The following is a 70,038-nucleotide window of genomic DNA, read 5'->3' as shown; positions in this document are numbered from 1 at the left end:
ACATTTTGCAAAACAAAATTGTTCTATAATTGATGTATGTCTATGCCCTTATAAGTGTCAAACCAATAGCTGTAACTATGACGGTCGAAGGGTCACAAAATTTAAGATGATCCCAGAATGTAAGATTGTATCCGACATTCTGAGCGCGACGAGCTTGTTCACATACAATCAGATTAGCTGCTGACCCTAGTAGTGAAAGGTTCCCGGCCACCGTGCTCACCCAAGCTAATATTAACCATGCTTTCTTTTCTTTTTCCGGTGATATAACAGCAGCAGCTGCCGCCACCCTTCCTCCCAGCAACAACACTGAATTCATCACAAAAAGCGAAACATTAAACCCCGTTTTTCAAATCTGAACTAGACTGTAAACGAATCAAGCATTCAGTGAACTGTTTGGTGGAAAGTTCTTTATGTTTGAATAAACGAACAAACATGAACAAACCTCTTTTTTCCATTAGTTAAAGGATGAACATGAGCACATATCTCGTTCATCCATTATGTTCCTGAACGTTTGTTAATGTTCGTTCACTTACGTTTGTTAGTTTACATTTGTTTGTTTATATTTGTTTATATATTCATTTAAAAACTTTATGCTCGTTACAATTTAGTCCGACTTTATTAATTTCTTTAGGCCCAACAGACTGATGTTCACGTTTACTTTTGATTGGTGTTCACTCGGTTATGTCCATTCATCAATGTTCATTGGTTTGTTTACGTTCGTGAACAATTCGTTTATACTATTAATAAAACGGACACGAGCCTGCTCATGTTCTTAATGAACAAACATGAACAAGAAAAAAGGGGTGTGCAATAAAATCGAATATCCGATATCCAAACCGATGAACACCTTTACAAGAAAACACTGTTTTGTTTTTAATCTCCGTGTTTGATCGTTTGGTCAGTTAACCTTTAACGAGCGTACACGAACATGCCCATTCATGTGCTTGGTTCATTTAGAAGCCTAGATTTGCTTCAGTTTGGACAGTGTCAATCGGTTTATAACGGTTTATGAACACGCCTAAAGAAAATGTTGGTAGTGAATGTAAAGAATACCTGTTGGCACATTTGAAGCTAGATTTGATAGAACAAGTATAACAGCTGCAAGAACCGCTACACCACTAATTCGGTCAATTCGCGCATAAGGTTCCATAAAGACCCATACGGCACTTGGGAGTCCGGTTCTGTTAAACCCTTCAACGGTCACAAACATTCCACAAAAGAATACCAACAGTGAATAAGAAACCTGAGTGATGAAAATAAATAATTGTAAGCATGTAAGCTATAAAATTAAATTAGTGCTTTAGCCCCAATTACAAAGAATGTAGCTTCTCTAAACACGGTCGAGCATCCTTGAAATCAAGAATCACAAGAGCCAATGCGGCTGTAATCGCGGTCCATGACATATTAAGTCCCAATAGAAACGAAACCAACATCCCCACCGTAATCGTATACACTCCTGTTTTCCATAGTATTATCTTCCATTTAGCAGGCTTTTCATTTTCCTCCAAACCCAAATCAGAATTTGCACTCATGAATCCATACGCCGAAGAAACCCTTGAAACAACCCGTTCGTCCTTCTTCTCTGCCTCGTCTTTCAAGCCATTTTCATCTCTAAGAATCTCATTGTCACCCGAAGTTATACGGTTCCTAAGAGTATTAATACTATTACTATCTATGTGTCCATTTACACTTGGCGAGCTATGAACACTCATGATTTCATTCGAATTTTGAGTCGAAAGATGCGACATCGTAGCAGGTGAAAACCTATGTGAATTCACATCTTCTTCAGGCGTTACTTCAACCGGAGGCTCTTCTTCGTCTTTCTGAATCGATAACAGCTTCCAAAACATACATAATAATATCAACGCGTTTACACAAATGCCCACCAAAGTAGCACACGCGATCCCAAACAAGAATTCCCCAAACGGGATCTTACTTTGAACCGCTATCACTAGATTCTGAGGGTTACCAATCGGTGTAGCAGCCGATCCAATATTAGCACTCGAAGCAAGTGCTAGTAAAAACGGATGTGGTGGGAGGTTTTGCTGTCGAGCTATCTTAAGTACAAACTCGGTTAAGACAACACACGACGTGTCGTTAGTGAAAAAAGCACTCGAGATTGCAGATATTAAGCAGATTCTACACAACAAGTCCTTTGATCCTTGGCTTTTCCAAGAAAGAAGCTTACCTAAATACTTAAACATATCGGCTCGTTCAAGATAAACACTAACAACCATTGTTCCAAACAATAAACCAAGAATTGGAAGATCAATGGATTCAAAGGCTTGATCAGGTGTTAGAACCTGAAACAAGACCATTAGCATACCACCAAGAAGCGAGCCTGCGGTTCGTCCAATGGGCATAAACGGGACGGCTGGAAAAACCGCCAAGACCCAAAATATAGCAAAGGCTATAGAGCCAAGAACCACTTTGATAGCAGGTGCTAGAACCATGGTTGCCTAAATGTTTAACAGCCAATTCAGTTTTTGATTATCTACACACCCTGAATATAAACAAATGAAGCAACTATTACTCGAATTACGATAACCGAAAGAACATAAAGATTACAATCAGTTTGGCATAAGCTAGAAACTTGTTATCAAAAGTGGGCACTATCTAGTAACATGATCAAAACTAATAAGTGTATCATTAAAATTCAAATTGAAAAAGATACCTTGATAAGAAATAAGAAGATTATGAAGGAGATATATGTAGAAAGATTAAGGATGGATCATATATTAAATTGAAGTTGATCTAAGTATATTAATAAGTTGAGAGAAGTTTGTGGGTATAAGAGGTACACAGAGAAAGATAAGCAAACGAAATTGACAGCTTTTCATAGCATTTATATCTGCAAGTTACAAAAACGGTGGACCACTATATGACTGACTCTGCACAAAACATTTAATAATCTTTAATATTGTTATAACTAATGTAATAAAACATTCTCTCTTAACTATTTCACACTTCAAATCCTGTAAGCCAATTCAAGAATGAATTTACATAACTCGCCAAAAACGAACACGTATTTGATTTGATCAAAAAATCTGACTCTAAAACTTGATTACAATGTTCTTACCCTAAACACGGTATATATAACAAACCTATACACATATGACTATAACTAGAATTCAATTAATTAATTCTATAATAGTTATCTAACACATATCTTATCATAACTCGATAAGAATTATAAATGATAATTATCCACAAAGTAATTAACTATTAATGTTTATTGATTAACTTGCACACCAATCATGTCTCCTAATCGGTCCATGCTTCTAGCTGAGGACTAAGGTAGTAATCAAGTAGCAAATGTGTGTAGAGGTGCACAAAAAACCCGGACCCGAAATAAAAACCTGGAACCATTTTTTTAATACCCGAATCCGTACCCGACCCTACCCGTAGGGTACGGATAGGGTATGCATTTCGGCACTAAAACCCGAACCGGACCGGATTTGTACCCGGTGATACCCGAAAACACGAACGGGTTCCATACCCGGAACCGCGGTTTTCCAATACCCGAAACCGGGTATTTCAAATACCCGATGTATACCCGAAAAATACCTTAAAAATACCCGAAAAATACCCCTAAAAGCGCAACCTTTTAAAAAATCCAATCTATACCCGAAAAATACCTGGAAAAAAAGCCCGAAAAAACCCACAAATAGAGTTTTTTCAATACCCGAAAATAGGGTATTCAAATACCCGGTTCTATACCCTACCCGAATCCGATGGATATTGTATGGTTTTTAGAGGCAATACCTGGACCCAAACCTGACCTGGTTTTTACCAATACCCGATCATACCCGAACCTGGGTATTTGAAAAACCCGATTTATGCACCTCTAAATGTGTGTTAAGTGGATAGGTAAGATGTAACAACCGGGTGGGCCAAAAACTAGTTAACGGGTGGACTCGTTAAATTAAACAAATCGTTAGGTCGATATGTTTAGTAAAATTTTATAAAAGTTGTAGGTTTTGTGAATTTCATAAAAATTTAGGTTTTGTAGTATTAATCTTATATTTGTCAAAGAATATTGTTAGTTTGTTACCATGCTCTGCCATCGGCATCATAAAAGATTATTAATCTTAGGGTCAAAATAAAATAGTATCTCAACGCAAAAGTGGCATAAAGTTCAAAAAAGAGCAAATAAAGAATCTACCAATTCAAGAATCAATCCCTTAAAAGCTTGGTTACTTTTTTCTATTTGCAGATTTCCAAGTCAACCCGTAGACAGAATTTCAAGCTTGTGCTTGGATCGTTTAAATATTCAATAATTTATTTATATATATACTTCTAGCTATATATTTATAGTGTTAGCTAGGATCAAATACAAAACAAATTAACGTAGATTTGAATGTTTGTGTTAATGCTAGTGCTAACACTAAAGTGATTATTATGCTATAGTTTTCAACTAGATCTAGATCTCGGCCCTATATGTATATAAATATGATTACATATTCAATTTTAATATCATATATATTATTTGCTATTTATATTGTATATATATAGTGATAAACATCATCTAAATATGTGTTTAATACTTTAATATATGAAATAAAAATTATAGTCAAAGTCGGTGTGTGAAGCTCAGGTTCCAACTCGTTTATTGAATGAGCTTCAATATAAGCTAGAGTTTAGGCTCAAACTCGTTTAAATCGGTTAGGATCATGTTTTCAGCGAGCCAATCTCGAATAGCTTTGACTTGGCTCATTTACACACGAGTCATGAATGCATGTTGGCATCAAAAGGAGAACTCGAACAAAAATATATATATCAAACAAAGTTGATCAAAACCGATAATCAAACAACTCCGAGTAGAAAACATAGATCATATATGTGTTGACACATGCAATGAAGAACATAAACTTAACAATGAATTGGAAAATTATAAGAACGTACTGACCAAACAATAGTCGACTCGAATTAAGCGATTTGGGCTAGTAAATCAAGGTGACACTGAATGATCATGCAGCAGCGAATGGCGGATACGAGGTACGTGGCTTCTGTAGATGGAAATAGAATTGCAGGTTGTTTCTAGGGGTGAAATTAAATGGTGTGGATTCATACATGATATAGAACAAAAGAGTTGGAGAGTTGAGACAAGGCTTGTTGGTTTACCAAACATGAAAATAAGATATTAATAAATATGTATTTTTGTAATAATAAGTAGTTTTCTCAACATGGTCTGTCAAATGAAAGTATCACACGGGATATTAGTTAGGCTGTAACGGTGTCAAAAATTGTTTTTTTCTTTTAAAATAATAAGTTGTATCGGATTCGGGCATTATTCAAAAATAATCAGATCAAAATGAATTTATTTGCCATAGAAAAAGATGGGTGGACCCACCTTTCGTATTCATGACTCATGAGTGCTATTATTCACATGTCTTTGTCTTTGAAAATTGTAGTTGAATTTTGAAAATGTAATTCAGCACACATCATCTATAAAGTAGATGTAATTTTTGACAGTTACACGTAAGATAAACTTACAAACAAACAAAATTATTGTACAAAACATACCAAGTGAACTGATAAACGGAAACGGTGGCATTTTCGTAATTACTATAGCAGTATATAAGTGGAGTAATAATAATCACTCCACTTGTAAAATGTAACATAATTATTATTACTACACATTATTATAACTATAGTTTAACGCTTATAAAAATTAAAGTAAATTATATTTTTCGTCCTTTACGTTCGTACAAATTTTCAATGGTTATCATTTACCTTTAAAATATCAAAAATCGTTCTTTTTGTTCAAGAATCCTTACACGATTTGTTTTTTTCACTAACGAAGATTAAATTTTTTAGTTAAAGCCAATAATGTGTAATGCATATGACTGGGTTCAAATATAAGTTAATAAACACCAACCGTTCTTTTTGGTGTATAAATATTTTAATACATAACAAAATAATTTTTAATTGCGATGAGCCACTCGATCAAGAAATAACTTCAATAACGATATACCAAAAGCACATAAATTACTATATTTATTACTTAAACTGCAAAGACAGTAACCGCAACCGCACGTACACGACCCAAAAAAGGGCCACCCCTTTTGTATACCTAGCATAAACAATAACATAACCACTCGAAAATACAAGTTTTCCCCAAAAATCACAACACGTAAAAGGCTTACACTTATAGTTCTAACTCTGTTTCTGCCTCTTCCTATCATGATCCTCTTCTTCCATGGCCTTCAATTTGTTCTTTATCGCAGCTATTTTCGCATTTCGGCTCGTTTGACCCGGCCCATTACCCAACCTGTTTGACTTATTTGACTCACCACTTAATTTCCCAACTTTGCCCTCTGTTTCAACAAAATACTTATCTCTAGCAAACCGCACATCCAAAGGGCGCCCACATGCCAGCTTACCTTGCATCTTCTCCTTAGCCAGTTTAGCTTCCTGCATACTCACTTTAAATAAAAAAATCAGAATTTTGACAAAAAATAAATAAATAAATAAATTACTTAAATGCGTGTACCAACCTCCTTTGTGCTGAACTGTACAAACGCGTAGCCACGTGGCTCGCCACGTTTTGGGCCACACGTATGCCATAGATAATCCTCACACACAATCTTTCCAAATGGAGAAAACATCTTTATTAAAGCAGCTCTGTTAAGTTTAAAAATTACAATATTAGTAATAAGAATACTTAAATAAAAGAATTAAGGAGGTTGTATGTACCAAATATATAACTTATTTGCCCGTTTAAGATAAAAGAAACACAAGCTAAATCGACGCATTGTACAGTTTAAAGTACAAAGCGCTATGTATGTACTTACTCGGTTATTCTCATATCAAGATTGCCAACATAAAGCCGGCTTTCACTTTTTTCATCTAAAATGACAGTATTATCTTTGTCCTGCATTAAATAATAACATATCTGTGTTATGAAGATTGAATTGAATATGTATGTGATCAATAAAAGCAACAATATGTAATTACTTGAAGATGCTAGTAGATTTTGTAGTTCGATAGAAAACTAACCATCTACAGGAAATGATCTTTTTGACAAAATTACCTCCACTGGTAAGAGATTTTTAAAGCCTGCAAATTAGTTCAGAAAACATGCACACATGATTAGAGATTTAGAGTACGAATGATGAATATCATATACTTTAAAGATGAAACTGCATACTGGTTTTAAAACCATCCAGACAATAAGTCATTCCTTATAGCTGTTCCTTGTTTACTTGACAGATGAAACGACTCAACTTTACATTCAAGTTGATTTTGCTAATTGTAAACTACACGAACAAAAATATAAAGAAAATGTTGACAGAAGTAGAATTAAAACTTGTAGGCCTTAGAATGACCAAGTGAGTGTACCTACATTACTATGTAACATTTCAAATTTGACTAGAGAAGAGGAAGAGGTCAATGTGTAACATAACTAAACCATTTGCAACCTACACTTTTAAATCGTTCCTTATTCAAGCAATACATGAGAAACTTTAAAAGAAAATTAAAGAAATGTTCGTGTGAACCACCCAAGATGTCTACAAAACCATTATGAGTATTTTGCAGTGTCGGAAATCTGCGATGACTAGTCTCTAATCAGTGATCTAATGATTATTTATTATTAAACGGTCTAATTAATCGCCAATCAGTCCTAATCGGCCCTAATTCCGGCCATTTGGGTTGAGAGGGGTTAACACTTAACACCTGTCTACTTCAAAATTTCACTCTCGTTATTTTCTGAAGAATCTTGGTCACTTAAACTGTTTCTTAGGCATTCAAGCCACCTTTGCCGAGATTCCGAGAACACTCTTCATTTATCTCAAAGCATGTATCTACAGAACCTTCTTCAACAAACAGGGTCAGTGCAAGTCTATGAATGTAACATTGATTGACATTATTCTCTAGGCTTTTCATCTACTAAGACAAGTAGTATTTACATCTAGTAATTCTTAAACAAAAGATACAATAAACAACTTTTATCTTTCACTTGCATTTTTTCATGCTATCAAAAGCAAAAACTTGACCATTGTTAAAACTGAAAACCATCATTTTTTTCCTTCTCTCTACCGTTGCAATATGACAAACTCCGGTGGTAGCAACCCCCCCCCCCCTACAGATACCTCACGTTCATCTCTTACAAACATTGCTAACATTGTTAATGTAACTTTGAATCAAGACAATTACCTCTCTTGGAAACCCCAAATCATCACCGTCTTTAAAACCATGGGATTTCATTGCGGTCCCTATTGGTTTTGTCATTGGGAACCAGAGGTTTGGCTGAGATGTGGTCAAGAAGCCCCACAGTTTTAAACGATGATTATGATTTGGAGTTTCAAAGGGAGGTAATCATGAGTCAAAATAACATTAACAAAGTTAGCATTGTTTGTAAAAGGTAAACGTTGGGTATCGGTAGAAGAAGAGGGGAAGGGTGTCACCACTAGAGTTTGTCATATTGCAAAGGCAGAGAAAAGAGAGAAGAAAAAACGGATGGTTTTATACATGGATCAAGTTCTTGCTCTTGACACCATGAAAAAAGAAAGTGAAAGATAAAACTATTTATTGTAACTTTTGTCTAAGAATTACAAGATATAAATACTATTTGTCTTAGTAGATGAAAAATCTAGAGAATACTTAGGGGTGTTTGAGATTGCTTATTTTCACCAACTTATAAAACTTTTTGAAAGTAATAAGGTGTTTGGGGTTGCTTATATTGTGAGAGGAAAAGTTTAACGGGACGCCTTTAGGTTGTTAAAGTAGGTTGGGTGACAGATCGGCCATAGGAGTACTCCGGGATATAAACCAGGGCAACAAAAGTTGAGCATATGGCGATGCCGCCCGTTTTCATTTCGTGGAAGTCCCCGGCAGAGGAAAGGGCTGTAGGTGATGGCACGTTCTGCTTCTTATCTAGAGAGGGGCGCTAAATCCTTTCTATGGGCTCGTGCGTGGCAGTTAATTAATGAAAAGTTATAAGGAGGTAAAACAAGGAATCCCAAACACCCCCTTAATGTTACATTAAATGGCTTATAAAGTCTAGATTAACTGAAACATACATTTTCAGACATGTGTGTAAAACTGAAAATTACATACAGAGTTTCCAAACCGATCAGTCCCTATTAACCGCTAGACAGTGCCAACTAGCGCAAAGCGAGTTCTACAACACTAGTACTTTTAAAAACGAGTTGAAATAAGTAACTCCCTAAAAGCAAATACAAACACTTATATATTTCTAAACCATTAAAATCAAGTTTATAGCTTCTAGAACATATGTTGCTTCGATCTAGTTTTCACTGTGTTATAGAACATAATAATCGCAACTAATAGACATGAAACCCTAGCAATTTGTCAATCGAAGATCCAAACAGAAACCTAATCTAATAACATACGTGTAGTAACTAAGAATCAATCATGATGAATATTACCTTAGAATTTAACAGCTCAAGTGCTAGGGTTTCAAATACTTCGATTCGATCAGGCAGGCGAATACGAAATGGAGACACTCGGCTGTATCTGGTTAACGGCGTCGTTTTGATTTTTTTAGAACTTACAACATATAACTACCAAATGGGCTAAATGAGTTGGGCCCAAAACTTAGAAAAGAAAGTTGTGTTTTTAACTGGGTATTTTCAAGAACCGTAACTAGGTAGGAACCGGTTTTAGGTATGGTCAACAAAAGTCAAGAACCAGGTCGGCTAGGATCCAATTCCGGATATGGTCGGGTATTTGACCGGGTTTTTATCGTGTTTCTGGTAGGGTCGGATCTGGTTTTGACCGCTTACTAACCGGTTTCGGCGGGTCCGGGTCGGTTCTGGTTCCAGTGAGAAACCATAAAACTCAGTCCGTACCCATGGGTCGAGTTGGGTCTGGTTCCGGGTAGGAACTGCCGGGTCGGGTCCAGAACCGGCATTTTTGCCCACCAGTTCAACAGTGGGTTTCAACTTGAATTGAAATGGATTTTTTTTTAAACTATTTTTGTGGTTTAAATGGGCATGAGAGATCCATTTTTTTTAACCTTCCTTGAAAATAGTCTATGTCGATGATTTGTACATCATCGGATAGAAACAACTGTCAAAACTATCAAGGAAAGAATTTGGCATGAAAAACTTTGGGATGAAGAAGTTATGTTTGGACTTACAATTCAAGCATTTATGTTATGTCATAGGTTATATTGTATCCTGGAGATGTTAAAACGTTTTAATATGATGAAAGCTTATACGGTAAGCACATCCATGGTTGTCTGATTTATGAAGCATGGCATTGGGTTCTCGGTGTATGTGCTAGCAAAATACAGTTATAGTAACATGTAGGATCTAAAATAGAATAAAATACATATTCATGCATATCAAGACTCAATTCGTTGGGTATGCTAATGCTGGACACTGATCACCTTTGTTTAAAGCATGATCACGAGCTAGTTGCGTGCTCAGTATTCACATACAAAAGAAAGTTTTCTTGGAGGTAGACAAACAAACCATGAAATCACCATTATCAAATTATGTTGAACTTATAGTATTACAGTATATGTAAATATGTTGCTAGTGGAGAATGTGGTTGTGACTATGATCAATGACCTAGCCCGTACACGAAGTATAGTACACAGTTAAAAAGAAATTAAGAAGTGATTGACGATTATCGATAAAACAAAGTTTTTACGACATACAAATTTGCAGAATAAAGGAAAATTTGATGTTCGTAATTCAAGCAAGGGTAGCATAACATCAGATTTCGCAAATTAAGAAACTGAATCAATTTGAAGGGGGCATCACGCATGATAATACTCTTTTCTCAATTGAACTCTATCTACTGAATTTTTCAGTTGCCACAGCTCATCGGCTGATTCTTCAAAAGTAGTCGGTTTGGGCTTCCACTTAGATGACAAAATTGATACAGTAATATAGTGACTTTGTGTGCTAGGAAGTACCAGTTTATAAAATTACTTTTAATGAAAGTTGAACTTGTAAAACAAGTGCAAAATCACAAAATTTTGATAATCCTTTTAAATTTGAAAATAAACAGCCATGACAAATAGATTGACAAAATTGTATAAAACTTAAAACAAAGCACAACATTCAGCAAACCAAAATAAAGTTAAAAAATTCAACTAGAGTCTGGGTAACAAAACCAACAAATAAAATAAAATGTTTAAGAGAAGCTTGAGCTTTATTTGTTTTCTTTTATCATATGTAATATATATGTTGTTATTTATCTTCCTAGCAAAAAATAAATAATAAAAACTTTTATAACCAATGTTACACATAGCATATTACCAACACCATTATATTGTTACACATTATGGAGAATGTAGTTGAAAAAAATTACTGGTCCATGGGCTTTTTAGCATCTATTTGCATTAGTGAATAATTGATGTCTTTTTTTATTAGAAAATTACTGTTTTCGTTCCTGTAGTTTAAGATGAAAAAAAAATTGAACTTGGGGTTTAAAAAAACGAACCAGATTAGTCCCTATATCTAACTTCTGTTAGTTTTTCCATCCAAGAATATATGCAATTACCCCTGACTCAATATAAGGGTTAAAAACATCCTTCCATCAGTTCAGCCCCTGATTTGCTGATGTCTCTTTCTTTTCTTTGATCGATCACTTAAAGCCCTAATTCATCGAGGTCACAGGCGGACTATGAATCAATCAAGCCTCTAAAACCTTTCACGTCGATCATCTCTAAGTTCACTGAGCTTCTTGCTAGCTTCCGGTTTCCATCGCCGCTGGTGAAGGTGGAAACTGAGGCCGGAAAGACGGTTATTCGCGGCGGCGAACTGGTGAAAGACTCGAAATCGGTGACGGTTTGTTTGCTCCGCGTCCAACGATATTGAGATAAAAAAGTGTGTAAAAGTGGATGGAATTTGTGTTTTACATGATAATTTTGTTGCACTTGATAGATCGATGAATTAGTGGCTTTAATTAATTAATCAAAGAGAAGAAATCATTAAAATTAGGCTTTAATTGTAAATTGTTTGGATGTTTCTATGAAGTCACTTATAATTCTGAAATTAAAAAAAAAAAAAAACTTTTCATATATTGAATCAGGGGTATATTAGTAATTGCATATGTTTTTGGATTGAAAAACTAACAGAAGTTTGATGTAGGGACTAATCTGGTTCGTTTTTTTAAACCCCATGGATGAAATCAGTTCTAATTTTTTTTCAGGGACTAATAGTGACTCCGCTCTTAAACCTCAGGGACGAAAACAGTAATTTTCTCCTTTTTTTTCTTTTTTTTTACTAAATAAATCCAAGTTTTCACACGTTAGTCGTTATTAATCTCAACTTAAAATATTCTCTTGTGTAATTCTAACTTTCACCCTATTAGCTTTCACTAAGCCTTTTGTTAATGAGAACTAACCCAAATAATGAGAACCGCCACCACCACCAGTGTATGAAAGGAAGGTTTGAAAATTTATATAATTACAATTAACTAATATATATATATATATATATATAGTTATGAAAAAATAAATAATACGTATTATATAAAGTTATAATTAATAACATATATAAAAGTAATTATAAATACAAAAAAATTGATTAATAAGTAGTAAATGAACTGGGCTCGGGCTTGAAAACCCATTCACTAGCTGAGCTCAAACTTAACCTTTGGGCAAGTTAAAAGATATGAGCTTGGGCTCGGCTCGTTTGCACCCTAGTTGGAGAAGAAAAAATAAACATGGTTTCTAAAAACAGAAGTTTTGTTTTACCTCATCAACTTGAAGAGATGACATATTTTGTCATAAAACTAACTGTGATATCTCCGTTAGAAAATGGCCAGGTGGAAGCCAATATGATGAAAGCTAGGACTATCATTAGAAATTTCTTAAGTTCTCTATTGTCGACCAAAAAACCAAAGTTTGAATTATTAAAAGTCAACATCCCAATATAATTTACTATCAAATTTTGACATGGATCAAACTTAAACCAAAGCTCGGGAGTTCTCTTTGTTTTGAGTATCAGTTTCCAGCATTTGCCATTAGTTGAAATTAGGTTCAAACGTGATTGTCACGAGTGATTTTGCGTGTTAGAGAGTATTTGAAAAATTGAGAGGTTAATTAGGATGGTTAAAATGATTAATTATCATTGTCTAACAGTTATATAGTCGTTTATAAATTATAACACTTAGAAAACAGTCATACACTTTAATATCAAATTTTAACGTCTGTAACCGGTTACTAACATATTAAAATTATATAATTCTGGTTAACAGGTTAACAAGTTTGTAATCGGTCCGAGTTCATATATGTATAACTGGTTCCTAATCATCGGTTTCAATCGATTATTAACCGGTTTCGGGTCAATATCCGGTTTTATTTCGGATAACCGTTTATGATTTGCACCTCTAGACTGAAATTTATATAATCAAGACCCCAAAAGAATAACATAAAGCCCAAAACAAGGCCCACATCCAAAGCCTAGATGGAACTTCAACATCCAAACATCCTCATGCAAACCATATTCATTCGTTCCGACCGATATTATTCACAAAACACCTACGTTCTTCCATTTGCCGGCGAATAACTGATCAAAACATGGCTGATATCGTCACCGAAGAGCCTGAGCATGAACCTACCACGTATATCGATTCAGCTAAAGAGAAGATCTCCGAGATTTTTGACCGAGACGATTCGTCGTCATCATCGGATTCAGATGCCAAAACCAAAGACAAGAAGAGTTTTCCTGTTCCATCTAACAAAAACACGACATCCTGGAAAGACAAACCTGTTCATAGTCTCTTAGGAGGTGGTAAAGGTACAATCATTAATTAATTAATTAGTTATCATTTTTTTGTATTTAGTTTTTGTAATTCATGCAGATCAATAAATAGATCGCATTGTGGTATTCAGATTTGTTTATATTATTCATATGGTTCACTGAATTTAGGTTGGTTTTTTGTATCTACATATACCTTTGGTTCATGATTAACATTTATATGAGCTCACTTGCATCCATTAATTGTTTTGAGCTTTTAAAAATATCAAAATATTTGTGCTCAAAAGGTTTTAGTGTTTTTATCTTATATGGAGTTGTCAAGTTGAGTACGTCTAGACTTTAGAAGAGGCATCCTGGTCGGTCAAGTATACAGTATACACTATACATGTATAAGCATATATGTATACGAGAGCATCATATTGGAGTCTCCATCTATACATGTATAATTTAACTAAAGAACTTATTTTTTTTTCTTTTAAGTTTTCTTTACTTTACAAAAGTTTCCACACCCAACTCTCCGTCTCCATCTCTCTTATCTGTACGTATTAACCCACAAACACTTATTTCATTATAAAGTACGAATATAGAGGCTTCAATGCGAATGCTCTAGTTAACAAGTATGTAAGTTAAAGAAAATGGGCCGGACAGTATATAGTTCCAAACCCAGAAACTAAGCCCTATTCCGGAATCCGGACATAAGTCATGAGACATGACATGGGATTTTTGTAATTCAGATGCAAATAAGAGTTTTTTTTTTCATTTTAACCAAGTTTGTTTATGGCAGCGGCTGATATATTTCTATGGAGGAGCAAGAGGAAATCAATGGCTATACTTGGTTTCGCGACTATAATATGGGCGCTCTTCGAATTGATCGAGTATCACTTGCTAAGTCTACTATGTCATATTCTAATACTAGTGCTTGGAGGCCATTTCTTGTGGTCAAATACGCTTAACCTTTTCTACAGGTAACATTTACTTAAACAGGTTGACTTGCTTTCCGTTTAACTCGTTTATTATGGCACGTTTACAATTTGATTATAACCAGGTGTCCACAGTTCCCACAAGTCGCAGTTGAAGAAGAAACGGCTCTGCAGGTAGCCTTGGTTCTTAGGCTTGAAATCAACAACGCTCTTGAGGTCCTTAGGGAAATCGCTGCTGGGAAAGATTTGAAGGAATTCCTTGCAGTATGCTCTATTCGATGCCAATATTTCAATCCGTTATGTGTTACATTGGATATTGCTGGTTTGTGGATTGTATTAACGGTCTAATCTCTTTGTTCATCAGGTAATTGCTGGTTTGTGGATTGTATCAATTGCAGGAAGCTGTTGTAGCCTCTTGACCTTGGTCTACATGTGTAAGAATCCTTTTTGAATTTTGTCTAGTAGATCTAGAGGTGGCCACTGTGGCCCGTTAATTACTTGTTAACGGATCGATTTGAGTTTTAAGTTATATTTTATCAGATTGGGTAAAAACAAAAATTCGGTGTGAAGCGTACGATGGATAGAGAAAAAAAAAAGTGGTGACATTTTTGTAAATAGAGTAATAATTATTCACGCTACACATTTACAACTGGCGTAACAATAATTACGCTAGTTGTATTTGCGTATTCAAAGTAATTACCACATTGCCACCACGTGTTTTCCTCCTTCCCATAATCCCTTCTCATAGTTCGCACGTTAATCTTCATTTGTATTTGATCCAAACACATGTCACCCAAAGTATTTTAACGCGTAAAACCTCTTGAATGAATTTACAAAAAAAGATAATTACCATTAGAAAATGTAATGCTATGATCATACCTTAACTTATTACATATGTTTTGGTTTCCTGATGTTGTATAGGCTTTGTTTTGTTGCACACTGTGCCATTGTTATATGAGCGACACAAGGATAAGGCCGATGTTTGTCTGGAGAAAGCAGAAGCGGAATTCAAGAAACAATTTGATGTACTCCAGGAAAAAGTTTTAAGCAGGGTTCCTAGTTTACAATCAAAAGACAAGAAGCTTGCGTAGGAACGATGGAGGTTGAGCCACATTTGACTAAAACAATGTCTTTCAAATTGTTTGTTATATCATGCATAACTCCATTTATTCATCCTTTTATCAGTTTATGTATCTTTTTTTATGGTTAAAACTTGTATTAGAATTGATATGTAGATTCTGAACATTAATGTTATGCAAGTAGCAAGCTATAATTTTTACGCAATGTGGGTCGCTCACATCTTTTTGATTTTAATAAAATGTAGTAGATTTTGTATAATTTAAATCATTCGATTATAATTACAAGTACAGCTTCATAAGGCTTTGATTGAAGATAGTTCATGTAGATTTTTGTTTAGGGTCGAAAATCTTGCACCCGTACCTAAACAAAGCCAACCAGATTTTGAATCCGGTAACAATGATGCTGGTTTTCCTTGGGTGTATACTTCAAAACCATCATACTCTATATGTTGTTATTTCGATATCATGTTATCATACCGTTATGTTATCTTATTTTGATTCCTTGTGTTCTTATTTTGGAGAGTGGTTTGTCTCGAATAAACTGCATCAATCCGATCATGTTTCTACTGCTCCTACCAATCTACCATAACTTGTTGAATGCAATAAGACCACCTATCCAAGTATCCAACATACACTCTGTTTTGTCTAATCACATTGATTAGCAAAGTCTTGATGAAATCCAGTGAGTTTTTAGTTGACGCTTCTCCAAAGAAAAAGGACAGAATTGTTGCGTCGGTGGGTTGTTAAAAATATCCCTTATAATCTCACGCTAACAATCTATATAGTTATTGTTCCATATATGACATGTAATTCTAACACCATCCATATTCAATCTATGTTTCCAATTACAATTTGGACCGAAATCAAAAAAAGCTTGACCGAAAAATCAGGTACAACCACCATCTAGTAAGCTTTATCCACGTCACCATGTACGTGACCTCAAACAGATAACCCACTCTTGGGATATGCCCAAAGCTTGGACCAAAATTCATCATACGACTCTGAATCACTATCGCTCTCGCTTGAAGCATAATCACCCTCTATGTATTCAACAACCTGGGTAAAAAAGAAAACAATTGTGCATTCATTGTTCCCATTATTCATAGTAAGACGCACAAAATGAACTTTAAATGATCTAAATGAATTAGAAAACCCAAAACTACGGGTGAAGTTACCTGCGATGGAGATATTGGTTTGATATGGAGATATTTGCATTCCAGCTTAGAAGCAGTTTCAAAACTCATGTCCGTGACCCAGACGATTTCATGGCAACGTGTGCACAATCCCCTTGAATATGTCAGAAGCTTCTTTGATGATAGGCCTGAAATCAAAACAAACCTAATCACTTAAATATAACACACAACAAAGTAATATTTCTATACAGTTTCTAAAACTTGACATGTAACACAGAATTCAAACGCGTACCATTATATGCCATCTTAAAATTAGTTCTCCAGTCAATGTTGTTATTGCATGCAATGCTTTCTTTGGAGCTTTCAGACTTCTCATGATCGGCCAATCCACCATGAAGTTTATCAATTTTGGGGAAATAATGTAAAGTGTTGAAGAATTTGGTATGTATCAACTGCCATAGATGGTTATCACTTGATGCAGCATTCCATGACCTGCATATGAAATGTTCACATGTATTTAACAGCATGTTGATTTTCATGGTGGAAACAAGTTGATTTATGTTTGTTTTTTTTTTATTTCATTCACATATAATTTTGGTATAAGTCATGATTACCCTAACTAATTTGCTTGGTTTACAAAGGTTGAGGCACGTGTCTATGTACAACCACATAAGCTTTATTTACAACCAAAAGTTGCATTTATCTCATCCGCTTTGCATATCAACCAATTTACCAATTAAACCTTTCATTATTTCTTCATCCCTTTGGTTATGTCTACATATAAACCAGATATAAAAAGGATTATAGAGAAAGAATATACCGGCAAACTTGTGAAGCAGAAACTAAAGATTGTAAATCCAAGAAACGGAAGATGTGCACTAGAACATCTTGTGGAAGTTCAACTAAATCTGGATAAAGAACACAGAAAGAATGTATGTAAGTTGAAGCATGTATTATACACAATATGGACCTCCACGAGTTTTAATGCTTCATTATGTCAATTTAAAGTACAGAGAAAACCCATGTATATGAGTTTTAACTCTTTTATGAAACAAAGACACAAGGCACTTGAAATGGTAAATTACTGCCCCTCTTGCATCATTTCCGTTATCTGTTCATCTCAATCACACACCCGTTTCTATAATTCAAAGAACTATCATACTATACAAACAGGTTGAAATCAATCGATCTGACAAGTGGTATCAGAGCAGGTTGTAAGTCAACCACTGATTTTGACTCAAATCCTCTATGTAGAGACGTAATACAAGATTAAAGCTAAGAGAATAGACAACTGAAGATAACACAACAGGATCTGTCAATGAAGCTGGAGCACCATTGGAGACAGAAACTAACATTGAAGCTATATGAAGTCAGCAACAACTGAATGAAGTTGTGGCTTCATTGTTAGTTTCATATGTTTAGGGAAAGCTACCAATTGAAAGGGAGCAATAGAATGAGCTATCAGATGACCCAATAGTGAATCAGAAGTATGTCTTCAACTACTCTTCATTTGCTTAGACTATATAGCATTATTTACATGTTTTTATCAACATATAGAAGATCAATGTTAGCATGAGTATCACGGCTTTCCAAGAAATGAGAAGAAATGAAACTGCAGCAACAGATCTGCTGCTGTTGACTTATGTCTGGCCGCACATGAACACAACCAACGCAGCAAACAGAAAAAAAAAATAATAAAGGAACACAAAATTCGCATGGTTCGGTTTAACCGCACACACATCCACGGCTACAACTAGGTGTAATAAACAGTTGATAAACAGTTGCCACCGCTCAAAGTTTCTCCTACTCAAGAAGACTCTATAAAACGACAAAACCCTATCAAGGATAATGTGCGTCTGTGCTTATTGTAAGAGAAAGTGACTGAGGAAGTGAGGAGTATGTAATAAATCACACTAATGTAAATCTTATAATCTTTTCGATTCCGCTGATCTATTCTCTCAAACAGGTTGAACTCAATGTGGTTAACTTAACTAGTTAAGCAAGGTACATATATATGTCTTTGAACATGAAATCAAACCAAAAACCAACCTTGATCGCGGCGGGCTTTGGAAGACCTCTTATGGGCAACCATGGCTTGCTTGAACTCAGTAACAGCCAGGGTTTTCTTCTGCTTAGGTAATGCTGACTCAGCAGCCTGAACGAGTGTATTAGCTGCTGCAATTGCTGATTGTGTCTGCATCCTAAAATTCCAAGTAAATTGACAATGGTCAAATAATTAGGGCAATTCAGTTGTTGCGTGATTAGATTAAGATCCAATTAGGGTTTGTATTGTACCTGGGAAGAGTTCTAAAGGCGGTGATGAGGTCTTGGAAGACAAGTGATTGTAAAGATTTGGGGAATTTGGAATACGAGAGTTTGAGGATCAAAGCCAGTTCTCTGCAGGCTGATGAGTAATTGGAGGTTCGAGATAGAGATTGCTGGAGCCCTAATTTAATGTATCTATCCATCGCACCTTCCATTGCAGAATGAACGCCAGAAAACTGTTTCAAATGAAATGAAATTGACTGGGGCAATCAAATGATAAAAAACACAACCCAATACTCTCACGATCAAACACAACTAGGGGTGTTAATCGGGTCAACCCGATCGGGTTTCGGATTAATCGGGTTTTAAAAAAATCAAAACTAACCCGCAACCCGACCCTATTAAGATTAGGGTTCGGGTTAATCGGATTAGTCGGGTTAATTACACTATATTTTGAGGTTAAATAAAGAATGTGAAAATGTCATTTATAAATTGTTTGGTTTCGAGCCACTGGTGGTGTTTGAACCAAGGTTATTTAAAGAAACAAAAAACAAACACTTGTAGGTGATTTGAAACAAAAAGAACAAACAACATTAGATTCGAAATCCAAATTAGTGAATCACTTAAACTAAGTAAAATATTTTTTTTATTAAATTCTAGTCCTAGTTAATAACAATGGACGTTTTTCTAGTTGTGCAAAAAATTATGAGCTAAACATCAAGAATAGCATTTGAAGAAACACTAAGTGACCCCGGGCAGATTATGGGTAATCTGGGGGCTAAGTAATGTTTCCCACGAGGGGTTAGACCCTTGGAAGACGGTTCTTCTGATAACCTGCAAAACAGACACCGTGAGCTCGTCACTGAGAAGGGGGGGGTTCCTCCTTGTGACCACCCTCCGGCGTGAGAATCAGACTAGATTGCTCTTTAAATATAAAAGTATATTAAGAGATTGCTAGAGCAGATATCAGGTATAATATGATAAGATAAGATGTTCATACCATTGGGGTATTTATAGCCGAAGGTAGGTTTCCAAGGGGTTTAGCCGGCCCAACACGCTACCAACTGTAACCTATGCACGTGCCCTGCCTGTGAGTGGTGGATAGGTAGCGGCTGACACAGAGCAGGCGTGTCGTGCACTCTTCCTCTTCTGCCAACTACAGGCTAGGCACGTGGTATGGCAGGAGTTGGTGGGTAGGCGGCGGCTATTGGTCACAGTGCTGTGGCGTGCTGTCTGCCATGCTGCTGTCAGTGAGCTGTCGCATTCTTGGTCAGATCTTTTGTCTGTACCTCGTCAGGTATCACACAAAAGATCCTCCATCATACGGACTGGCTCATTTAGGCGGGAGTTTTCCCCCTCCCGCCTTTGCTCATTCCTTCAGGTGACACTGGGGAGAGTTAAGTGCCTAGTGCGTGTAGCCATGCTGCGCGGGTGGCCTTCCCTCATGGCTTGTATCCGAGGCTGCGGGAACAGGCGGAGTCCTTCACCATGGGAGGCATTTCCTGCGGGACCAGCTTGCATACTGCGCGTAAGGACGTCACTTCTCTGAGCATGGTTGGTCCTGCGGATCCAGTTGGTCTCTGCGCAGACGCCCCTGTTTAAGGTGAGTCTTGCGGGTCCAACTGGGCTCTGCTGGGACCTACCTCTTCAAGTCCCCCCAGTCCAATGTTCTTCTCATGCGTGTTTAATAAAGTGAGGTGAACTTTTGGACTTAAAAGGGTTTTGAAAAGGGTTTTGTAAGGTTTTCCATGGGAAGTCCTTGTCACTTGCAGAAATGCCCGAGTTTCCTGCTTGGTCTTTGGGTATGATGCGGGTAGGTCTGTAACCTCCTCGCAAGTCAGGAGCATTGAGTCCCAGTTGTGTGGATTCTCCATGAGGTTTTGGTAGTTTTGAACATAGTGATCAATTATGTTAAAACCACCAATTCCATCCTGGAGCTTCAAACAACGTAGTTCTCGACGTTCCCGCTATGCGGGGATGTTATTTCCTTTTCCGCAAGCATTGCCCAGAAGATCCTTCTTGGTTTCAATTCCCAGCGGAGCGCTAGGCATGTGAAGGGTTTTGCCTTAACACTGTACCTGCGCTCGTCTTATGGTTACTTTACTTCCAAGGTATTCCTGGCGTCAATTCCCTGCGGGTGCTAGGTATGTGAAGGGTTTTGCCTTTACACTGTACCCGCACCTGTCTTATAGTTACTTGGTTGCCGAGGTACTTGGCTTCAATTCCCTGCGGGTGCTAGGTATGTTAAGGGTTTTGCCTTAACACTGTACCCGCATCCGTCTTATGGTTACTTGTTCGCCAAGGTTTTCTTGGCTTCAATTCCCTGCGGGTGCTAGGTATGTGAAGGGTTTTGCCTTTACACTGTACCCGCATCCGTCTTATGGTTACTTGTTCGCCAAGGTTCTTGGCTTCAATTCCCTGCGGGTGCTAGGTATGTGAAGGGTTTTGCCTTTACACTGTACCCGCACCCGTCTTATGGTTACTTGTTCGCCAAGGTTTTCTTGGCTTCAATTCCCTGCGGGTGCTAGGTATGTGAAGGGTTTTGCCTTAACACTGTACCCGCATCCGTCTTATGGTTACTTGTTCGCCAAGGTAGGGGGGTATTTTAAATTTTGAATTTTGACATTCGAAAGGTTGGTGGAAAGATAGGAACAGTCCAAACCTCTGAAACGTCGTGCGACGGTTTCTTCTGGCTGTGTCAGGACGTGCAGGAAGTTATGGTGACGTGACAGAACCTGGTCATTCCAGTCGCTTTTTCAAGCGCGTGGGCTCGATTTTTCGGGCGCGTGGCCGCGAAATTACTGGCACACGTCCTTTCAACAGCTGTTGCCAGCTTGCTTTTTGCCACGTGTCATAGTTTCATTGCACCTTTGATTTCTCTCTCTTCCGTATTAAATTCACCGCATTAATTGCGATTAGTATATAAAGGGGGAGAGGGTTATTTGCAATTCACACTTTTCACTTTCATCTCTTCTTCTCAAGTAATTTCCGGCGAATTTTTCTGTTCAGTAAAGCATTACCCTGAAATCTCTTTTCATCTTTCTTCCACCATGCCTTCTCATGATGCTGATGACCAGAAGACTGCTGGCGAATGCCAGTGCTCTCTTCCTGTCGATCTGTACCAGTATATCGTCAGGAAGTTCATGCTCGAGTCTCTCGAGCCTGAGTTTCCTGAACCCCACCATACTGTGTACGATGCCCCTAGTGGCAAGATCGGGGTTTATGCTGCATTCTTTGTCTACGGAAACCTTAGGTTTCCGTTGACAAAGTTTGTGTACCGTGTCCTGGAGAGGCACGGTGTGCACCTGACAGAGGTGCACCCCATGGCCATTGCCAAGGTCCGGCACTTTGAGTGGGTGTGCCGGATACTGGGCCTTGAGCCCCTCGTTGACCGTCTGATGACCTTCTACACTTGGAGGTGCATCCAGGGGTGGTACACTCTTACAACCCGTATCAAGGGTTTAAAGATTTGTACCACCGAGCGGAGTCTTCGCTCATGGAGAAGAGAGTTCTTCTTCATATCCGCTCGCGCCATCCCCATCGCCATGAAGTTCAAGAATGGCCAGGCGCTTCCGAACCTTCCCGCCCTCAACTACGAGGAGGCGGAATGGTTCTCGAAGATATCCCGGGTCCAGTCCCCGGTTTTCCGTTTTCCGGAGTCGGCGATGGTGATGCTGGGGATGAGCCGGGTGTGGAAGGCGGCGAATGCGGATAAGGTTCCGATCGTTCTTGAATATGGTTCGAACTCTGTCCCTTATGGTACGTCTTGTTTCATTTTGCTGACTTCGATTTTTTCTGACTTTCTTGTTGATTTCAGAGGGGAACGATCTTCAGTCGCTCCTGAACCCGCGGGAGGGAGATGGTCCCGCGCGGATGGGTACTCGTGCTCTGGATGAGAACGAGTTGCCCATCTTAGAGCAGACCGCGGGTCGGTTCGTGGAGGTTTACCCGCCAGGCCAAGAGATCCTGAGCCACCGACGGCCAGGTAAGCCTATCTTCTACCCTGAACCTCTCAATGCTGTGCCTGCTGCTGGAGTTGACATTTCTTCTTCTGAGGAATCCGCAGAAGGTCCTCCACTGGTGCGGAAGAAAAAGGCTGCCGTCGGGAAAGGCAAGGAGAAGGTGGCCTCTACGGCCGACCCGGTAGTCCTATCTGACTCAGAGTCAGATAGTGCAGAGGTGGCGGGGGAGCCCGGTGGCGAGGAGACCACCGCTCCGGAGGCTGTAGCTGTTACCTCCGGGGAGGCAGCGACGACGACGGTTACCGGTGTCAAGAGGCCGGCTCTATCGGGTTCGCCCCCGCTCGTCCGTACGTTCAAGCTCAAGAAACCCCGTAAGTGCCTCCATAATTCTTGTCTAGATTTGTTGTTTCAAATAAATTTTTCTAACACTTTTGCTTGTGCAGGTGTGGATGTTGACGCATTCCAGGGTGGAGTTGAAGCAAGTATTCCCCCGCCAATGAGGGAAGGCTCGGTCAGCCTTCCCGAGGCGTCGACCCAGGCGTCTGTGCCTGCTTCCGCTGGTTCTAGCCTTCCTGAGGTTGTTCCAGCTGAGAAGTTGTCTCCGCCGGCCGTGAGTGCAATTTTTACAGCATCTTTCACGGAGCCGGCGGTTACTGTTGCAGAGGAGGCGGCGCCAACAATGGCTACCACAGCGGCTGCCACTATACCTGCGCCACCGGCACCGACGGCCGGACCATCAGGTACGCGCCGGGCTTTCCGCCGATCTATGCCACCTTCCCGTCTGCCTGACCTGTTGGATGGATTTCCTTTAGGTTCAGGTGATGGGTTTGGCGGCTATCGGCCTGTTATTGACCCTACAGGTACGTAGGGTTCTTTTTTCCCTTATATATTTTTATCATTTTTTCCTAACTGCCTTTGTTTCTTTTGCAGTGTCGGATTCCAATGAAGTGTATGTTCCAAGATGGAACATACGCCGAGGAACAACCCTTCGCACCCCTGTGGAGTGCGTGGACTGGGCTCGCCACGCTGCTCCTCATGGTGCGTTGGGGGAAGCCATGGCTAGCTACCAAGAGGGTAGGCTAACCAATGAGCTTCGGGTTCTCCAGGCCCGGACGCAGCCCCGCGTCGAGCTGCTTTGTCGTGAAAACGACAAGTTAAAAGCAGCTCGCGCCAAAGATGTATCTGAAGCGCGGGCTCTTCGGGAGGAGAACCGGCAGTTGGCCGCTGCCGCAGCCGAGAAGGAGAAGGCATTCAAGGCCCTCGAGGTTGAAGTCCAGGCGCGACTCGAGGCCCGCTCCAAGGCTGCCCAAGCTGTGAATGAACAGCTTCGGCTGGCCAAGGAGACTGCGCGAAACTCAACTGAGAGGGCTGCCAAGGCTGAAGCTGTTGCTGAGCCACTTCGCGAAGAGAATGAGCAGCTTAAATGCAAATTAAAGGCTCTTCAGCATGCTCATGACGCCTTGGCAATGGAAGATGCCAAGAAGTTGCAGGAGATCCTTGACCAGAGGGGGGTGCTTGACCGCACTGAAAGGAAACTCAAAAGCGTTGAAGAAGCTGCCGCCAAGGAAGTTCAACTTGCCAACCTTGATAAAAGCGGAGCCGAACGTGCTTACAAAGAAAGTCAAGCTACCCTCCAATGGTTGCTTCGAGAAGCGTTGCCTCAGGTATCTTTATCTTTTTCTTTACGCTTTCCGCTCGTAATTAGAAAATGTTCTAACTTGTATTCTTTTGTAGGTTGTGCGTCAGGTCCTCTCAGAGACCTCTTATGACGATGCGATGAGCGCAGCCCTCAACGCTTCTCATGAGGATGGGCAGAAGACTGGCTTCCTGCTTGGTCTAGGGTTCGCTGAGAGAGGCTTTCCGCCCTCCAACTTCCCTTTATTCAATGTTAATACTGAAGCTGCTTATGACCAAGCTGTGAACCAGTACGCTGCCTTCCCGCATCCAGTGGTGGAGAAGGTGAATGAAGCTGCTGCTGCTGATGATGGGCTAAACATCCTTAAGGCTTTCCTTGGGCAGCCGCGCTCTGACGGTGCTGGTCCAAGCGGAGGTGGCCCTGAAGCCTGATCCTAAAGATCCCTTCCCACTGCTAGGATAGACTTAGCTTTGTATAGATTTCTTTTAGGCGGGTAGTTACCCGGCCACTGTTGTAATATATCATTGAAATATACGATTGTTATTCCTTTCATTGGATTCTTTGCTTTATAAACTTATGACTTGCATACTTAGTTTAAAATAGCAATTTTCCAAGTGTTTAGAGTAAGTTAACCTGTGGACGTGGTTGATGGGTTAAAGTTTTGCTTCCTCTTTCGTGATTGTGCGGGTATAACCGTCACTCGCACTTAGTAGGATGGCAAAACTTTACCCATACCTGACCTGCGTGTAGGTTTTTCTTATGAGGATAAGTTAACCTTTGAACGTGGCTGATAATAGGTGTGAAGTTTTGCTTCCTCTTTTCGTGATTGTGCGGGTAGACCCGTCACTTGCACTTAGTAGGATGGCAAAACTTTACCCATACCTGACCTGCGTGTAGGTTTTTCTTATGAGGATAAGTTAACCTTTGAACGTGGTTGATAATAGGTGTGAAGTTTTGCTTCCTCTTTTCGTGATTGTGCGGGTAGACCCGTCACTTGCACTTAGTAGGATGGCAAAACTTTACCCATACCTGACCTGCGTGTAGGTTTTTCTTATGAGGATAAGTTAACCTTTGAACGTGGTTGATAATAGGTGTGAAGTTTTGCTTCCTCCTTCGTGATTGTGCGGGTAGAACCGTCACTTGCACTTAGTAGGATGGCAAAACTTTACCCATACCTGACCTGCGTGTAGGTTTTCCTTATGAGGATAAGTTAACCTTTGAACGTGGTTGATAATAGGTGTGAAGTTTTGCTTCCTCCTTCGTGATTGTGCGGGTAGAACCGTCACTTGCACTTAGTAGGATGGCAAAACTTTACCCATACCTGACCTGCGTGTAGGTTTTCCTTATGAGGATAAGTTAACCTTTGAACGTGGTTGATAATAGGTGTGAAGTTTTGCTTCCTCCTTCGTGATTGTGCGGGTAGAACCGTCACTTGCACTTAGTAGGATGGCAAAACTTTACCCATACCTGACCTGCGTGTAGGTTTTCTTACCTTTTTAAGAATTTTGTTTTGAACCGTTCGACGCGCGGTTGTCGATAGGTTATTATTCAGTTTCCTTAATGATTCATGCGGATAGACCGGCACTTTCATTTTTGGGTGCTGAACTTTTTCCCCTTCAACTGACCTGCGTGAAGGTTTGTCGCGTTATTGGGTTCGTGCGGGTAGGACCGCCTTCCCATTCACTGACTTCACGTAATTATGCGGTGAAAACCGGCATATTAGTGTCCAGAAAAGTATAAATGTAAAATCATCAGCTTCGATATTCTTAAAGAGAATCATTTCCATTAGAAGTGGCTCTTGGCCTTCTCTTTACAAATTGGAATTGATTACATGCAAACTGTGTAATTGAACTCCCTTCCATGTTGGGACAGGAGTGCCATCGAGCCGACACGCACCTGTTTCGGGATCTCGTTCTTTACGCAGCATGTAGTCTCTATATTGAAGCTGATTTTTTATTCGTGTTTACCCCAGCCGTGGTTCCACACGCACCTGCCTGCCTGCTTAGCTTTTATTTCGCCACGAGGTGCGCGAGCGTCCCATCTCTGACGAATGTTTCGACCATGTCTTTTACGTCTATGCATTCTTCAGTGTTGTGGCCTTTTGTTCTGTGATAGTCACAGTACTTGCTCCGATCAGCATCGTGACGATGTCGGATTACTGGAGGCTTTGGCCATGGGAGCTCTTCAGTAGCAAATATGTCAGTGACGCTTTTGGTAAGTGGCGTCCATCTGGAGTTCCGGTGCGGCTTTACATTATCCCTTTCACCCAATCGGTGCTGTAAGCCGGATGAGGTGTCAAAGTTTACCCTTGACTGCCAAATGCCTTGCTTCCGTTTTTTGTTCAATCGGGCGGTGAGGACGTTGTCCTCTCTCGTCCTCTGGGTGTAAAGGTTTGTGCTCTGCGGAAGGTCTCTACCCAGTTGCTTCTCCGTTTCCGCATAGCGTTTGGCTGCTGTCATGATGCCATCCCATGTGGATGGCATTCCATCTTTACCCGTTAGGGTGCGGATAAGCTCTGGGTCCTGTGCGCCCTGGATGAAGGCTGCGCGAACAAGATCCTCGCTGATATTGCCCAAACTTAACTTCTTTGAGTTGAAGCGAGTGATGAAGTTTGGCAGAGATTCATCTTCTTCCCGTGTGCATTTGAGGATTGTCCATTGCTCCTCGGTATACTTTCGCTGCTGGCTGAAGTGCTGGCTAAACTTCTGCTGGAAGTCTGCCCAGTCGTAAATGTGGTTAACCGGTAAACGATCAAACCAAGCCCTAGCAGCCCCCACCAGCGTCATTTGGAACATGTAACACCACGTGGGTTCCGTCCAATTGCTAACGGTTGCCCCCGCTATGAACCTGTTCAAATGATCGTCTGGATCAGATAGGCCGTCATATGTGCCTATGTTAGGCATTTGTTTAGCACTCTTCGGGGCAATTGCTTCAGCAATGTCCCTTGCAAATTTGGACGTTCCTGCATTTGTAACGTTTGGTCTGAACGTTTTAGAGAAGTCTCGTGGACTTCCATCTATGCTTTTTGGTTTGAAGGCTTGTCCAAAATGCCTTTTCGGTTGGGTTTCCGTTTCTTTACGCTTCCCTTTTGCCTTATGACGAGGGTTCGCGTCGGAGTCGGATTCCTCCGAGTCATCCTCCCAGTATTCGAATTCGTCGGCCTGTTGCACGGAACGCAAGCGTTCGTTTAACTCAGCCTGGAATTCTTTTTGTCGTGCCTCCGCCCATGCCTTGACTTCGTCGAGAGTCTGGCGGGGGAGTCTTCGTTTTTCAAATTGGGTATCGGTGGATCCCAGTAGGCGGTCATTTACTGCACTTGCCCCTGCTTTAGTAAGTGGGGTAGTGTTCGTAAAATTTACTTCACTTGCTCCGGCTTCGGTAGCCGGAGTAGTGTTTGTAAAAACTGTGTTGCCGGTATTCCCCCCAATAGCTGGGGTTGTGGTTACCGGAATTTCTCTAACCATCTTTTGTATAAAGTTTTGAAAAAACTGGAGAAAATTGTAGTTCTAGCTTTATGCACGGATGGCGCCAATGAAGAAACACTAAGTGACCCCGGGCAGATTATGGGTAATCTGGGGGCTAAGTAATGTTTCCCACGAGGGGTTAGACCCTTGGAAGACGGTTCTTCTGATAACCTGCAAAACAGACACCGTGAGCTCGTCACTGAGAAGGGGGGGGTTCCTCCTTGTGACCACCCTCCGGCGTGAGAATCAGACTAGATTGCTCTTTAAATATAAAAGTATATTAAGAGATTGCTAGAGCAGATATCAGGTATAATATGATAAGATAAGATGTTCATACCATTGGGGTATTTATAGCCGAAGGTAGGTTTCCAAGGGGTTTAGCCGGCCCAACACGCTACCAACTGTAACCTATGCACGTGCCCTGCCTGTGAGTGGTGGATAGGTAGCGGCTGACACAGAGCAGGCGTGTCGTGCACTCTTCCTCTTCTGCCAACTACAGGCTAGGCACGTGGTATGGCAGGAGTTGGTGGGTAGGCGGCGGCTATTGGTCACAGTGCTGTGGCGTGCTGTCTGCCATGCTGCTGTCAGTGAGCTGTCGCATTCTTGGTCAGATCTTTTGTCTGTACCTCGTCAGGTATCACACAAAAGATCCTCCATCATACGGACTGGCTCATTTAGGCGGGAGTTTTCCCCCTCCCGCCTTTGCTCATTCCTTCAGGTGACACTGGGGAGAGTTAAGTGCCTAGTGCGTGTAGCCATGCTGCGCGGGTGGCCTTCCCTCATGGCTTGTATCCGAGGCTGCGGGAACAGGCGGAGTCCTTCACCATGGGAGGCATTTCCTGCGGGACCAGCTTGCATACTGCGCGTAAGGACGTCACTTCTCTGAGCATGGTTGGTCCTGCGGATCCAGTTGGTCTCTGCGCAGACGCCCCTGTTTAAGGTGAGTCTTGCGGGTCCAACTGGGCTCTGCTGGGACCTACCTCTTCAGCATTCAACAACATATATATCAACAAGAGGCAAAAATGTAATTACCAGTACTATCCAATTATCTACACTGCTTTTTAAAAGTTTGCTTAAAGTTTGTCTTTTAAAGGTTTTTTTGTTTTACTTAGTAATCATTAAATGGATTAAATGATTTGTTTACTGTGTTTACAAATAAACTAGTAAGAAGCCACATTCGATTTTTAAAACTTTATGAGGTTATCCCTATCATATTAAGAAGTGCAAAAGATATATGTGATTAAGTTGTTGAGCCTATCAGAAGTCAAAACTCGTGTGATTAATCAAAAAAGATTATAACTAGAAGGCTTGGTGGGTGGGCATTTGGTCTTTGGGAAACTAGTTCGGGTTATTCGAGTTAACCCGAAACCCGATTTATTTTCAAAAAGAAACCCGAACCCGAGCCTATTAATAATTTGGGTTCGTTGGGTCAACCCGATTAACAATTTTTACCCTATTTAACCCGACCCTAATAAGCTTATTCGGGTTCGGGTCGGGTTGGGTTCGGGTATTTTGGACACCCCTACACACAATGTTAGGTAGCCAAGTCTACTATCTCTTGTTACAGGGAAAGCACGTCGCTCTAAGGTCCATTACAGTAAAACCTGGTTGGAATTAGTTTCATCTTGAGCCCTTGAAGTCTATAGCCCAAATCTTTACTTTCATTAGTAGTTAGGCTAAATCTCATTGGTAGTTGATGGTCTTAGTTGGTTAAGAGAAGTAAAATTGTTGCGCTTGGAAATATTTTTTTCTTTTTGAACGACTAAATATTACATTTTAAGGGAATGAACTCTTGATATTTTATTCTCCACCCTCACTATCTTATCACCTCACCAAAATGGAAATGACTCGTGTTTATTACAAAGTAGTATTTTTCGTCACACGTGTTGTGTTATGGTTTATATTATAGTTTCGCTCTTTATTCTATTGCTTTGCTATAATTTTTTACCGAACTTTAAGGGGTGTTTTGGATTCCTTAACTTTCCCAAACAACTTATACAAGGAGGTAAAATAAAGAATCATAAACACCCCCCTTAATTAGGTTTGTACGTATTTAAGACCTCGTAGAAAGTGATGACAAAAGTTCAAGTATTGGGTAAAAGTTAGAGCATGGTGATAGGGTAATAGCACACTTTTGTTAAACCGTGACTACTTTTTTTAAAAAAAATAATTTTTATTAAAAACAGCCTGACAAATAGTGGGTCACGATAAACAAAACAAATTACAAATCAATCTTCCCAAGCTAACTATTTCTTCTTAAATCTATGGCCAAACCACAAAAATCCAAAAGTCTTGATGTCTTTCATAATTGTTTCTAGCCATCTAAATACATGAGTAAACATACTTGGTTGGTGACTAAATATATTGGCTAAAATAATTAATTAAGAAAGAAAGAATAATCATATGTCATATTTGGTGTGGTCTCCGGCATGAAGCAACACGATGCGTTTATGAATTATAAGAAATGAAAATTCGTCAAATATAATACATAAAATGGTATGATCTGGCTCCTTAAAATCAATTACGTACCATCTGCCTTACAAAATTGCAGTCAACCTTTTGACTTTTAATAATTAAACAAGTTTATTTGTCTTTTTATGCATTGATAATGATTACATTCCCTTATCATTTAAAACTTAAATAAAATTTCGGATGGGCTAGTTATCCGTCAATGATCTAAAAAACAATTTATTTTTTTTAAGAAAAAAATTATCTCCCCATCATGACATCATCAAAATTGCTCCTACTATGACAATCATCCTCGTCACGAACTCTAACATTGGCTCAAATGCTACGCCTCAACTACCACAATCGTCACTTTTATTATTGTCAGTGTCGCCCGCCATGACAATGATCATACCCGGTGTATGTCTTTCAACTTCTTCAACAAATTTACCATCCAAACATGATTACTTTTTGATAAAATAAAAAATTTCAACCTATTTATTGTAATAAATTACCTTTTAACATATTTTAGTTTTTTAAAACTCCAAATATTCGATAAACTCTAATTCTAAATTTATAATACCATAAAATTGAATTCTTGATGAGTTGATGTATTTTAATCCTTTTAAAATTTTAATATATTATTACAATAAATAAACAAATATATTCTAAAGGCCGGTGGACCCTTTGATGTTGGTATGGTTTGAAAAATGAAAAAAAAATTGAGGATCGAGTGATTGACGGTTCTTAACAAACATTCTAGTAAATTAATAGAAGTCTCATGAGTGATCACACATATAAATGAATAATTACTTCAAACGTCAAAGGATTGGCACTTACGGGTTTGTACGTCTCTTATATTGTTACTTTAGTTTCTCATACTAAACTAACGTGCTGCACACATTCATTTTTGGTATTTACGAGTGTTTTACCTGATTCATTGCGTTAGAGGAAAGTTGAGAAAACCCGGGCGACGTTAAATCCAAGTGTTGTCGGTCTCAAATGTTGAAACGGTAAGTCTATTATGAATTTGGTCAGTTTTTGTTACATGTATTATGGTAGGCGGAACTAAAACAAAAAACAAAGCAAAAAATATATATATACATAAATTGAGGTGGACCAGCGGGGCGCATTTGTCAGCAAAAACTTGGGCGATGGTAAAACCCGAGCATTTTCGATTTTGCGTGTTGAGACCGTGAATTTGCGCAAATTCGGTCGGTTTCCGTCACATTTGTTATGGTACCGGGGCTAAAACATAAACAAGATTGACATTTGGTCGCTTTCATTAAATTCGTCAGTATAACGAAACTACAACAAAACGTAATGAATTTATGTGAATTCGGTCGGTTTCCATCGAATTTATTATGATACAAGAACTGAAGATAAACAAGATTGACATTCGGTTCATTTTTGTCTTGTTATGTACTGAAACTAAAATAAAAAAGCCGTGAATCAATAGAAGCTTTGGACACTCCATTCTCTTTTAATCTTATTACTTATTAGATCATGAGTAGTCATAACTCTCCACCTTCAGGCATTATGCATCACGTGGCGCCCAGTCAGAGTTATGATTTTTTACAAAAACAGGCTGTAGTCATAACTCTCCACCCCCAGGCATTATGCGCCACGTGGCGCCCAGTCACTTTTACACTTTTTTTTTTTTTTAATTTTTAATAAGAATAATCAAATAACAATAATATTTTATTAAATAAATGTTACATGAAAATAAAAAAAAACTATTCGTCGTCCTCGTCGTCTTCGCCCTCTTCGTCGTCGTCGTTGTCGTCCTCGTCGTCTTCGCCCTCTTCGTCGTCGTCTTCGTCCTCGTCGTCATTGTCCTCTTCGTCTTCATCGTCTTCGCCATCGTCGTCGTCGTCTTCATCATCGTCTTCATTGTTTCCCTCGTTTTCACCAGGCAAAGGCCAATACATCCAAAGATGTTTGACCAAATCCTCCTTTTGTGCGTTATGTATCTCTCTTGATCGCACGGAATCCGAGTTTTGGAGTCTTTGCTCCATACTTGCCGGAGTCCGTGGTGGATCCAGGTCCGGTATGAAAGTTGGACATATTGCTCTTCCCTCGTCCTCGATGATCATGTTATGCATTATGATACACGCATACATGGCACAATTCATTATTTCTAAAGACCAAAGACGACAAGGATTTTTAACATAATGCCATCGTTGTTGAAGAACACCAAAACAACTCTTGATATCCTTTCTCGCAGACTCTTGCACTTTCTTAAAATACTGTTTTTTTTCATCCACCGGGTCTCTGAATGTTTTAACGATTATCGCGTACTCTGGATATATTCCATCACCCAGATAGTACCCATGATGGTAGAAGTTATCGTTAGCCCAAAACGAAGCGACGGGAACGGTCCCAGATATGTAACTCTCCATCACAGGAGACTGCTCTAAGACGGTTATGTCATTGTTGGAACCTGGAACACCAAAGAATGCCGACCAAATCCAAAGGTCGTATGAAGCGATCGCTTGAAGGCTGACCGTTGGTCCCTTTTGGTCACCTCATGTGAATTGACCTCGCCATGCAGTTGGACAATTAGCCCATTCCCAATGCATGCAATCTACACTCCTTATCATGCCCGGGAAACCATGCAGTTGGGCTTTCTCAGATAATGTGGTCCATATAGTTTCAATATTTCTATATTTTACAAAACTTTTATAAAATAAATGATTAAAGTAAACAAGATATAAAACTATTTAAAAAAAAAACGTACTGTAACAAAAATACTCCAAGGTGTCCCGAGTTGTTTTGCCGGCCATCTTTAAATAATCGTCATTGATGTCGGCCGTATTTCCGTAGGCGAGCACGCGTACGGCTGACGTAACCTTCTGAATAGCCGTGAATCCTAGCTTCCCTCGACCGTCAGGCTTTTGCTTAAAGTAATCAAACTCACTCTCCAAATCATTGGTGATGCGCATAAACAAATTTTTAGACATCCGAAAACGACGCCTAAAGGTCTTCGGGTTCTTGTATCTCGGCGAGTCGCAGAAGTAATCCGCCATCAACCGGTTGTTGGCTTCGGTACAATCTCGTTCGATATATGCTCTTTTTGAAACGGGGGGGGGGGGGGGGGGTGGGGTGGAGAGCTAATCGCACTCGTAACGGAACTCATATAAGTTGTTGCGAGCGTAATCGCACTCGTAACCGCCTGTTCCTCCGCCGCGTCCTCGGCTTGTTGGTCGGGCCCGAAAAACTGTTTATATATAGATGAAGGATCCATTTATATAGTGAATTTTGTGTGTGAAATTATAGAGTTGAAAGAGAATTTTTATAAAATTTATGAGTTTTGATTGGGAATTAGTTGGTTTAATATATAGGAATTGTTTTTTAATTCCTTTCCAACGTTAACATTCAACGGCTCTATTTTTTATATGTGTGCCATTTATAGCGTTGTATATACAACGTTAAAAAAAAATAGCCAAAACGCCGAGGGTGGGGGGCGGTGTACCCTCGGCGTTATACCCCATAACGCACCCACAACTTGACCACTACGTATGGTCTTAGATAGATGAATGGGCCAATAGATATTTGGACACCAAAATTCTCTTTTAGTTTTATTAGATGTTTTTTTTATTTTACACCTTAAATATCTTACCAGCCAACTATGAAATATAGTTTCTTAATATGTCTTTTCTTTTAGGTTATGTGTAATGGATGGACTACAAAATGAGGCGATTTATGTCATGTGATGCCCAGTCAATAAATGATGAGTTTTTGTTTTAGAAATGTAATGGTGATGGAGCCCCATATATATATATATATACATACATGTATATATCACACACACACATACAAATAAAATAATAATATAACAAACATGCATATGGGCGACAAGAACCTCTCGCCCTTACACATTTCGCCCCTATATAACGGTGTTGTAGGCCCCAAAACCACTATTTTGTCGCCCCACTACACTCACTTTTACCGGGAACAACAAAATCCTTTAATCAAATAGTCTATTAAAATAATCAATAATGTAATCTCACATTTAATCGACTAAATATTCGAGAGTATTCTTTAAAAAAAAACAAAAAAATACATGAATTGATGAAATTGGAGTTAAATGGTTAACTTTTTCAACAGTAAATTTCATTATCATCAATGAACCACAACTAGAAAAGAGAAAGAAACCCGAGACTCCTTCACTAAGCACGGAGGAGCCACATAAAAGTAAACAGACAAAAATTACATTACAGCCAACTTACATCACTTAGACCAACTATTATTGAAAAGATTTGATCTATTGTTAATCCATAAAAATCCCAAAGCCTTGATAAGTTGATATCACCGAACTCCTCTCCAATACTCGCTTCTTTGCATTCATGAACCCTTTTCAATTCTCACTTTTCATAGTCTATAACAAACTAAAGTTATGATTCCTTGGATGGTCTTCTTCTCTTTGTCACCTTTTGTGACTTTTGGAATGAAGATTGAAGACATCCTCTACCGAGGAAATTTGGGTTTAATGGTTAATGGGTTTACTCTAAACTAAACTTATTTATTTAGTATAAAATTAGATTAGTTGTTATACTAAATGATTAGTTTTTTTACAGGTTTATATAATTATATTTGTATAGTTTTTAAAACATTCAATATATTTTTCTTGATGATTAGTGTCAAAATTTCCTAAAATCACTTTCACAATTTCATGAGGTCACTTTCAACGTTTAAAAGGGTCGGTGTCAAAATTTATTGAGACACTCCCAACCACATATATACTAGAAAGATTTTTTTGCTTCATGCTTTCATGATGATCCAACCGTTATTTAGGGTCCGCAAAGGTTGCGTTATAGGCTTTCCAAAAATAAAAGAAAAAAATCTTTATTTTGTTGTAATTAAAAAATAATTATTCTCCCTGCATGATTATCTTCGCAAGCTCTTTAAGCTTGTTACTTAAATAAAGTAATCATACTATGGGTAATGTTTATGTAAGTTTTCAATCACATTAGGGTGAAAGGGGGACTCCCCTACACAAATCCAACTCGGAAGGGCAACTCACCCGGGGTACCCCTTGAACCCACACGAGCTCACTAAGTTTGAGTTCGGTGTGTTGTCTCTAACACTCTGTCCATCAGTCTTATTTAACAAGGAAAAATTTGTTTTGATGAAAATGGAAAGAAAGTGAATTTACCCTTCTAAATTTAATAGAAAGAAACTAAAGTTTTGTAGAAAGAAACAAAAAAATTGATATTTAATAGAAAGAAACAAAATTTTCGATATATTCCCCTCCTAAAATTTCTTCTATTATGGGCGGATTTGGAGAGAATAAAATCTCTTCCTGATTTTTTTTAAAATTCTTTAATTTATTTCCTTTCATTAAAACTCGAAAATAAGAAGGTAAAAAATAGCTTTTTATTCCCCCTCACATTCTTTTCTCCCTTAAATTTCTTAATTTTTTACTCATTTATCATTCTCAAGGACAGAGGTAATTCATAACAAGATAATAATTCATAATAACATGTAAATTTTGTTACTCATCAATTTGATATATACAAAACAAATAAAGGGTTAAAAAAAGATTATAGGAAATCAAATCGAACTTGCCTATCAGCTTGATGTATAACGAGTCATTATCACAAAAATTAAATATGATTATTTAATTTTTAACAACTATACTTTAAAAGAGTTTGAAAAGATTACGCATCCAAGTGCCGCCATCTACCTCAACCTAATCATAGCTCAGGAGTTCACTTCATATTCGGTTTTCATTTTGGTTGAAATCCAAAACCGAATCAGGAAACCGAATCGATTTTCGGTTTGGCTTTGGCAATTATAGAGAACATATTGATATTTTTTAGATTTTGGGTTGTAGATGCTCTCATGGTCACTATGAGACATTTTTTTCAATTTTATTTTAAATAAAATAACTTTTTATCATATCTTTGATATAGAGAGATTAAAAAACAAGTTAATTTGATACCCGGTCAAATTCGATATATAGTTGTTACATCAAACAATTATAGTTTAGTGTCAACTAGCCACATAAATTTTTGGAATTTAATAAGTGGTCTAATTTGTTGAAAACCCTAAATATCTAAACATTTATTGTCTAGATTATTTTATAAATGGCTGTATATTTGAATGGTCCAGCTTATTTTACATGTATTAAAAAAGTTTAAAATTTTTACCAGAGAATAATTGGTGGTATATAACTATATATATATACAGTTCACCTATGACATGGCCACAAGTCCACAATACATAACAAGTTTGTTCCTGTTGAATGGTAAAGGTACAACTCACTAAAGCAAGTTTTATAACAAGTGTACAACTCCATGTTCCAATTGTCAAAGGTATGTACATAAAAACATGATGATGACCAATTTTGCTTTTGTTTTATAGCAAGAAGATAATGGAAGCAATCCCATCGTTGATTAGATCCATTGATGCTAATGAAGTTGTGGGGTTTGATGATGATCTCATGAAGCAAAATGTGTTGGATCTTGAATTTACGGTACGTTTTTTTACACGTCAGGCTCTAATTTCACACCGTTTCAAACGACTATACAATATATGCAATAGACAGTCGTTTTGACCAAAACTTTTTAAGTTTAACCTATGCGGTAATAATTTTCAAAGTTTGACGTTTTTGGTTGATTTTGATATTAGGATGGAGACAAGATCGAACCCGAACCCGAACATGAACCCGAAACTTCTGATGACGGTTTACGTCACCACAGAACGCCGTCGATTTCCGTCAGCATGCCGCAGTCTCCGGCGGAAGTCCCACAAAGCGCTAGAAGAGTTGCATTCAGAGACGACGTTGAACTGGTTGAAAAGAATGGACCACCAGCCGTTTCCGCCACCAAATTTTACTCTCAGCCTATACCCACCGGAGTTGGCTTTGAAGAAGCTGTTGCCGCCGGTAAGTTTCCAAACCAGCCGGTGAAAAACACCAAGGTTGAGAAACTGAAAGATCAAAGGTACAACTCGTTCAAAACATGGTCGGGTAAGCTTGAGAGACAACTCACGACGTTACGAGGAAAACCGCCGGGTGAAAAGCCGGTTATTACTCCCCGGAGTGAGAATTTGCCGGTTGATCGGTATTTTGATGCGTTAGAAGGACCGGAGTTGGAAACCTTGAGGGTATGTTTTCATCATTTTTATTTTTATCCATTTCAAAACCGAAACCCGACCCAAATTGAGTCAGATATTGACCGGTTTTGACCAAACTCGAACTCTTTTTGAACTTGCACAAGTTTAGGGCCTAAAATTGATATGTATACATTAGCACATAGGGGTGTGCTCTGTCTGGTTCGTTTTTTTTTTGAACGACCAACTAAGTAACGCCGGGTACTCCGTACGCGGACCCCATTGGCTAAATGTAGCCCGAGCCGGCCACTAGTCCGGACGGACGGAGCCCTAGCGGTCCACCTATTGAGCGATTCACCGGATAAAACTCGACCCCCACGCCCGCCAAATGGCACGACAGCGAGGAGCCGGTAAAACCGGGTGAGATCAGGACTCGAACCATATAAATTGGTGGTAGTGAGGTTTGAACCCCCTACCTCTCACTTGTAAAGTGAGTGCTCTACCATTGAGCCACATCCACCAACTTCGGTCTAGTTCGTTATAGGCTCAAATCAAAGGCTCAAATCAAAAGTTCAGTTTTTGAGTTTTAAAAAACTATTCAATCTATGATAATTATTATATATAATAAATAGAAAGTTTGGTGCCGCAAGTGCCTTATTTGGTCACTTTGCGGCACCGAACTGGTCCGTAAAGTTTGTTTTTGTTTATTTGGTTCAGTCATCGTAACGAAAATGAGCAAACGTTAATTTTATGTGTTTTTCCAGCTTTAGTTCCAGATTGACAACGATCGGCTTTTACCAACGTTCGTGTTTACCAACAGACGTCACCCTATTGGTCCAGCTCAACTTTTATAATTGTTTTGCTTTATATTTGGGTTTAATTCTGGTACAATAACACACGTTACCGAAACCGACCGAATTCGCATCGACCTTACCGGCTCAATGCTTGGGGCCGACAACATTGGTGTTTTACCACCGTCCGAGGTTTACTAACCTGGCGCCGGGTAAAAAACTAGTTTGGTTTAATCATTGGGAATATTAATCATTTGGGCTTTAAAATTTTGACTAAATAAACAATTGTCTCAAAATAATGAATTCGAACACAATTTTTTTTGTTAGTCAATAGTTAATTAATTATTATACATTTGTCTTATAATATTTGGATGATGCTTTTTATTATAACTTGTAAATTATATAATATTCAAAATAAAAAAAACCCGAAAATCTATACATTTGGTTTGGTTCATTTTTTTAATTAAATATAAATCCGAAACTGAACTTATAACTTGATTTTTACTAAAACATAAAACTAAACTGTTAGTTTTTGTTTCGAGGCAACCTAACATTTTCGTTGTGATCTTTAACAGCCATCGGAGGAACTAATTCTACCCAAAGACAAGAAATGGCCGTTTCTTCTGCGGTTTCCGATCTCATCATTCGGTATATGCCTTGGCGTAAGCAGCCAAGCCATAATGTGGAAAAACTTATCCTCCACACCTTCAACACACTTCCTACACATAAGTCCAAGGATCAACTTAATATTATGGTGCATCTCGGTCGCTCTTTTCGCAGTCGTGGCATCTTCATACATTCTCAAACTCATCTTCTACTTCGAAGCCGTTCGTAGAGAATACTACCACCCGATCCGAGTCAACTTCTTTTTCGCCCCATGGGTCTCATTACTATTTCTAGCCATTGGACTTCCACCAACTGTTTCTACACACATACCACATATTTTATGGTATTATTATTGTTCTTTCTTTTCGAGCCGGGGGTCTCACCGGAAGCAGCCTCTCTATCCCCATGGGGTAGAGGTAAGGCTGTCTACATCTTACCCTCCTCAGACCCTACCATAGCTTTGCTATTGGTGGGATATAATGAGTACGATGATGATGATGATGATGATGATGATGATTGTTCTTTCTTTTATGTTTCTTTTTATGTGTCCAGTCTGAGCGTCCGATTCTCTACTGCTCTAACTCTGCTCTAACTGCTGAGGAGCATGAAACCTTTATATTAATCAATCCATATTATCATATTACAGGTACATTTTCATGGCACCTATATTCATCCTGGATGTCAAGATTTACGGACAGTGGAAGTCGGGTGGGCAGCGACGGTTATCAAAGGTGGCGAATCCGGTTAACCATTTATCCATTGTCGGGAACTTCGTGGGGGCTTTGTTGGGTGCTTCTATGGGGTTAAAAGAAGGTCCTATTTTCTTCTTTGCGGTTGGCATTGCTCATTACACAGTGTTGTTTGTGACTTTGTATCAAAGGCTTCCGACTAACGAAACTTTGCCTAAAGAACTTCATCCGGTTTTCTTTCTGTTTATCGCTGTTCCGAGTGTTGCTTCGTTGGCTTGGGCTAATATTAATGGGTCATTCGATTATGGGTCGCGAATCCCTTACTTCCTTGCCATGTTCCTCTATTTCTCTCTGGTTAGTTAAATAGTACATATCATTTACATTAACAGTAAAAATAAAAAAAACATATTATTTACAGGCAGTTAGAGTGAATTTCTTTAGAGGCTTCACATTCTCATTGGCATGGTGGGCATATACGTTTCCGATGACCGGAGCTGCAATCGCCACAATCCGATACTCAAACGAAGTCTCAAACACCTTCACTAAAATATTAACAGTCACCCTTTCGGTGATTGCAACACTGACGGTTTTCGGCTTACTTGTGACCACAATTCTGCATGCTTTTGTGATGAGGGATCTCTTCCCGAACGACATTGCCATTGCGATCAGTGACCGCAAGCCCACAGCTGTTCGGAAGTGGTTCCACCGAAGGACTGGCAGCTCAGAGAATGACATTGAACATTACCTGAAGTATGCGACTTCAAATGACAAAGATGTGGAGGTTGATATGAATGTGAAAGAGACAGATGTTGAAAGTCAACGTCCGTTGACATGAAGTGGATTGATTGAGGTTGTTAGTGATGATGCAATTGAGGAACATGGCTTCCATTTTCCGATGATGTTGGATGTTTATAGAGTGTGAGGATTATAATACTAATAATAATAATGGTTGGTGAGTTGTAAGTTATGTTCATTGTACTTTACCTATGTGTTTGTTGAGATATTTCTTAATATTTTGGAATAATATTGTTTTGTGAAAAACGTTTTTGTATCTTGGTTTTGGTAAAAGGATCGTTGTGTAGACTGGTTAAAACAGAAACTGATCTTTAATGGCTTAATAAACATTCATAAGATAATGTAGACGAGTCAACCTATCGAAGATCTTCATCGAAGGGTGTAGGGACCAGGGAGGTTCTCCCATTGAAGGAGCGGTTAGTAGAAGGTGACCACGAGTCACAACATGTGACATGATCAATATAATGCAACTTTGAAGCTAATACAAGACTCTGTCACGTATCACATGCGTATAATAGTAAAGCGATGTCAGTTAACCATCACCAAAGGAACATTTGATAATGGTAGACGAGTTTAAAGATTATACAGGAATTTGTGCCATGTATCACATGCACATGATAATGAAGTGTTGTCAGTTAACTTTCATCGAAAGAACATTTGATAATAGTAGACGGGTGAAAATCTGATATGAGACCTTGTAACATACTAACACGTATCACATGCATTTAAATTGATAATTGTACAAGCCGCAAACTACTAGTCTCACTCATGTCACATCTATAAAAACGACCTCTATTAGAGTTGTAACTTTTCAAGTTAAGTTAAATTAGAACTAACCGTATAAGATTAAACAAATTATAACTAAAAACGAAAATTGATTTTATAACATCCATTATCAGTTTGCTTTTAACATTAATTTACACATACCAACATCCAATTTGACATCAAATGTAATTATCAAATGAACCTATACTACTTCAACAGCATAACAAACATCTAACTTAATAAAACAATAAAAACGATACGGTTACAATTACATCAATAGTCAAAACAAATATGACATCACCTCATAAGATCGATAAATACAAAGGCGTTCCAAAGGCTATGTAACAACATAGACGGTAACAAGTTTCTTGACCGTGCAAAAACCGTCCCCATCACCATCCCAAGAAACACAAGTGGCAACATTCTTTGCATGTTGAAATGAGCCAATGCAAACGCTACTGAACCTATAAAAATCGCACACCAGACTGGCATATACCTTGTTAACGAAGGAAGAAGAAACCCTCTAAACACAATTTCTCCCAAACAGGAGCACAAACAGAAACAACAATCGCATAAAGCAACATTGCCATTGGATCGCGTGCAACTATCGACTGTTCGACATTGGAAACCGTGATGGGAGTAGGCGGAGGCATGGGTACCAGGTTAAGGTTGACTTGTGAGAGACGATTGACCAAAGGAAACATTAAACATCCTAAACCGACATCAAAATGCCAGTTTCCTTTGAAGGTGAACTTGAACCAATCGGATGAAAAAGGGCGGAAGCTTGAGAGGCAAAGTTTGAGAATTGCAATTCCAGTTAAGCCTTCCACAACGTCGGTTAAAAGGCTGTATAATGCTTGTCCTCTGTATGTTAGGAACTCTTTTCTGAAACCTGCTGTGTGGGCTATAAATGGTATTATCCAAGAACCTACTAACCAAAATGAGGTGATCCATAGGAGCATTACCTGCATTGTTAAAATTTGTTATTTGTGCGAAGGATACTTATTTCATGCTACAAATTATATGCACGTGCGCACGCGCACACACATGTAATGTTATCAAGCTTCAAACTTTGATGTATGGATAAAAAGATGGCAGCTTACATGTGTTATGAAGTTATAATAAAAAAATATAATTTGATCCATAGCCAAAATTACCCAAGTGGTTAAAAAAAATCAAACTTTAACCTCCCTCTTCATGAAAGGCAATTAGTTTTTGAATTGCATACATATATATTATTGATATAACTAATCAACCTCTTATATAAGCCAAACATCCAAATTAAGAAATTAGTTTTTATGCTTTGAATTACATAAAAAAAAATTCAATTATCAAACTGTTGATACATTCAAGATCACATATCATGTTTTGACCTATATCAAAAAGCATCAAGACTCGAAAGTCGAAAATGTTGATGATTATCCAACTTATTTTTAATAGATTAGGTAAGATATAAGAACCGCAAAAAATAAATCATTATTCCCTTTGAAAGAAAAAAGTTTGAACAAAACATATAAACCTCATGTGATTCCTTTTTAAAAACTATAGCCAGTTAGCCACTATGTTTTTAGAAGCAATATTTTATAAGTTGGTCTCTAAAGTGTGTAGTGTGTACCATGTACTTATTCCTGACCTAGCAATAAAATCAAACCATATCCATCTTGTATGATATATTTCATACACTTTTCATATTAAATGAACTTTCATAAACCACTTGACTATGCTAGACGAATAATGGTATTAACTCACTGCAGACAATATGGTATTATAACTGAAAAAAAGCTGCACCTGCAAAATGGTCTTGGCTGTCCAGGAACTGCCCACGGTTCTGCACTAAGTAAACCATCTGCAACCTGCAAATAACATCCACTTATTAACCATATACTAACTCAGAAATATAAACTAGAAGTTAAGGCAACATGCTACTAGGTCGGGAAATCAGCATATGTATAAAATAATTTAAAGAGTAAAAAACCTTTTCTCTCTATAAATTGGAACATAAAGAAGCAAACAATTCAACGCATACTAAAACTGTAATAACTACATTAACTACTTGAATAAGATACCAAATAAACGCATCCGTACACACACAAAGATGGTAAAAAAGCTACCTTTCTGAAGTCTGAAACCCAATTATGCTTCACATTTGGTTGTTCTCCCTCCAATTCCACCTTCTTTTCTGGCAACTTATTTTCTGAAGTTTCGGGGACGGTATGTTCCAAAGAAGATTCATCGTGCTTAAAGCATGAAAATCTCCAATTCTACATATAAACAATAATTTTTAAAAAAAGTAGTACCATTGAATGTATTTCAAAAAGAATATATAAAATGCATTCATTTTATGTTATGTTATTAATCTAAATAACAAAATATAAAAAAAAACGATGAACGAGGTTAAAACTAGAATCACATCAACAGACTCTTAAGTCATCGGTAAAAACTATTTCTTGATTTCCAAGAAAGCTTAACTTTTGATATGATCTATGTTTTCATGGTGAATTTGTTCTAACAAGCATTAACAACACAACAAACTACAATAATAACATTAATAATAATAATAATAATAATAATGTATAATAACCAATTTGGGCTTATTAAAAAATGCAATTTGGGCACAATTATGAAGTCAATAAAACCAATTACAATCAATTAATAGACAAAGATGCGAACTTGAGCTTACATTTGTCCGTATCTTGGAAGAAAATAACTGTAAGAATCGATTGGTTCGTCTGAATGATACATAGGGTTTCAAGATTTTAGTACTACCAACTCCGGCAGTAGAAGGAAGCGAGCCGATAGAAAGCGTGTGGCAGCACGGCGACGGAGTGACGGACATGGTGACGTGGCTTCGCCAGATTGATTGAATTCCGGTGGAGAATTGGTGGTGGTGGTTGCTGATGCATTAGAGGGATAAAAACCTAGTTGGGTTGTTGGCACATGTTGTTGACGGTGGTTGAATGGTTTTGACGCGGTTGATTGGTGGTGGATGAGGGCGGAGACGGTGGTTGGAGATATCGGAGTTGGAGGAATCTCCGGCGAAGGTTCCAGGAAGGAACCAGGAAAGAGGGGATGGGAAAATGTTAAATGTCATTATGACATTGGGTCTTATAGACCCATGGTATTCGTAATCGTGTTTGTTCGTTTAATTTTACACGAATAATTAAATGAACGGGTTTTCTTATTCATGTTCGTTTCTTAGGAAAATAAACATGTTCGTGTTTTAATATTCTAAACAAACAGTCATAAACGAGCACCAATTGAAGTCTATTTTGTTAGAGCATTTTTAGCAGTTTTTTAATCTTTATCTTTACAACTACATTAAAAATATTACATTTTCTCTTTTATTTTTAATTAAATAATATTTTTTTATTATATTTTTTTTATCCTCCATTTACGAGCATATTAAAAAAAAATTATAGATGGTGAATAGTATTTTTTTCAAATTTACTGATAAACATAACTTTCTCGCTATCTTCCTGTTACAATTACTCCATCCAGTACAAAGAACTTACTCACGTAAATATAAAGGACGTTTCCTGAATGCTCTTACATAAATTAAAGTATCCAATGATGTCAAAAGTTATCAAACACATCTAAATTAAAGCTTATTCCATTACATAACTTTGAAACCAAGTCAATTCTTCATCCTCAAATCACCATCCATGATTCATCATCACCTATGATAAAAGGTAAATAAAATGCACTAGCATGAAATAGTGGTTAAACGATCATAAATAAACGAACATAAACGAATGTTCACGGACATAAATGAAAAAAAATAAAAAGAAACATTAGTTCATGTTCATTCGTTTAATTTAATGAACAAAACATTTTGCTCATGGTCGTTTGTTCATTAAATAAATAAGCATAAACAAACTTACAACCAAACAGTTCATTAAGCATTAGGTTCGTTTATAGGTATAAATAAAGTAGAATTTTATCATTTAGCATTTCCTTTTCTTCAGTTTAGATAAACCTACGTCAAGATAACCCCCATTGAAAAACTTCGGTAGTGTTCCTGAATCTGAATCAACATAATGACTCAGAGCACATGGAGCCATCTTCTTATTTTTCTGTCAAAAATAAAAATGTCAAAATCAAACTTGATAGAAAGTTTGATGGTTAACATTGTTTTTCATAACTCATGCTCCCATTTAGATGTGATTTGTCATAACATTCATTCATAAACATCACAAGTTAAACAAAAGGTCATTGCCACCAAATATAGAATTGCTAAACTGTCGGGTATTCAGGTCGTTCCCATCTAGAGCCGAACCAAATCGATCAAGCCACTGAGTAGGGCTAGCATTCTCGGTTTCTTCAACCCACTGTGAAGTCATATCAATGTCTTCTAGTTGTATCGGGTCAGCATCTGTTGACTTTGACTTCTTAGAACTCGCTAGCTTTAGATTGTAATGCACATAGGCAATATCGTTCAATGTTTCCATGTTAATTTTATTCCTTTTGTCGGAGTGTATTTGTTGAAACATACTCCAATGTCGTTCGGATGGGGAAGTGCAACAAACCTGACTCAGTATTCTCATTGCAACTCGTTGTAAAGTTGGAGCCGAGTCCCCATATTGTTCCCACCAAATTCCTGACAAACAAATTAACGGGAAATTATGAGATTTAAAATTTAAATGGTAAAATTCAGCGAAAACGCTGATATATCCATTTAGTTACGAATTCGTTGATCTTACATAAAAAGCTTTTGAGGGAAGGCAAATGCTTATAACAGCAAGTAGCAACATAGTTACATAAGTGCCACTTATATATCAGCATAAGTGGCTTGTTCATGTTCGTTCGTTTAACTTTAACCGAACGAACACAAACACTTAAACGAACGGATTTTCTTGTTCATGTTCATTTCTTAAGACAACGAACCGGTTTGTGTCCGTTTTATATTTCAAACAAACTTTGACGAACGTAAATGACAAAACGGACATAAGTGAAGATTATCTTGTTCATGTTCCTTCGCTAAGAAAATGAATGGGTTCGTATCTTTTTATATTATTTCATTTATATTTCAGAGGAACATCAACGAACGTAAATCACGAACATAATCGGACATAAGTGAACAAAGATTAACGAAGTAACGGACATTAAAAAAATGTGACTGAGCGAAAAAACGAGTGGATTTGGATGATGGATTAACGCATCTTGGACAATTAGTATTACTAATAAGTAATAAATAATTTCGATATATATGTGTAAATGAACAAACATAAACAAACGTAAGTAAACGGACACAAACAAACTTAAATGAACAAACATTAAAGAAAATTCCCCTCGTTTAACTGAAGAACAAACTTTTTTGTTCACATACGTTCTTTTATTAAAGCCCTGCTTGCGGTGCGCACATATGATGTATATATGTGTGAACCCTCGGGTGGGCAAAAGTGAAATTGCACTAATTTTGACGTTATTTTACTAATCTCGTGAAAATAACGTTAAAAGTGACGGACGGTTAATCAGGCATCATGTAGTGGCGTTGATAGCCGAAAGACAAGGGTACATGCACTGATCAGCCGGTGTCCCGATGATTGAGTGCTATGTGCCTTATGTCCAAGGCTTGATGCAAAACTACTATCGAGCCGGGGGTCTCACCGGAAGCAGCCTCTCTATCCTTATGGGGTAGAGGTAAGGCTGTCTACATCTTACCCTCCTCAGACCCTACCATAGCTTTGCTATTGGTGGGATATACTGAGTACGATGATGATGATGATGATGATGATACGTTCTTTTATTAAACAAACAAACTTTCTTCCGAACGGTTCACTAAGCATTCAGTTCGTTTACAGGCCTACTTTACCACGGACGGATCAAACACGTAAATAGAAAAACTTAGCTTAAAAGGAAACGAGCCAAAAGTTGCCGAAGTGTATTTTTGATGGGTAAAACCACCTAAAATCATTTGTTAAATGCATTCCAAAAGGAAATATATCTACCGACTATTTATAAAACATTGGTCAAAAGTCTTTTGAGTTATAACCTAAATTTATGCATTTTGACCCGTTATCCAAATTATATCAAACTAACTACTTCATCATAGTAAAAAAAAGTGACTAAAACATACCAGGTGAAACAGCATCAATGGCCTCCTTAGCAAGATTACACCCAAACATACCAGTAGCCCGCGTAAACAACAATATTTGACTCGTAATATCTCGCCTTAATTCAGGAGTCGGTAACAGCTTCTCCAAAACCCTAAAGAAATCTTCTTTTATAGACCCGAGAAACTTAATCTCGATATTGTACTGAATAGCCGGATTCAAAAACGCAGCTGCCGAATGCAACGGTGAATGAAGTTGAGATTGCCATTTCTGATCCACAATATCAAAAAAGATCTTACATTTGATATCATCCATAATATAATAAGTCCGAATCGACTCTTTCGCTTTTGTCATCAACTCATAAACCGACCCAACAGCAGGTTTTCCACCCGAAACCTCCCTCATCACCTTCAAATACGGTTCGGAAACCGCCACACATTCTTCAACCGCGCGCCAAAACTCATTGTCATCAAGTATGTTAATGCATGCCATGCTTTGTGGCTTGTTTGAGTAAGACGGGTTGCTAGTATACACGGGGCTGTTAAACATGTGTTTCAATCTTGACCGTTGTTTTAAGATCGATTGTAACGTTAAGAAGTGCGAAACGTATTTTGTGATACCAGTTTTAACGATCTCTTCACCCTCTGTGAACTTTTTCATCATGTCAAGAAGTGATGAGTTGTTGTATATGAACTTTGAAACGATTTGTGCTTGCAAAATGCATCGGTTAACCCAGTCGATCTTTGAAAACTCTTTTAAAATCGCGTTTAGACATTGCAAAGCGCACGGTGATACAAAGATTGTTCCGTATGTTTGCGAAATATGATTCACTAAACTCTTGCAGTTAAGCGTGTTATCCAAGATAATCTGCACGATGTTTTCGGGTCCAAAATCTTGAATCACGGAATCAAACAAATCAGCAAGAAACTTTGTGTTCTTAAAGTACGAAGACGCGTCTACGGATTTGTGGAAGAACGTGCTCGATGGTGATGAAACTAAGAAGTTGATTAAAGCTCTCGATTTGTTATCAGTCCATGTTTCGACTATAATCGTGCAACCGGTTGTTGACCATTCTTTCTCGGTTTCTTTTGACTGTGTGCTGACTTCTGACTTTATAATCTCTAACCAGTTCGTTTTCAGAGATTCGGGTGTGGGCCCCTTAAACCCTTTAACACATTTCGCAATCGAATCAATCATTAACTGGTAAGATGATGATCTGGCAACACTGAAGTCCAACTTATTCTCAAAAAGGAAAAGTGCAATGCTTCTTTTGGCATTTTCTTGATCACTTACATTATCAGAAGTTATGTTTTGGATGATATTTTGAAAAACTGGTGCTTCCAGGGTTGCTAGACTTCTACTTGGATAAATAACAATATTATTACTATTACTGTTATTGTTGTTGTTGTTGTTGTTGCTGCTGCTGCTGTTGTTGTTTACGGGTGAGATGGGTTCGTCTCGTTTTCGTTTTATGGTTAAAAGGACTTCTCTGGTATCGTCTTTTTTTGACACAATGGCGAGAACTTTCTCGGCTACATCATCTTTAACTTTACTACACGGGTTTACACCTTTACTTGGAAGTCTAGATAGATGATGTTTCAATCTACTTATGCCACCGTTCAGAATCCTAAGACAGAATTTGCATTTAACCTTATTTCCATCTAGTTTCTCAGCATATTCCCAACAAACATCTTTCACTCGAACCACTGTCGTGAAATAGTAAGTTTGGTTTATGAAAATTATCGAGTATTTCATGTTACAAGAATGATAGACATCATGACATATAATGATTTCAATTTGTGTGAAATCAAACTTTGAATAAACAAATAGATGCGGACTTACTTATGTAGTTATGTAGAAGAAATACCTTGCATTCCACACTGTTGACATTAATAGTCAAACAAGAAAGTTTTGTCATGGTTAGTACTTAATAAGCAATCCTCAACATGATATAAAAAAACATTTTAAAAATATGTATACAATGACTAACAGGGTGTATAAAACTGCTAATTAAAGCTGCTAATCTAAACAATTTACTTGATTATGTACCAGTAAAATAAGCTGTTTGAATAAACTGCTTACTATAAAAGGCAAATAAACAGGTAGTTTATACAAGCAATCCCAAAAAAACACCTAAAATCAGAACCAATGGATTAAGACTAGTGTAACAGTTACTTGCAGACTCCTTTAGGGCTGTAAACGAACCGGACGTTCAGCAAACTGTCCGTGAACCATTCAGCGGGAAGTTCGATTTGTCCGTTCGTTGAATAAATGAAGGAACATGACCACGGATTTTTGTTCGATTAACTAAATGAACGAACATGAACACAGGCCATGTTTGTTCAATTGTGTATGTGAATGTTCGATAATGCGTTCGTGTACGTCCATTTATGTTCTTTGATGTTTGTTTGTTAGTTAATCAAAGGATTTTTTTTATAACTTTTACTTTTGTAATCTTATCATATAGATTTAAGCAAAATTACTAACTATACAAAAATTAAAAAATATATGACTATTATGTGATTAATTTATAAGTGAAATTAACTTATGAATGTTAAAAAAAACCACTAGCTAAATAAAAATAAACATTGTCCGTGTTCATTTCTGTTCGTTCGTTTGTGTTGGTAAACTGTTCACGAATAAGTTCTTTTCCTTGATGAACAAACACGGACAATAAATTTCGTTCGGTTAGTTGTTAGTGAAATGTTCACGAATAAGTTCTTTTCCTTAACAATCACTAATTTTGGTTAAATAAAAGAATAGCAAGATAGCACAATTAAATTCAAAATGATTCAATTTTACTAAATAATTGGTTGTGTAATGTTAATCTATTAAAACTCATAATATAATTGGATCATTCGATGTTATAAAAATTCACAATTAGAAGCTAAAGTATGCGATGATTATTCAATTTCATAAGCTAATAGAAAATTAGGGTTCAATTGAGCAAGTATTTATGAAGAGAAAATGGGAGAGAAAATAGCGAGAAATAGAAAATGGCTTACAGAGAGAGAGAGAGAGCTCAAGGAGTTGGCAGATTCCAGGAAATGGAATGATGTCTCGGCAAGGGGATTTTCTCGCGATATTTTAAAGCGAATCGAAGAATTAGGGCTTTTCTGTTCTTCTCCTTTTATAATAAAAAGTAGTTTTATCGTATTGGAGATTTTGCTGTGGGTGGGTGGATGACAGCCGATATATCGCGGGTTTGTGTTTATAGTTTGATGTAATCGTGTTTGCCTTAAAACAGAAAAAAGTAAAATTTAACGTAATTTTAGATTACTTACGGCCTATTTATCCAATTATCTCAATTTCACCTTTAAAAAACAAAACTCATCGAAAACCCCTAACCCATCTTGAGGGCTTTTTTTTTTTTTTTCTTTCTTTTTGTCTCAAAAAAAACTTAAACTCAAGACTCTTCCTTCAAAAATTAAATGATTTTGAGTCATCAAAACTAAAAAATCATTTTACACATAAAAACTATAATTACAAAAGTATATTTGGTAGTGTTTGATAAAATAAAATGTTATGAGAATGAAAAAGAAAAAAAATGTTTTTCTTAATAACAAGATAGAATCACTTTTACACAAAGTTATCTTTCCTTTTAAGCACATCAAAACAATTCATTTATGTTCACTTAATCTTTTTTATTTATTTATTAGTTTATTCCCTTTTCATGTTACTTTTTCGACCACACCGCCATCACCACCGCTACCACCACTAGTGTCACAACCACCATTACCATTTTCTCATTTTAATAACTTTAGATAAATGTAATTTTGCCATTCTTTTTCATATCAAACAATACAGAGTAATGATTTATTTCATTCTCTTATATTAACCAAATATGATAATGGCATGTTAATCATTCATTTCATTTTCTTGTCATTCCATTATCTTATATTAAAAAGACCCTTATAATATTTAAGAATTCATGAAAGAAATAAAAATAATATATTGTGTAAGGCCACGTCTATGCGTAACATACGTGCAACAATATCTTCCGAACACATAGAGGATCCAAACGATGAACCAGTGGGCTACAATATTCTTACACGTTTATATTACTGGACAATATATGTTAGCCTTCGATCGGATATTCTCGAGCATTTGGAGCATTTGTACTAATTGAACTAATTAAAAGTAATTGGTTATTTAATTAGTTCAATATAATTGAATTCACAATGATTGTGTGAAAGTCACATTTCTCAATTATAACCATGAAGAGGTATGTACCCGCCTCAACACCGAGCGAGGCGGGTCAACCCACAAGATATAGACAAGAGGCTTGAAATCAAGATATTATGAAGGCACAAAGCCAAAACCTATGCGCATGGCGCATATCACATATGCTCACGCATATCACATATGCTCATGCATCACATGCTCAGGCATCACATATGCTCATGCATCACATATGCTCACGCATCACATATGCTCACGCGTATCACATGCTCACGCACCATATATGCTCACGCATATCACATCTGCGCGTGGCGCATCCGCGCGTGGCGCATATCACATGCTTGTGCATATCACATCGGCGCATGAAACATCTGCGCGTGAGAATAAAGAGAAGACCTCGCGCATCCTCAGGATAGGCGCATATCACACATGCACATAATCAACCTCGTCCTTACCCAAATCAGGATAAGGAGAACCTTGATTGTGCACGTCAGACAACCTTCCAGAAGGTATCTTTTTAAGGAATAAGAATATGCTGATGTTGACAGCTGCCAATGAAAGGTGGACAACTCAGCAAAACCCATGTGCTACCACGTGATTGCACATGGGTCGGAGAATAATCAATGAAAAAGCACCAGGTGTCCCAAGGACACGTGGCGCAAAGCAATTGAAGGAGGCCAAAAAGGCCCTAATTAGGTCTGAGCCCAATCATTGGAAACCCTAGCACTATAAATACCACATCAACTCCACAAGGAGAGGTATGTCCTATTACACAGTATTCAGCTATATTAAGCAATACACTCCAATTTTCTTACTCTCAGATTATTATCTTCTCCTACAAACTCTTATTCTCACACCGGAGGGTTACCCAAAGAGGACCCCTCTGTCCCTTTCTGAGGGGTAAGTTTACGGTGCTGTTCATTTTGTAGGTGGAAGAATCCAGATCCCAGAGAACCATCGGTGAAATAGCATAATCACACCCGAGGAAAGTTGATCGTCTACCAGTGAGTCGATCTACGTTTCTTCATTGGCGCCATCCGTGGGACCATCACCTGTTACAACGGCAACAAAATCTCATCAGATCTCTAAAAAAAAAAATTTCACCATGGTTTCTGGTGTTCGTAACAGCGATCAAGTTCTGGAGGATATTGAGCATGAGGATGTTAATGAGGGACAGCAGTTTCTGAGGGTGCCGCGTGATTCTACGCGCACCACCAGTAACCGTCCCTTCATCACAACTCCTCATGGCCAGACTGAAACTCCTCCAGACGATCTCACGTTCCAAAATCTTACCGGCGAGAAACAAAAAGGACCAATGGGTCCAGAAGATGAAACCAATGACCCTAAGGAATGGCTCATAAACGAGCAACGACGTCTAATGGACAAGTACAATGAGCTGGTCAAACACAAAAAGTTAGCCGACTTAACACAAAGGCAAGCGTTTGATAAGCAAACCGTTCATGGAACAAAAAGGGCGCGCGCGCATGAAGATGGTCACTCTGTTCACACTGAACACGCTGAGTTTAGTGATGAAGAAGTGCACAGCATCAGGAAGACGCGAGATACTCATGCAGGAGGCTCACAGCTCCGCGCGCACATGAACATGGCGCCTGGAGCCAAAGCCGATCTGGATCTGCACACACCGTACAGCCCACCAGTGAGAGGGCAAGTGGACGTAACCACACCGTACAGGCCAGCCATCTTAGTGAAACATTCAAAATTCACTGAGCGCATCGCGAAGGCCCCCATTCAGCACAAAACCAAGATGCCAAGTGGTTTGGGCAAATATGACGGCACAACAGATCCAGACGATTTCTTACAAGGTTTTTACAACACTGGAAACCTAGAAAGCTGGACGATGCCAACATGGTGTCACATGTTTGCTCGCTGCCTCACGGGCGCGGCGCGTGTCTGGTTCGAAAGCTTGCCGACTGGGCAAATCGATGGGTTCGAGGAACTATTGGAAAAGTTCCAAGCTCATTTCGTACAGCAGCGCAGACACACGCGCGACCCTGATGACATCATGCACTGCGTGCGCAGGAATGATGAAACGATTGAAGACTACATAACTCGTTTCAATCAGGAGTCTCTGACAATCGGAGGTATCACTGAGCAACTATTGCGCGTGGCCTTTATACAAGGCGCGCGTAGTGATCAACTCCGCCGAGCTCTCGTGAGCAGAGATGGCATGCCCACCACTTGGGCCAAGCTAATGGAAGCATCGCGAGTCTTCGCGAGAAATGAAAAACAAATTGCCCAAGATAGAGCGAGAGAAAGAGGGCATCAAGCAGAGGCACCGCGCAACAACGAAAGAAGGGGCAAACAGAACTCTGTATGGTCCAGGTTGCAACCAACCAGTTTTTCTTCCGCAGAAAAGCAGGCGCAACCAAGCTCACCCCAGCCCCAAAAAGACGTTCGTAATCGCGGGGAGGGTGACAACAGGGAAGGCGGCAGAGATCCTAACAGGCCTCTGCCAAGAATATGGACTCCCCTAACTAAAACGCCTTCACAAGTGTTAAGCACTGAGAATGTCCAGTTCAAAAGCCCCAAGCCACTACACCACAAGGGACCATCAAACAGTGGCAAGTATTGTGAGTTTCACAAGTCCACAGGACACAACACTGATGCATGCCACCACTTGAAGGATGCAATTGAAAAAGATGTGAAATCAGGCAAGCTGGCTCACCTGGTGAAAAACTCAAGACCAGAAAATGAACAACCAGAAAGAGCCTCTGCCAGTAAAAAGTTCAAAAGAATCTGTGTAGCCGAGGGAGGAAGGCAAGGGCAAGGATCAAGAAAGAGAAGCGCGCAAATCCAAGGAGATTGGCGCGAGCAGCAAGTAATCTTCCCAAGAATCAGGGGAGGCCCTTCTATCAGCAGTCCTCTTGTCATCACTACACACATTGCTCATTATGAAGTGTCAAAAGTCCTAGTGGACACTGGCAGCGAACCAGACATCATGTATGAGCAATGTTTCAGGAAGCTGGATCCAGCAGACCAAGCAAGGCTTGAAATTGTGAATGCACCAATCTCTGGTGTTTCAAATGAAATCATTCATCCCCTAGGTCAAATACAATTTGAACTAACTATGGGGGATGAGAAACACAAGCGAGCCGAAGTTGTCAACTTCTTGGTCTTGCCCACCACTTCATGCCACAATATGATCTTGGGTAGAGGAACGATTGCCCAATTCAACGCCATACCGTCGCCAGCGCACGGCGCGTTGGGGTTCCCAACACCAGCAGGTGTAACTTTTGTATACCGAGATCATTTGTGTGCAGTGACAAGTACACCACGGGAAGGGAGAATGAAACTTCCAATGGCAGACAACGCGCCAGAGGAATGGATTCTCAACCCAAAATTCCCGGAGCAAACAATCACAATTGGCGCTACGATATCAGACGACACGAGGTTGAGAATGAAAAGATTGCTCACAGCATATATGTCGGTCTTCGCGTGGCAACACTCTGATATGATTGGGGTTCCGCGAGACCTGGCGCAACATTCTCTCAACACGTTCAAGTCTGTAGAGCCAATTGCTCAAAAGAAGAGAGTCATGGGGGATGAGAAGGCGAGGGCCATGAATGAGCAAGTTGAGGATCTATTGCGCGCAAACATCATCCGCCCGATACGATACCAGACATGGGTAGCCAATCCTGTGATGGTAAAGAAAAGTAACGGGTCGTGGAGGATGTGCATTGACTTCAAGGACCTCAACAAAGCATGCCCAAAAGACTGTTACCCCCTCCCAAACATCGACGCAAAGGTGGACTCCGTGGCGCCATTCAAGCTCAAATGTTTCCTGGATGCCTACAAGGGCTATCACCAGATTCAAATGGCACCACAAGACGAGGACAAGACTGCCTTCAGAACCGTGTTTTTTGTTACACAAAAATGCCCTTTGGTTTGAAGAATGCGGGAGCCACCTACCAAAGACTTATGGATGCCGTTTTCAGCGAGCAAATTGGAAGAAACCTAGAAGTCTACGTGGATGATTTGGTGATCAAAAGCAGGGAGGAAAAACAAATGCTCAAAGACATCGAAGAAACCCTTGGGCGCCTAAAGGAAGTTAACATGAAGCTCAATCCGAGCAAATGCACTTTCGGCGTACAGGAGGGAAAATTTCTAGGTGTAATGGTCACCAAGGATGGTTTCAAGGTGAACCCTGAGAAGGTGGAGGCCATCCTTGACATGCCCTCACCATCCACCATGAAAGAAGTCCAAAAGTTGAATGGGAGATTGGTATCAATCAACAGGTTCCAAGCGAACCATGCAAGCAAATCTACCCCATTCGTCAACACATTGAGAAATTGCCTAAAGAAAAGCCAATTCAAGTGGACTCCTGAGGCCGAGCAAGCTTTCAATGAGATAAAAGAATGTTTAATAAATCTGCCCGCGCTCACAGCTCCACTTCCTGGTGAAACTTTGACATTGTACCTATCAGCAGGAGAGCGCGCCATCGGCGCAGTATTGTTGGTGGATCGCAAGGGAATCCAAACGCCAATATACTATGTGAGTCGGGTGCTGACAGATCCTGAGACGCGCTACTCCATCATGGAAAAGTTAGTTTTGTCACTAACACACGCGTCGCGCAAGCTTCATAGATATTTCAATGGTCATCCCATTGAAGTTCTGACTGGTTACAACATCCAGCAAGTCTTGCGGCGCCCCGCGCTCTCGGGAAGGCTGACAAAATGGGCGCTGGAATTAGGAGAGCACACGATCGCCTATAAGCCCCGTCCAGCAATAAAGGGACAAGTCTTGGCTGATTTCATTGCAGAAATCCCCGAAGGAAAAATTGAAGAGGCTCAGCGCGAGGTAGACCCTCCGCGAGCCAATGATGAAGAAAATGTTTGGAGATTATTCACTGACGGAGCTTCAAACAACGAAGGATCCGGCGCAGGCCTCAAGCTGGTGGATCCAGAGAATCAGGAATATACTTACGCCATCAGGTTGGACTTCAAGAGCACCAACAATGAAGCTGAGTATGAAGCCCTGCTGGCTGGCCTGCGCATCGCGCACAAATTCGGAGTTAAAAAGCTAGAGGCCCATGTTGATTCATACTTGGTAGCAGCACAGGTCAATGGCCTTTATGATGCCAAGGAGAACACCATGCCTCTGTATCTAGAGCAGGCGAAAAAGCTCATCGAGCAATTTGACTGCTTCAGAATCATTCATATTCCGCGCAGTGAAAACAAATCTGCCGACGCGCTGAGCAAGATGGCATCAACCAGCTTCGATCACTTTGGCAAAGATGTCAGGGTAGAAATAATGAGCAACCCGTCGGTGGGAGCGAAGTCTGTCCTTGTAACTCATACAACCCCTTCATTATGGATAACTCCAATAATGGAATTCTTGAAAGAGGGAAAAGTACCGGACGATCGCGCACAGGCGAGGAAGATAAGACACAAGTCGCAGAACTATGAACTGCTTGATGGTACACTATATCGACGCTCTTATCTTGGACCGCTCATGAAATGCCTAGATGCTGAGGAAGCAAGCTATGTGATCAGAGAGATACACGAAGGAATCTGTGGAATACATGCTGGCTCGCGCATGGTGGTTACCAAGGCAATGAGCGCAGGTTACTATTGGCCAGGCATGTACTTGGACGCTTTAAAAGAGATCCAAAAATGCTAAGCGTGTCAGAGCTATGCGCCAAACACCATGCGGCCAAAGAACAACTTGATTCCGGTGACCTCCGCATGGCCTTTCCACAAATGGGCCATCTATATTGTGGGACCCCTACCGCAAGCGCAAGGGCGAGTAAAATTTTTGGTAGTGGCAGTAGACTATTTCACAAAATGGGTTGAAGCCAAGCCACTAGCAAAAGTCACAGCCGAAGCGATGAAGCAGTTTATTTGGAGCCACATCATATGCCGTTTTGGCTTGCCCATGGAAATTGTGAGCGACAATGGCAAACAATTCACTGACAGGAAGATATCCAGCTGGCTTAAGGAATTGCGCATCAACCAAATCTTCACTTCAGTATACCACCCTCAGGGGAATGGCCAAGTGGAGCGCGCGAACCAAAGCTTGTTAAATGGGCTGAAGAAAAGGTTGGAGGGAGAAACCCATTCTTGGGTCGAAGAGCTACCTAATGTCCTGTGGGCACACAGGACATTAAGCAAAACCAGCAATGGCGAATCCCCGTTCAGCCTAACCTATGGAACGGAGGCTATGATTCCAGCAGAAATTGGATGCCCATCCCATAGAGTGCTCATGATGAACAAGATTGATAACGAGCGCGAAAGGAGGTTGGATCTCAACTTACTTGAAGGGCGCAGAGAGGCGGCTATCATCAGTGAAGCCAAGTACAAGAAAAAACTGGAAAAATATTACAATCAGCGCGTGAAAGAATGCCACTTCAAGAAGAATGATTTTGTCCTTCGAAACAATGAAGCAAGCCGCACGATACCCCCGGGAAAGATGTCCCCCAATTGGGAGGGACCTTATCAAGTCTCGGAAGAATTGGGAAAAGGCGCATACGCTTTAAAAGATTTGAATGGAAGGAAGATCCAGCGCGCATGGAACGCGGCACAGCTTAGAAAATGTTTCATGTAAAAATTGTCAAATTTGTAAACAAGGCTCTTTAAGCCATTATGAATAATGATACGCGCTATCTTCTCTTAATGTGGATTCTATTACCTTTTGCATACATGTTTCACACTTCCCTTTATTAATTTTGAGCAATATGACAACATTGTATTGACATCAAAGCGAAATAAAACGAAGTAAAACATACATGCATGAGCTTCAAGCTCAAACGCGTTAACGAGTCTTAACTCTAAAACGTCAGGGCCTTAGCCCAATAATATGAGCCTTAGCTCAGGGCCTTAGCCCAATAATGTGAGCCTTAGCTCAAATCACTCACAACATCCATCCTACATGCTGCGTAGCCTGACCATAAAAATACCTAAGCACAACTAAGGCAAAGCAAATGCCAAAACATAGTTGTTAAGGTCTCAGGTCGAGGTCGCGCATGAAATTGTAATGGATATCAGAGTAACACATACTGACACGTAAAGGCTAAAAAACTCATAATTCCCTATAATAAATGCGCGATAACGTCGCGCAAAAGAGGAATAATGAAACGCCAAAGCACGTGTCAACATAGTCAGGATATTGCAAAATCACTTACAATATGACAAGGATTAAGTATAATAATTTCCTTACAACCTTGTTCTTATTTCAACGTGCAAGCATATCTTATATTCAACAAGCAAACATGCAATATAAAGAGATGAATGGGGAATGCGCAAGATGCGAATAAGGGAAAAACAAAATTTCATTCCAAAGCATTGAAATTTACAAGTTTACAAGATGATGAGATACAAACTACAAATAAAAAACAAAAAACATGAAGGGCTTCTCAAGTCTCCACGTCGACGTCAGCCTCTTCATCGTCCTCATCACCGCCCTCAGCGTCTGGCGCAGCCCACTCCTCGTCATCTCCAAACTGACCATAGTCAAGATGTTCGTCCTGAATGGAGTCGCCTTCTATCACAATAGTGTCAGGAGCGGGTCCTTTGGCCACGCCAGAGCCGCTAGCAGGGCCAGCATTCCCCGCGCCATCATCGCCGCCACCAGCCCCTTCGCACTCGTCAAGTAATTTCTTTAGCGCGCCGAGATCGGGCTGGTCAGCAAGCGCGGATATCTGCAAATCATAAGGAAAAATATGAGTACAAAAAGACTTGGAAAATAAGTCAAGATAATCTCATTAAGGTTAAAATACCTGCGCAAGGATGGGAATGGGAATATTCAAATACTTCTCCCCCATCTCGGCCATGTCCGCGCACGCAACGTCGAGCTGATAAGGGTAGTCGGATGGGTTCTTCTTCAGCATGCTATATTCACAACCACCCTTAAACCCTTCAGCTCGACCCACCAAGCGCGCGGCAGCGTTGCAATCCATCACAAGGGCCTGAAACTCGTCTGAGTATTTCATCGCCTAAGCGCAACGAGTCATACCCTGTGAGATTAGCCATTGGCGATCCTGCGCGAGGGAAGAAACAGACGTCTCAAGAGCAGGAATCTGAGAGTTTAACAACTCAACAGTTTCCTTAGTCTGTTTCAGCTCCTCTTTGTCGGACGCTGCTGCCGCCAAGGCTTCTTCCTTTTCCGCTCGCGCAACATCGAGTGCTTCCTGGCTAGACGCTGCCGTCGCCAAGGCTTCATCTTTCTCGGCCAGCGAGGCCGCCAGCTCCTTCTTCAGGCGCGCAACCTCACTCTCCAATGATGATTTGTCAGTTATAGACTGGACAAGAGCTTGGTCACGCGCCTCCGCGTCCAGCTCCAAGTCGCGCACTCTACGCGCGTACTTGGCCGCGTCCGCCTCGGCCGCCTGTAGCTTCTCCCGCGCAGCCTGTAGCTCATGCCCGCGCTTCACGAAGGCGGTGTTGGCACTTGCTCTGTTCTCGCTGAGCTCTGCTTGGAGTTTCTCAGCTCTCTCTCGAGCATCAGAAAGATTCCAAGCAGACACTTTAGCCTCTTGCTTGGGAGGCAGCAAAGAAAGCCGACCCAGCAAACAGATGATCGTTGAGCAAGTCATCGCGAGCGCGGTCCTCCTGAAACCTCCTTTCAGCTGGAGGCACAGAATGAGCCCAGAAGTCCTCACACACACCCATGGACTGAAATGAGCTGTCCTCAGTAATATTCCATCTCGGGCGGTAAATGTGATCGGCTTCCTGCAAACACAAAGAAATGATCTAAGTCATCAAAACACTAATATGGAAGTCCGTGCAGCGGAGCAAAAACGAACTTATACCTGTGGGGATGAAGCAGAAAAGTCAGCGCCAGCCCCACGAGAAGACTGCGCCGCGAAACCTCGTGGCGCTGCAGGGCTGGCGCGGCCGCTGTCGGAGCCTTCAACTTGAACCTCCTCATACTCCTCTGAAACAGGCCTTTTCTCCTGCGACCTAGAACCAAAATCAGTCTCGCGAGGAGAGCTGCGCGCAGGAGGAGGTGAGGGAGGTCTCGACGCCGCCAGGTCGGCGCGTAAAACGGCCTCCTGCTCCTTAGTAATCCCGATGAGGGGAGATTCAGCGCTTGCAGGAGCAGGAACAGAACCAACGGCGCTGGCACCGGCGCCAGCAGTGCCGCCAGCAGCTTGTACGCCAGCAATGACTCCTATGAAAAAATCAACAAAAAGAAATGGTTCATGACTTGATCTAAAAGAAAAAAGTCAGAAAATAAAAGCGCAATATATACCTTGGCGCAACGCCGTTCGCGAGTTAAACATCGCCATGAAGTCCATTCTCCCCTTTGAGGGTAAAACAGGGGACTTCGAAGCGACTTCCGGCACAGCCTCGGCACCTTGTTGCGCCTGAGGTTGATCCACCAAGGTCGCCGGCTCTACAAACATTTGAGTGTGCAAAGATTCATTAGTAATTCTATCAGAATCGCGCTCATAGAACCATAAAGGATAAGCAAAGTATACCTGTCGAAGAGGAAACGACAGGCGCAACGCCGCTCCCCTTTTCCTCCGCGCGAAGGGAGGAGGTAGCGGCACCATACCTCGTGTGGACAGGAGGTCTGCCCACTTTTTGAGGCAGGGAAAACAAGGAAAACTTGGAGGTAAACTCCTGGGTTTTCTCAAGTCCCTTCGCCTGAGTAGGAGGATCCTGAACAACAGGGGCATCATCTTTCTTCTGTTTCTTACTGGCCCCTGCGCCAGTTTTCCCTTTAGCCTTAAGCTTTAGTTGGGGCACCTCAGCCTCCTCCTCCTCCTCCTCTTTCGCGAGCTCCAGCTCGTAGTTCTTAAGCGCGTCTACAATACACGCAACAGAAAGGTTAGCCAAATCTGGTATTATAAAGGCATAAGCATAAGTACAAAGGCTTACCAGGCGCGTCGCTGTCAAAGCGAAATCCCAGATCAACAGGGATGAACATGTCATCGAAGCGATCGGGGAAGCCAACCTCCCCAGCGCCCAGCGCGACGGAGCCACCCTCCATATGCTCATCATAGGCGGCGTGGACATACTCCTTGCTGACTGCACAAAACAAGTCAAATGATATCAGCAAAGCGAATTATATTCGCGCAGAAGTAATGCAATGAGTTAACTTACACAAGCCGTCAACTTGGATAACGGGCTCAGTCGCGCTGTCGGCCCACCTCCTGCTCATACCAACCCCCACCAGCGCCTCCTCGCAAATGTTCTTGGCGGGGGATGGTTCGGCAGTCAACTTTTTTACCCAGGCGCCAGTTGGGTTCTTGAAGACACCCACATCCGCAGGCGCAGAAGAGATCGCGCGCATGGTCATGCGGATGGGGATCACACCAGCCCAGATATAGAAAAATCTCTCAGACCAGTCATGAAGGCTCTTGAATGAAACAGTGCAACACTTGACCTTCTGACTGCGAGGAATAAATGAGAACCAAGAATCTTGGATCTTGGGCTTATAAAAAAACTGAAAGCGCCGAGGGGTGGGCTCCTCGCGCTGAGATTTGCACATGAACTCAAAGTGAGTCATGCGCACGAGTCCAAACGGATGGACTTGGGATATATGAATCCCATAAAACCTAAGCAGCGCACCCACAAACCTTGTCATCGGGAGACGAAGGTTGCAGTGGGTGAAAAAATGGCAATAAAGGGATATATAGCCGGTGGGCGGGTCCGCCGCCGTTTGCCCGGCCGCCGGCAGCATGCAGCCATACTCAGGGAGAAAACCCTGATAGGCGATAAGGCTGTCAAAATCGGACTGCCTCAGTTTACAGGGGATCTCATCCCACTTCTTCACTGCCTTGGTCTTCCCTACCTCCTCCGACGAGGCCTCAGCAGCCCTCTTCCCCTTGCCGGTCTTCTTCAACGTAGACATTGCTAACGATTTAACGCGGCGATTGCTGGGGGAGATTGTGTTGTCTGGGCTATCAGACATACAACAGAGTCAGACACAAGTTGCTTCTGAAGAACAGAAATCTGGAATATAGGCACTTAATCGGAATAGAAAGAAAGGAAAGCTCTGAATAAACAACAAAGAAGATGAAGGATAAAAAACTCAAAAGGGCTTGCTTTTATAGGCCCAGGAGAGAGAAAAATTGGTACTGATCGAACTTCAAGCGCCCCCACTCGCAGGTGTAAGCCAACGCGAGCGCGACACGTGTCCCTGACACTGTATGAGGGGACACGAAAAGAAACGATACAGGTGCTGCCAGAGTTCACGCGCCACCACTCGCAGGTACGGACCAACGCGAGCGCGACACGTGTTCCTGACACTATGTGAGGGGACATGAAAGGCAACTGTAGCACCTCGAGCACACGAAAAGTCTGACACGTCTCCATCACTGACGCATGTCAGCAACAACCAACCACGTACATGGACGATTCGTTTCAACCAAAAGGATAGAATTTCGCGCAACGATGAGTAATAAGAAGAAAAAGACAAACCCTACTAAAAGAACAAACTATTAAGTCTAATATCTATCTTACCTCGCTCGCGCGAGACAAGACACACATTAGACTGGGGGGGCTTGAAGAGGTATGTACCCGCCTCAACACCGAGCGAGGCGGGTCAACCCACAAGATATAGACAAGAGGCTTGAAATCAAGATATTATGAAGGCACAAAGCCAAAACCTATGCGCATGGCGCATATCACATATGCTCACGCATATCACATATGCTCATGCATCACATGCTCAGGCATCACATATGCTCATGCATCACATATGCTCACGCATCACATATGCTCACGCGTATCACATGCTCACGCACCATATATGCTCACGCATATCACATCTGCGCGTGGCGCATCCGCGCGTGGCGCATATCACATGCTTGTGCATATCACATCGGCGCATGAAACATCTGCGCGTGAGAATAAAGAGAAGACCTCGCGCATCCTCAGGATAGGCGCATATCACACATGCACATAATCAACCTCGTCCTTACCCAAATCAGGATAAGAACAACCTTGATTGTGCACGTCAGACAACCTTCCAGAAGGTATCTTTTTAAGGAATAAGAATATGCTGATGTTGACAGCTGCCAATGAAAGGTGGACAACTCAGCAAAACCCATGTGCTACCACGTGATTGCACATGGGTCGGAGAATAATCAATGAAAAAGCACCAGGTGTCCCAAGGACACGTGGCGCAAAGCAATTGAAGGAGGCCAAAAAGGCCCTAATTAGGTCTGAGCCCAATCATTGGAAACCCTAGCACTATAAATACCACATCAACTCCACAAGGAGAGGTATGCCCTATTACACAGTATTCAGCTATATTAAGCAATACACTCCAATTTCCTTACTCTCAGATTATTATCTTCTCCTACAAACTCTTATTCTCACACCGGAGGGTTACCCCAAAGAGGACCCCTCTGTCCTTTTCTGAGGGGTAAGTTTACGGTGCTGTTCATTTTGTAGGTGGAAGAATCCAGATCCCAGAGAACCATCGGTGAAATAGCATAATCACACCCGAGGAAAGTTGATCGTCTACCAGTGAGTCGATCTACGTTTCTTCAAACCAAATTCACAGTGATTCGTGGTAAAACTCGGTTTTTCTCATGATTGTTATACTTGAATGATTCCAACTATTCACTTCAACATCCTCATCTCGATTTTGATTTGGTTTTCCGATCATTTTGTTGGAATTAAAGCCCATGGTGATTCATGCATGTTCTAACCCTAGTTATTAAAAAGCGCACTAGGCGCACGCCTAGGTGCAAATTCAAGGCCCAGCGCAGGAAAAGCGCCTGATGGCAGTCGAAGCGCGCTTCCGGCTAAAATATGAAAATTCCGGCCTTTTCCGCCCAAAACCAAGAAATTCCGGCATGAAATGGAGGAGAATTACCTGGAAGGTGCATATGAGAGTGTTTATGTGTTATCGTTTCTTGTGAATGGATTTAAAGTATAGAAAGCAACAAGTTTATTTTGTTTTACATTTTAATGTAAAGTATACTGTAGTTGTACACTTTTTGCAGCTCTCTGCTAGATTGCTACAGTAACCACATGTTAAGATTTCCTTTTTATAAATGATAGGTTATATCAAGTAATTTTTTTATTTTAAAAACATTTGTTATTGGATTATTAAAATGATATTTGAAGTTTTAATGAATCTTTTTAGCTTTTTAATATCTATATTTTAAAATTTTAAACTTATTGTTTAATTTTTAATTTTTACATGTATTACATAATAGCTTTTGCTTTTTATAATTGAATAATAGTATTATTTTTCTAATACATTACATATTTTTAATTTTTTTCATTTAAGTGCGTTTTTTTTTCTCAAGTTCCCGCATTTTTTGAGCTTTGCGCCTAGGCCCTAGGAGAGACCTATGCGCCTTAAGTGCCCCTTGGGATATTAACATTAATAACTATGGTTCCAACACCCAAAAATTTATTGTTGATTTTCACTTGTTTTGTTGGAATAATCATGACAGTTCTTGAAATTTCAAATCCCTCATTTTCACTTCTAGTTATTTTAATTGCGAACCGTCCACGATAGTCTTTGATCAGCGTCATGTTATTCTATTCCTTATCGTTCAACAATTGAAATTTCCATCGTCCACCCTCACTCTATCATTCACCATTTTATTTTTTTTCTTTAACTAAATTAAATTCTTTTTAAATAAAAATAACATAATCTAAAATAAAAGAACAAGTTAATTTTTTTAAATAAATAAAATTAACTAAGTTGTTTATTTATAAAACTAAAAAAACAAATTCAAAATTTAACTAATTTTTTTAGATTTAATCACTCTTCAAAATTAAAAATTTAAAATATAATAATAAAAAAGTAAATTAGATATATTAAAAAATAAACAAAATAACAATTAATTCGGGCTAATATAATATGAGTTTTATCTTCTGGCCATCACCTATCACCGTTTAACAAAAACACAATATCATCTTACAGCCATAACTGAAGCTAGCCCACCACCACTGCTCCGTTGTGCTCCAACACTGCCCCGCCGCCATCATCCACCTCACCTCTCCACCACAATCACCCACCTCTCATCATATTCTCATCACTGCGCGCTTGGTACTAATACCCACGGGGCGGTGTTCCTGTTGAGACTAAGGAGTCATTGCACCCATCCCGTGGGTACTCTGTTCACTCTAAATTATTTGTATATTGAATTGACGATTCTTATATCATTCCTTTCCATATAATTTTTAAATTTTTTTTTATTATTTTATTATTTTTTACTCAGTTTTCTATAATATGATATAGATATATACATTACTATTCACTCTATATATTTCATTCATATATTTTTTTAGTGAAAAAATTAAAAATTAATATAATAAAAAGAATAAATACATATTATATAATTAAAGAGCTAGATTAATATGAGGAAGTAGACACAAAAAGTTTCATAAGATAAACAAATTTTCATATATAAAAGTGCCTTTTAAGTTAACTTACATGTATAATTAGTAAAAATTCAAATATGAATACTTTCATGCCCTTACAAATTAACCTTCATACAACATATCCTACACAGTACACACCACTGCCTTCGATGTAAAGAATTAATGATGTCACGTAAAAGAATAAACTTATTTCAGAACATAGAGTGGATGGTGTTAAAATAAGATTAATTTGGCCAGAAACATAACCGATGTATTAAACGTTATAAAATTAATAACTATCTGTCACGGATAATTTCAACAACTCCTAGGATTTTACAAAATTAAAGCCACGGATATTCTCAAAATTCGAATAACGCCTTGTAGAGCACGTCTAAATGTCATAATATCATCGTTCCGGATGTGTCTATATATACATGATCACCAATTTAACCTCAATCAACTCGAAAATAAGATATTAACTGTGACGTCAAGAACTAATTATGGCTTCTAACAACCTATCAGTACTTGAAGCACTTGATTCAGCTCGTACGCAATGGTACCATGTCAAAGCCATAGTCATTGCTGGCATGGGTTTCTTCACTGATGCATACGACCTCTTTTGTATCTCCACGGTCTCAAAATTGTTGGGCCGCCTCTATTTCCCCGAACACAACAAAAACTTAACAGAACCCGGAAAACTCCCTACTGGCGTCAACAACATGGTCATCGGTGTCGCCCTTATTGGAACGTTATCCGGACAGCTAGTGTTCGGTTATCTCGGTGATAAGCTCGGTCGAAAGAAGGTTTACGGTATCACCTTGCTTCTCATGATGATTTGCGCCATCTGCTCCGGGCTGTCGTTTGGGTACACCCCGAAAGCTGTGATTCGCACGCTTTGTTTTTTTCGGTTCTGGCTTGGGTTTGGGATCGGCGGAGATTACCCTCTCTCCGCGACGATCATGTCCGAGTACGCGAATAAAAAAACACGCGGCGCGTTTATCGCTGCGGTGTTTGCCATGCAAGGTGTGGGGATTATTTTTGCGGGTTTAGTGTCCATGATCATTTCTTATATTTTTCTACAAGCCAATCAGGCTCCGTCATGGAAGGAAAACCACGTCCTTTCCGCGCAGCCGAACGCGGATTACGCGTGGCGGATCGTTCTCATGCTCGGAGCCTTACCGGCTTTGTTAACATTCTACTGGCGGATGAAGATGCCAGAAACCGGAAGGTATACCGCGATAATCGAAGGGAACGCGAAGCAAGCCGCGTCGGATATGGGACAGGTTTTGGATATGGAGATCCAAGCGGAGCAAGAGAAGCTCGCAATGTTTAAGTCAAGTAACGATTATCCTTTGTGGTCTAGCAAGTTTGTCGAGAGACATGGGCTTCACTTGATAGGAACAACGACCACTTGGTTCTTGTTGGACGTTGCATTCTATAGTCAAAACTTGACTCAAAAAGACATCTTTCCCGTGATGGGTTTGACCCATAAAGCTCCAGAAGTCAACGCATTAAGAGAGATGTTCGAGATCTCTCGTGCTATGTTCGTTGTCGCCATGTTCGGTACGTTCCCGGGATACTGGTTTACGGTGGCGTTTATCGAGAAACTCGGTCGGTACAAAATACAACTGATGGGATTCATGATGATGTCCATCTTCATGTTCATAATCGGAGTGAAGTATGACTACCTCGCGACACATGAAAACCGATGGATGTTCGCGACTCTCTACGGGCTAACCTTCTTCTTTGCGAATTTCGGTCCGAACAGCACGACATTTGTTTTACCCGCGGAGTTGTTTCCAACGAGGATGAGGTCCACGTGCCATGCAATAAGCGCGGCCTCTGGCAAGGCGGGAGCGATGGTGAGTGCTTTCGGGATACAGAAGTACACTTTGGGTGGCGAAAGAGGGAAGATAAAGTTTGCGATGATAATATTGGCGGTGACGAATATGTTGGGGTTCTTTTGTACGTTTCTGGTGACGGAGACGAAAGGGCGGTCGTTGGAGGAGATTTCGGGAGAAGATGGAAGCAAAGATAGGCCGGAGGGTGAGATGAGTAATAGAGGGCATCGTCAAGTCCTAGAGAGTTGAGTGTATCGGCTTTTGGTGTCCCATAAAATATAGTAATACAAGAAAAACAATAAGAAAAGGTGGCATGTAAAATAATTGGATAATAATGAATAAAACAGGCCAAAGAGTCGTATGTTTGTGGTTTATTGTTTTATGTAATTTTGTTTCTATGATTTAGAACGTACGTAGCAGGTTCTGTAAACTTCTAACTATGTTTATTGAATTAGTTGTCTACTGTACTTTACATGCTCTAATTAAGCCAGCTTCCTTATCATGAGTCATATTAGTATACATCTTACTTTAGAAAATCACTTAACACCCTAAATAGTTATAAAATTCAAATCATGATTCTCATTCTAGTTCAAAAAGTGATTACAAGCAAGTATTTATAGACAAGGAAACATATACCGTAAACATATACACACTAAACATATACGTAGCGTAATGTACATATACGCTGGATATCAACAACAGTGCACGAACCATTCTCTTGGTTGGTTAAGTATATCCAGCTAGTACTTGACATGACATTGATCCGTAAGTAGTGTATATACGGCTAAGGGTGAAGTCTGTAGATGACATATCAAATCCGCATATGTTAAGTTGATCTATAGGTGAGACGTGTTGAATAGTCTCCTAAGTAAAAATTTCGTAGAAGATAGTACAAGTAGGGGTGTCAAAAGTGTCGGGTTGACAGGTTGGCGGGTTAACGGGTTGCGGGTTGGCAAGTTGACGGGTTGAAATGTGCAACCCGAACCCGACCCATATTATTATTCGTGTCAAATATGTCAACCCAAACCCGCACACACATAAATTCGGGTCGACCCGAACACGACTTGTTTAACCCATATTTTTTAAACAAGTTAATTTATATAATCAGACATACAAATTATAATAAAATCAAACCATATGTTGCAAAATTCAAATGAAATTTAAGCATGAGTCGATTTAGATATAGATGGATTTGTCGATATGTTCATGCATATTGGTGAATTGATAGAAGAAATGCGTCTTGGGTAATGAAATTTTGGTTGAGAACTTAAAAGTGTCGTTCACGAAAAAATAGAATTTAAGAGGAGACCTAAAAGGGTAATATGGGGAATGAATAATAATTAAATTCTTCAACCAATTTAAAACTAAAGAGGGAATATAAATTTAATTTTAAAATATCTAAAATTAAACAGGTTAATGGGTCAACCTGTTTTTATACAGGTCAACCCGAACCTGGCCTGGTTAGAAAACAGGTCAACCCGAACCCGGCCCATTTTTTAAACGGGTCGTGTTAGCCGACCCAAGACCAGTTTTTTTTCGTGTCGGGTTCGGGTTGGGTTTCGGGTCGTGTCAAGAATTGACAGCCCTAAGTACAAGTCAATATATATATGATGAATCCATATATAAATCGATCCGTACATGATGAGAAATTGTCTAAGTGGAGTCCCCAATTATCGAATCCGTGAATGTTTGACCAAGTATGGAATGGTTAGCAGATGGTGTAACTTGATATATATGCTAAGAGATCTTTGGATAAACAAATTGCGATCTACTAACTCACAAACGATACACGAATGGTGGGGAAAATATAATGGTATGAGATCTATGGACTTAGTATCATCAAGTCTGTAGATGTCACAAAAATTTCACTTGGTTTGTAGTTATTAAAGATCCATGGATAATGTACGAGATTAATGGATAAAGGAACCAGGTTGCGGAAAGTTTACTTGGATGTTCTTGTACTTAACAAAAGAAAAAAAATCGATTGTATCACTAGTTCACCATTTAACTCGTTAACTTTGGCTACCTCTCATACTATAGTTACGATACCAACACACTTGGTAGGCTCCACAGTTGGTAAATTATAAGCATACATAAGTCAAACTAGGATAACTTAAAAATTAACCATATAGGTCACACAATCCATAAAACTTAAACAGATGTATGTGTATGATAACCAGTCTGGTCTCATAGCGACGGTCTTAAATGGGAATGCCGGTCTGTATGATATACGGGTGGCTTCAACATTTGGCCAAGAGAATCAGAATACATCATGTACATGAAATCAATCTAGTATACATGTTATTCAAACATGCTTAATTAATTCCATTTTGCTTTATTAATAGACATTTACAAAAACCATTTTTTC

The 70,038-nt window shown here is 39.7% G+C and overlaps 8 protein-coding genes and 1 pseudogene across 13 annotated transcripts in view; 3 read left to right on the top strand and 6 right to left on the bottom strand.

The window, feature by feature from the left end:
* The window catches only part of LOC143620223 (silicon efflux transporter LSI2-like), a 2,502-nt gene extending 49 nt beyond the window's left edge, over window positions 1-2,453 (bottom strand). Inside the window, exons 1-3 of the mRNA XM_077091959.1 lie at window positions 1,328-2,453; window positions 1,054-1,245; window positions 1-306 (exon numbers count right to left, since the gene is read on the bottom strand). The exon at window positions 1-306 is cut by the window's left edge and continues 49 nt beyond it. Of these exons, the coding sequence (XP_076948074.1) occupies window positions 41-306; window positions 1,054-1,245; window positions 1,328-2,453 (1,584 nt within the window). The 3' untranslated portion in view covers window positions 1-40. The remainder of the gene's footprint in view (window positions 307-1,053; window positions 1,246-1,327) is intronic.
* Window positions 2,454-6,040: 3,587 nt separating this feature from the next.
* LOC143620222 (uncharacterized) lies at window positions 6,041-9,516 on the bottom strand. 5 transcript variants are annotated; one of them, XM_077091958.1, is made up of 5 exons: window positions 9,396-9,516; window positions 7,003-7,062; window positions 6,798-6,877; window positions 6,501-6,627; window positions 6,041-6,417 (listed from the first exon to the last, which is right to left on the bottom strand). In XM_077091958.1, exons 2-5 carry the CDS (start codon window positions 7,003-7,005, stop codon window positions 6,160-6,162), a joined length of 468 nt encoding a protein of 155 aa, XP_076948073.1. In that variant the 5' UTR covers window positions 7,006-7,062; window positions 9,396-9,516; the 3' UTR covers window positions 6,041-6,159. The 5 variants fall into 5 exon arrangements, 4 of the variants coding, with proteins under 4 accessions (XP_076948073.1, XP_076948071.1, XP_076948072.1 ...); XM_077091956.1 differs by having other exon boundaries at window positions 6,798-7,062; window positions 9,396-9,507; XM_077091957.1 differs by lacking the exon at window positions 9,396-9,516 and adding an exon at window positions 7,681-7,999 and having other exon boundaries at window positions 6,798-7,062.
* A 3,793-nt stretch (window positions 9,517-13,309) lies between these two features.
* LOC143620221 (reticulon-like protein B5) lies at window positions 13,310-16,068 on the top strand. Its single transcript, XM_077091954.1, has 5 exons — window positions 13,310-13,727; window positions 14,473-14,653; window positions 14,734-14,872; window positions 14,973-15,042; window positions 15,530-16,068. Exons 1-5 carry the CDS (start codon window positions 13,508-13,510, stop codon window positions 15,697-15,699), a joined length of 780 nt encoding a protein of 259 aa, XP_076948069.1. The 5' UTR covers window positions 13,310-13,507; the 3' UTR covers window positions 15,700-16,068.
* A 324-nt stretch (window positions 16,069-16,392) lies between these two features.
* LOC143620220 (F-box protein At5g52880-like) lies at window positions 16,393-19,300 on the bottom strand. Its single transcript, XM_077091953.1, has 6 exons — window positions 19,116-19,300; window positions 18,870-19,021; window positions 17,641-17,728; window positions 17,113-17,312; window positions 16,863-17,008; window positions 16,393-16,743 (listed from the first exon to the last, which is right to left on the bottom strand). Exons 1-6 carry the CDS (start codon window positions 19,298-19,300, stop codon window positions 16,627-16,629), a joined length of 888 nt encoding a protein of 295 aa, XP_076948068.1. The 3' UTR covers window positions 16,393-16,626.
* A 17,493-nt stretch (window positions 19,301-36,793) lies between these two features.
* LOC143620219 (S-type anion channel SLAH2-like) lies at window positions 36,794-40,576 on the top strand. The gene is made up of 6 exons (XM_077091952.1): window positions 36,794-36,851; window positions 36,962-37,073; window positions 37,229-37,705; window positions 39,018-39,391; window positions 39,695-40,091; window positions 40,156-40,576. Exons 2-6 carry the CDS (start codon window positions 36,972-36,974, stop codon window positions 40,570-40,572), a joined length of 1,767 nt encoding a protein of 588 aa, XP_076948067.1. The 5' UTR covers window positions 36,794-36,851; window positions 36,962-36,971; the 3' UTR covers window positions 40,573-40,576.
* A 932-nt stretch (window positions 40,577-41,508) lies between these two features.
* Window positions 41,509-42,458, bottom strand: LOC143620218 (uncharacterized; annotated as a pseudogene).
* A 584-nt stretch (window positions 42,459-43,042) lies between these two features.
* Window positions 43,043-44,363, bottom strand: LOC143620296 (uncharacterized). The gene is made up of 3 exons (XM_077091997.1): window positions 43,978-44,363; window positions 43,409-43,558; window positions 43,043-43,150 (listed from the first exon to the last, which is right to left on the bottom strand). The coding sequence occupies exons 1-3, from the start codon at window positions 44,131-44,133 to the stop codon at window positions 43,043-43,045; spliced, it is 414 nt and encodes a 137-aa protein (XP_076948112.1). The 5' UTR covers window positions 44,134-44,363.
* A 1,063-nt stretch (window positions 44,364-45,426) lies between these two features.
* Window positions 45,427-50,466, bottom strand: LOC143620402 (uncharacterized). Of its 2 annotated transcripts, XM_077092111.1 has the most exons (4): window positions 50,356-50,466; window positions 49,193-49,230; window positions 47,374-49,056; window positions 45,427-45,894 (listed from the first exon to the last, which is right to left on the bottom strand). In XM_077092111.1, coding segments are annotated over exons 2-4 (2,091 nt in total). In that variant the 5' UTR covers window positions 49,194-49,230; window positions 50,356-50,466; the 3' UTR covers window positions 45,427-45,487. The 2 variants fall into 2 exon arrangements, with proteins under 2 accessions (XP_076948226.1, XP_076948225.1); XM_077092110.1 differs by lacking the exon at window positions 50,356-50,466 and having other exon boundaries at window positions 47,374-49,280.
* A 15,820-nt stretch (window positions 50,467-66,286) lies between these two features.
* LOC143620401 (low affinity inorganic phosphate transporter 4-like) lies at window positions 66,287-68,004 on the top strand. Its single transcript, XM_077092109.1, has one exon. The coding sequence runs from the start codon at window positions 66,330-66,332 to the stop codon at window positions 67,917-67,919; it is 1,590 nt and encodes a 529-aa protein (XP_076948224.1). The 5' UTR covers window positions 66,287-66,329; the 3' UTR covers window positions 67,920-68,004.
* Window positions 68,005-70,038: the final 2,034 nt, after the last annotated feature.

Source organism: Bidens hawaiensis, unplaced genomic scaffold (genome assembly GCF_021521415.1).
Source record: "Bidens hawaiensis isolate Kalapana, Puna unplaced genomic scaffold, B.hawaiensis_p1.1 tig00002553_1, whole genome shotgun sequence".
In the NCBI taxonomy this organism is placed as follows: Eukaryota; Viridiplantae; Streptophyta; class Magnoliopsida; order Asterales; family Asteraceae; genus Bidens; species Bidens hawaiensis.
This window is presented reverse-complemented; position numbering and strand designations above follow the sequence as displayed.

Bases quoted from the DNA above. Each gene is read 5' to 3' on its own strand.
- LOC143620219 (XM_077091952.1), top strand. From the start codon at position 36,972: ATGGAAGCAATCCCATCGTTGATTAGATCCATTGATGCTAATGAAGTT. The intron at 37,074-37,228 runs GTACGTTTTTTT...TTTTGATATTAG, and splicing joins TGTTGGATCTTGAATTTACG to GATGGAGACAAGATCGAACC. The intron at 40,092-40,155 runs GTTAGTTAAATA...TATTATTTACAG, and splicing joins TGTTCCTCTATTTCTCTCTG to GCAGTTAGAGTGAATTTCTT.
- LOC143620296 (XM_077091997.1), bottom strand. From the start codon at position 44,133: ATGTCCGTCACTCCGTCGCCGTGCTGCCACACGCTTTCTATCGGCTCG. The intron at 43,559-43,977 runs GTAAGCTCAAGT...GTTTATATGTAG, and splicing joins CTTCCAAGATACGGACAAAT to AATTGGAGATTTTCATGCTT. The intron at 43,151-43,408 runs GTAGCTTTTTTA...TGTTATTTGCAG, and splicing joins GGGTTTCAGACTTCAGAAAG to GTTGCAGATGGTTTACTTAG.
- LOC143620402 (XM_077092110.1), bottom strand. From the start codon at position 49,105: ATGAAATACTCGATAATTTTCATAAACCAAACTTACTATTTCACGACA. The intron at 45,895-47,373 runs GTATGTTTTAGT...TTTGTTTGTCAG, and splicing joins CATTGATGCTGTTTCACCTG to GAATTTGGTGGGAACAATAT.
- LOC143620220 (XM_077091953.1), bottom strand. From the start codon at position 19,300: ATGGAAGGTGCGATGGATAGATACATTAAATTAGGGCTCCAGCAATCT. The intron at 17,729-18,869 runs GTTGGTTTTTGG...TTCTTTATCCAG, and splicing joins CAAAGCCCGCCGCGATCAAG to ATTTAGTTGAACTTCCACAA. The intron at 17,313-17,640 runs GTATATTCTTTC...TTTCATATGCAG, and splicing joins TCTGCTTCACAAGTTTGCCG to GTCATGGAATGCTGCATCAA.
- LOC143620401 (XM_077092109.1), top strand. From the start codon at position 66,330: ATGGCTTCTAACAACCTATCAGTACTTGAAGCACTTGATTCAGCTCGT.
- LOC143620221 (XM_077091954.1), top strand. From the start codon at position 13,508: ATGGCTGATATCGTCACCGAAGAGCCTGAGCATGAACCTACCACGTAT. The intron at 13,728-14,472 runs GTACAATCATTA...TGTTTATGGCAG, and splicing joins TCTCTTAGGAGGTGGTAAAG to CGGCTGATATATTTCTATGG. The intron at 15,043-15,529 runs GTAAGAATCCTT...GATGTTGTATAG, and splicing joins CTTGACCTTGGTCTACATGT to GCTTTGTTTTGTTGCACACT.
- LOC143620222 (XM_077091956.1), bottom strand. From the start codon at position 6,883: ATGCAGGACAAAGATAATACTGTCATTTTAGATGAAAAAAGTGAAAGC. The intron at 6,628-6,797 runs GTAAGTACATAC...TAAACTTAACAG, and splicing joins CTTGATATGAGAATAACCGA to AGCTGCTTTAATAAAGATGT. The intron at 6,418-6,500 runs GTTGGTACACGC...GTGAGTATGCAG, and splicing joins TACAGTTCAGCACAAAGGAG to GAAGCTAAACTGGCTAAGGA.